This window comes from Mustelus asterias, unplaced genomic scaffold (assembly GCF_964213995.1).
Source record: "Mustelus asterias unplaced genomic scaffold, sMusAst1.hap1.1 HAP1_SCAFFOLD_2264, whole genome shotgun sequence".
Lineage (NCBI taxonomy): Eukaryota > Metazoa > Chordata > Chondrichthyes > Carcharhiniformes > Triakidae > Mustelus > Mustelus asterias.
In genome coordinates this window covers 1-60,637 of record NW_027592209.1, presented here as the reverse complement: position 1 = coordinate 60,637, position 60,637 = coordinate 1, and the positions used below count along the sequence as shown (strand labels likewise).

The 60,637-nt window shown below is 49.0% G+C and overlaps 2 protein-coding genes across 3 annotated transcripts; both read left to right on the top strand.

Moving 5' to 3' along the window:
* The first annotated feature begins 4,115 nt into the window (after positions 1 to 4,115).
* On the top strand, positions 4,116 to 19,561 carry LOC144489513 (N-acetylmuramoyl-L-alanine amidase-like). Of its 2 annotated transcripts, XM_078207378.1 has the most exons (5): positions 4,122 to 4,377; positions 5,965 to 6,819; positions 10,013 to 10,223; positions 16,379 to 16,673; positions 19,397 to 19,555. In XM_078207378.1, exons 1-5 carry the CDS (start codon positions 4,302 to 4,304, stop codon positions 19,433 to 19,435), a joined length of 1,476 nt encoding a protein of 491 aa, XP_078063504.1. In that variant the 5' UTR covers positions 4,122 to 4,301; the 3' UTR covers positions 19,436 to 19,555. The 2 variants fall into 2 exon arrangements, with proteins under 2 accessions (XP_078063505.1, XP_078063504.1); XM_078207379.1 differs by lacking the exon at positions 16,379 to 16,673 and having other exon boundaries at positions 4,116 to 4,377; positions 19,397 to 19,561.
* Positions 19,562 to 27,716: 8,155 nt separating this feature from the next.
* LOC144489515 (uncharacterized) lies at positions 27,717 to 52,172 on the top strand (the record flags this gene model as incomplete). The annotated part of the gene is made up of 3 exons (XM_078207380.1): positions 27,717 to 28,334; positions 47,496 to 47,635; positions 52,100 to 52,172. Coding segments are annotated over exons 1-3 (739 nt in total), but the record flags the coding sequence as incomplete, so codon positions are not given.
* Between the last annotated feature and the right edge of the window lie 8,465 nt (positions 52,173 to 60,637).

Sequence of the window (60,637 nt, the reverse complement as noted above, 5' to 3'; positions counted from 1 at the left end):
CATTCTTAAAATAAACTAAATATATAATCAGGTCACACTAAACTTCTTAAAAAAAACTGAATATATAACCGGATTACAATGAACTTCTTAAAAAACTAAATATATAATCTGATCACACTAAACTTCTCAAAAAAACTAAATATGTTTTTGTCAGAGTACACAATCTGCATTCTTTAAAAAACTAACTATGTACAATTTTGCCTTTTAAAAAACTTTTAGACAGTTACATGGGTAAGGTGGGTATAGAGGGATATGGGCCAAACGCGGGCAATTGGGACTAGCTTTGGGGTTAAAAAAAAGGGGCAGCATAGACAAGTTGGGCCGAAGGGCCTGTTTCCATGCTGAAAACCTCCACATCAAAGTTGTGATACATCTGGAAAGGATGCTTATACCTATAAAGAAACTATGTATATTTGGTAGCCTGGCCCCTTTAAGGGGATGTTCCCTGAGGGCCACATGATTGAACCGGACCCTATGGAGTGTCAAGGCGGGAAGCTGAGCCAATCAGGATATATTGGCCTTGGAGGGAGTGCAGAGAAGGTTCACCAGGTTGATACCAGAGATGAGGGGGTGTTGATTATGAGGAGAGACTGAGCAGATTGGGTTTGTATTCATTGGAATTTAGAAGGCTGAGGGGGGATCTTATAGAGACCTATAAGATAATGAAGGGGCTGGATAGGGTAGAGATGGAGAGATTCTTTCCACTTAGAAAGGAAGCTAGAACTAGACGGCACAGCCTCAAAATAAAGGGGGGTCGGTTTAGGACAGAGTTGAGGAGGAACTTCTTCTCTCAGAGGGTGGTGAATCTCTGGAATTTTCTGCCCACTGAAGTGGTGGAGGCTACCTCGTTGAATATGTTTAAATCACGGATAGATGGATTCCTGATCGGTAAGGGAATTAGGGGTTATAGGGATCAGGCGGGTAAGTGGAACAGATCCACTTCAGATCAGCCATGATCTTATTGAATGGCGGGGCAGGCTCGAGGGGCGAGGTGGCCTACTCCTGCTCCTATTTCTTATGTTCTTATGTTCTAATCAGGTGCCATGGCTTGTACCCGGGGTCAGGGAGAATCCTCATTGGAGCTGGAGAGGCGAGTTGTATAGTCGCTTTGTTAGCCTGTCTGACCCTTTAGTGTAAATACTTATTTATGTTCGGCAATAAATCCTTTCTGACCTTGAACCATGTCGAGCCGTCCTCAATTGATGAGCAGTGTCTTCACAAAGCACGTTTTGATACACACTGCAATTCCTGAGTTGACCTCATTGCCGTTCTCTGAACTTGCCGAGTGAGCATTTAAACAACCGGGTCAAATTGGGAAAATGGGTTAAATTTCCTCCTTCTTTCCCCGTCCCATCAGCAATAAATATCCAAGTATTTGAGTCACAACTGGTTCTGTTCCCTTAATTAAATGACATTCACTTTTTCGTGACTTGGATTGAGATCAGTTGAGGTAGAGTGGGAGGTGGGTCTGTGAAGCATAAACAGAACACAGACCAGTTGGGCCTGTTTCTGTATCAGGCTGCCAAAAAAGGTACATCACCAAAGTATGAATTTAATCAGTGAATCATAGAATCCCTACTGTGCAGAAGGAGGCCATTCGGCCCTTCAAGTCTGCACAAACACTCCGATAGAGGATCCCACCCAGGCCCCAACCTGCACTCCTTTGGCCTCAGGGGCAATTTAGCATGGCCAATCCACCTAACCTACACATCTTTGGACACTAAGGGGCAATTTAGCATGGCCAATCCACCTAACCTACACATCTTTGGACACTAAGGGACAATTTGGCATGGCCAATTCACCTAACCTGCACATTTAAGGGGCGTATTGACAAGTACATGAATAGGATGGGAATAGAGGGATATGGTCCCCGGAAGGGTGGGGAGTTTTAGTTAAGTCGGGCACCATGGTCGGTGCAGGCTTGGAGGGCCGAAGGGCTTGTTTCCTGTGCTGTAATTTTCTTTGTTCTTTGGACACTAAGGGGCAATTTAGCATGGTCAATCCACCTAACCTGCACATCTTGGGACACTAATGGGCAATTTTTATGGCCAATCCCCCTAACCTACACATCTTTGAACACTAATGGGCAATTTTTATGGCCAATCCCCCTAACCTACACATCTTTGAACACTAAGAGGCAATTTAGCACAGCCAATCCACCTAACCCGCACATCTATGGAGTGTGGGAGGAAACCGGAGCACCCGGAGGAAACCCACGCAGACACGGGGAGAACGTGCAAACATGAAGTTGAAAGTTCCGATGAAGTTCTTATTAAACACGGGAGTGACAGGTTTTTTGTACTTTGACCACAATTGAAAAGTTATTGAAAACGTTGAGCGACTTTTGAGATTAGGAATTGTTCTGCAGTGCAACCCTGTGGCCATAGCAAAGAACTGCACCATTACCAATTCTAACTGATTCACAACAACAACCTGCATTCATAGAATCCAGAGTGTCTTTTTATTCAATTGTGAGATATGGGTGTTGCTGTCTGGCCAGCATTTATTGCCCATCCGTGGTGACCCTTTGTCAAAGCTTTGACAAAGGGTCGTCTGGACTCGAAACATCAGCTCTTTTCTCTCCTGACAGATGCTGCCAGACCTGCTGAGATTTTCCAGCATTTTCTCTTTTGGTTTCAGATTCCAGCATCCGCAGTAATTTGATTTTATCCAGTTTTTCACAGGGCAGTTGAGAGTCAACCCCATTGCTGTGGCTCTGGGGTCACATGTAGGCCGCACCAAGTAAGGACGGCAGATTTCCTTCCCTAAAGGACATGAGTGAATTAGGTGGGTTTTTCAAACAATCGACAATGGGTCATCAGTAGATTTTTAATTCCAGATGTTTTTTATTGAATTCAAATCCCACCATCTGCCGTGGTGGGATTCGAACCTGGGTCCCCAGAACATTAGTTGAATTTCTGGATTAATAGCTTAGCAATAATACCACTAGGCCATCGTCTCACCTGCACTGACTCTCTGAGTATTTGAGTATCTTACCTCAGCCCAGCCTCCCCTGCCCTCTCCCCGTAATCTCACATTTTTACCCCGCTAATCCCCCTAACCTACACATTTTGAGATTTACGATAGCCAATCCACCTAACCTACACATCATTGGACACTAAAGCACAATTTATCATGGCCAATCCACCTAAACTACACATCTTGGGGCACTAAGGGGCAGTTTAGCATGGCCAATCCACTTCATAGAATCATAGAATCCCTACAGTGCAGAAGGAGGCCATTTGGCCCATCGAGTCTGCATCGACCACAATCCCACCCAGGCCCTATCCCCGTAACCCCACATATTTACCTGCTAATCCCTCTAACATACGCAACCCGGGACACTAATGGACAATTTAGCATGGCCAATCAACCTAACCCGCACATCTTTGGATAGTAGGAGGAAACCGGAGCACCCGGAGGAAACCCACGCAGACACAGGGAGAACGTGCAGACTCCACAGACAGTGACCCCAAGCCAGGAATCGAACCCGGGTCCCTGGAGCTGTGAGGCATCGGTGCTAACCACTGTGCCACCGTGCCGTCCTTAACCTGCACATCTTTGGACTGGGTTTCCCACTCAAAAGATGCACATGAGGAGGCATCTCTTCTCTTAGGAGGTCTTTAATCTTTGGGATTCTCTGTCCTGGAGAGGCTGGGTTGTTGAATATATACAAAGCTGCTTCTATCTACAAGGGAGTTAAGAGTTATGGAGAACAGGCAGAAAATGGAGTTGAGGCCACAGTCAGATCAGCCATAATCTTATTGAATGGCGGAGCAGGCTCGAGGGGCTGAATGGCCTCCTCTATTTCTACTGCTCAATCATGGTGATTAGCAATTTGAGAAGTTAGGAAAGAAGTGATTGCAAATGCCTGTGATTGTCTGGTTCAGACTGCCTGAAATGACTCCTGTCAAATCACACACACCCTCTATTTGGATTGGGGAACTTTGATATCTATTGATCCAAAGGGGTGTGAATGTTATTCCCCCCACGATCTTGTCTGCTGGCTTTCTGTGACCTCTGCACCGTGTGTTTGAACAGTTTAACTCACTGCCGAGCGGACAGTGGGCCTATCAGAACCCCAGCAAATGGGTCCAATTAAAATCAACTCTCCTTACAATACTGTCGAAAGTATTCGAACCATTTTAGAAAACAATCAGCATTGGATGATGCTGCACTGAAATCTGACTTCGTACTGGCTTGCTGATGAAAGGAAGTAAAGTCCAAGCCAATGACGCACAAGGTTTGCAGATCGAACCAAACAAAAAAGGGTGACCAAAGGTCATTCCCAGACTCTGAGGATGTCAAGCCAAGCGAGGATTCTACGCTGCCTCCTCCTCCTCTTGCCGTTCTACCCATTCCTCTGCTCTGTGGAAGGTGAGCCATGTGTCCTTTTGCAATCAAGAATGTTCTTTCATTGATACAACCTGTTGCAGCAAAATTCACAAATGACAGTGTGTCAAGGGACAGTAACCCATTCAGGGAGTGAGCTGACTTAGTTCAAACATTGGGACATTATCTCAACCTGATGGTGATGGTTTAATTCCCTGGCACACATCCTTGAGTAAGTTATTCTGAGTATTGATGAGATCTTGACTCTTGCATGTTTAAGCACAAAAGCTGGAATGTTATCGCCCTGCCTGCCACGGGAATCGGAGCGGGCGAGGGGCAGACAGTGAGAAGGCCCATTGACCTCGGGCGGGATTTTAAGGTTTTGGGACGAGTGAGGCCGCAAAATCTCTTTAAAAAAGGAACAATGTTAGCTCAGGGACAATTTAGCACGGTCAATCCACCTAACCAGCACATCTTTGGACACTAAGGGGCAATTTAGCATGGCCAATCCACCTAACCAGCACATCTTTGGACATTAAGGGGCAATTTAGCATGGCCAATCCACCTAACCTGCACATCTTTGGACACCAAGGGGCAATTTAGAATGGCCAATCCACCTAACCTGCACATCTATGGACATTAAGGGGCAATTTAGCATGGCCAATCCACCTAACCTGCACATCTTTGGATACTAATAGGCAATTTAGCATGGCCAATCCACCTAACCAGCACATCTTTGGACATTAAGGGGCAATTTAGCATGGCCAATCCACCTAACCAGCACATCTTTGGACATTAAGGGGCAATTTAGCATGGCCAATCCACCTAACCTGCACATCTTTGGACACCAAGGGGCAATTTAGCATGGCCAATCCACCTAACCTGCACATCTATGGACATTAAGGGGCAATTTAGCATGGCCAATCCACCTAACCTGCACATCTTTGGACACTAATAGGCAATTTAGCATGGCCAATCCACCTAACCTGCACATCTTTGGACATTAAGGGGCAATTTAGCATGGCCAATCCACCTAACCCGCACATCTTTGGACACTAAGAGGCAATTTAGCATGGCCAATCCACCTAACCTATGCATCTTTAGGACACTAAGGGGTAATTTAGCATGGCCAATCCACCCAACGAATAAAAAGTTTATTTATTCATGTCACAAGTAGGCTAACATTAACACTGCAATGAAGTTACTTTGAAAATCCCCGAGTCGCCACACTCCGGCGCCTGTTCGGGTTCACTGAGGGAGAATTTAGCACGGCCAATCCACCTGACCTGCACGTCTTTGGACTGTGGGGGTAAACCGGATCAGCGGAAGAAACCCACGCAGGCACGGGGAGAATGTGGAGACTCCGCACAGACAGTGACCCAAGCTGGGAATCGAACCCTGGTCCCTGGCACTGTGAGGCAGCAGTGCTAACCACTGTGCCTCCGTGCCGCCCCAATCAAGATCAGTTGAGAGAGTAAATCCAATCAGTGAGGGTGAGGAGTTGGCTCAATCTGTCATGACACATGGAACACACACAAAGAGGAGGGAGTCCAGTTATCCTTTTATTTGTGACACTTTGCTGGTTATTCTGTTTCTTTCTGAAAGCCTTCTCTTGTTTGATCTTCTTCCCAGCGCGAGCAGACTATCACCTCAATAATGTTTTGAGCATCATCGAGGAGTTGGAAGGTCATGACCCTGGACTGACCATTCTCAATGTTACCCCTGCCCTGGGAGGACTGCGAACATCTGACCAGGATTACCATCACCTCCTGCTTGGTGAAACCACAGAACCTCTCGCCTCTCTGCAACTTCTGTCTGAAGACCAACGATCTTTCATTACATCTGTCATGAACCATGACGTCGACGCCTCAGCTGAACGTGGGGTGGTCCTTACTCCAGACGGGACCACAATTGCTGTTGGGCACCTCATTGCGGGGATCGAAGCTGGATTGAAGAGAGTGGTGGACCTCCGTCGTCCGGATGTGGTGGGAGATCTCCCAGCCCCAGTTGATAATCTTTATGCCCTAACTTTAGCCAAGGATATCGGGTTAGCAATCGTGGCTTATCACCTGAACAAGAGCCAAGTGTTACTGGGGCCTGATGGTTGTTGGGATAATGTGACTTCTCCTCAGGTTTTCACTGCATTGGGTCCCTGGTCCCCGATCACAAATGCTGTGGTCAATGGGGGCATGGATGGCTTAATCCTGGGGAACCTCTTAACAGAACTCCAAGCTCCACTGCCCAAACTCAGTGCTCTGTTGAGAGATTACTACGGCGAGGGTCAGGGATGGATGGGTTTGAAAGCAAACAGACGTCGGAAGAACTTTGAAGCAATAGTTGACCTTGGTGTTTTGACCAGTCAGGTGATAAGTGCAGTTTACCTGTACAACCATACCGGGAACAATGCAATTCTCCAAAACCTCAACCACAACATCCTGAGAAACATTTCCCAGCAAGGAGTTAAACAGTTTCATCAGAGCTATATTGGTGAGTAAACTATTCTAATTACTGGTACTCCCTTATAAGGAAAAACAAGTTGAACGGCACGGTGGCACAGTGGTTAGCACTGCTGCCTCACAGCGCCAGGGACCCGGGTTCAGTTCCGGCCTCGAATCACTGTCTGTGTGGAGTTTGCACATTCTCCCCGTGTCTGTGTGGGTTTCCTCCGGGTTCTCCGGTTTCCCCCCACACTTCAAAGATGTGCAAATTAGGTTGATTGGCCACGGTAAATTGACCCTAGCGTTGGGGGATTAGCAGGGTAAATATGTGGGGTTATGGGAATAGGGCCTGGGTGGGATTTGTGGTTGGTGCTGACTCGATGGGCCAAATGGCCTCCTTCTGCACTGTAGGGATTTTACTTTATGAATGACTATTGCCTGCAAGGAACGTATTTGAAACACTCCCATTTTGTAATAGATTCCCTGCGGCCACTTTCAGTTAGTGAATAAAAGTTTCACTTACATACAGGATTGCAAAACCGTTGAGAGAGGTTAAGAACCACCTATTGGCCAAAGCCTGCAATTGCACAATGACTTGTTGACATTGAAAAAATGTGAAGGGAAGTGTAGATGTGGCTATCTACCGGGCTGAATACTAACATTCAGTGTAACCAGAAGTTATGTCAACACCAAGTAAGGTTAGCTTTGTGGAAGTTGTTTGTATAGATTGGTGTTTTTACCTAATATAATAGAACTGTAATCATTGAACCCCTCCAGTGTAGAAGAGGCCATTCGGCCCATCGAGTCTGCAGCAACTCACTGACAGAGCATCTTACTCAGGCCCTCTCCCCAGCCCGATCCTGCAACCTCACACATTTACCATCTAACCTGCACATCTTTGGACACTATGGGGCAATTTAGCATGGCCAATCCATCTAACCTACACATCTTTGGACACTAAGAGGCAATTTAGCATGGCCAATCCACCTAAACTGCACATCTTTGGACACTATGGGGCAATTTAGCATGGCCAAACCACCTAACTTGCACATCTTTGGACACTAAGGGGCAATTTAGCATGGCCAATCCATCTAACCTACACATCTTTGGACACTAAGAGGCAATTTAGCATGGCCAATCCACCTAACCTCCACATCTTTGGACACTAAGAGGCAATTTAGCCTGACCAATCCACCTAAACTGCACATCTTTGGACACCAAGGGGCAATTTAGCATGGCCAATCCATCTAACCTACACATCTTTGGACACTAAGAGGCAATTTAGCCTGACCAATCCACCTAAACTGCACATCTTTGGACACTAAGAGGCAATTTAGCATGGCCAGTCCACCTAACCCGCAGGACACCGGAGGAAACCGAAGGAAACCCATGCAGGCACGGGGAGAATGTGCAGACTCCACGCAGACAGTGACCCAAGCCGGGAATCGAACCCGGGCTCTGGCGCTGTGAGGCAGTACTGCTAACCACTGTGCCACCGTGCCGTAACCTCAGTGGTTGTCCGCTGGGCTGGATTGCCTCAATGCTGTGGCACTCAGTGAGTAATCTGCTGCACCTTAATTCTAAGTGATCTCGGAGCGTGCACTTTGATTACTGCCCTATCTCTGAGTCACACTCTTTCCGAGTGCAACTTCCTAATATGTGTGTGAGGGTCAGTGACATTATCCCTACGGCTGGTAGAAAGTAGATTTAGGGCTTTAATTTAATTGCAAACTTCAATGACGCTCAAAAGTTTGAGTTTTCTTTTTACTTACAGTGCCATTTTTGTTGAAACCAATGGAATAAAAGTTGTACGGGCACAGTCACTGTATAACTCAGTACAAAAGGTATCAACACAGGTAGGGCGCTGGCCTCGTGGTATTATCATTAGATTATTAATCCAGAAACTCAGCTAATGTTCTGGGGACCCGGATTCGAATCCCGCCACGGCAGATGGTGGAATTTGAATTCAATAAAACAGATCTGGAATTAAGAATCCACTGATGGCCATGAAACCATTGTCGATTGTCGGAAAAACCCATCTGGTTCACTAATACCCTTTAGGGAAGGAAATCTGCCGTCCTTACCCGGTCTGGCCTACATGTGACTCCAGAGCCACAGCAATGTGGTTGACTCTCAACTGCCCTCTGAAATGGCCTAGCAAGCCACTCAGTTGTTCAAGGAAACGGTGGCACGGTAGCACAGTGGTTAGCACTGCTGCTTCACAGCTCCAGGGACCTGGGTTCGATTCCCGGCTTGGGTCACTGTGTGGAGTTTGCACATTCTCCTCGTGTCTGCGTGGGTTTCCTCCGGGCGCTCCGGTTTCCTCCCACAGTCCAAAGATGTGCGGGTTAGGTTGATTGGCCGTGCTAAAATTGCCCCTTAGTGTCCTGAGATGCGTAGGTTAGAGGGATTAGCGGGTAAATGTGTAGGGATATGGGGATAGGGCCTGGGTGGGATTGTGGTCGGTGCAGACTCGATGGGCCGAATGGCCTCTTTCTGCACTGTAGGGTTTCTATGATTCTAAGATTCGATGAAACAGCTCACCACCGCCTTCTCGAGGGCAACTAGTGATGGGCAATAAATGCTGGCTCACCCCACGTCCCACGAATGAATAAAAACAAAACTAATTGATACCTCTGACGAAGGGTCATCCAGACTCCAAACGTTGGCTCTATTCTCTCTCCACACATGCTGTCAGACCTGCTGAGATTTTCCAGAATTTTCTGCTTCTGTTTCAGAATCCGGCATCCGCGGTCATTTAAGTTTATTGACTAATTCACTTTTGATTTTTCTGCTGAATATTACCCTGATATTTTGTGTCCTCATTAAATGGGGTGATGTAACGTTAGGAAATGGTACATTCATTTGATTTTAGCACTTAGAGTCAGTGCCAAAGGATTAATTAGGCTGGATAAACTGCCCCCTTTATGCCAATGTGCTAGTTCCAATTCCTGCACCATCTGTCCTTTCATCAAACTAGTGCCAAGCTGAGGTTAGTATCTCGCTGGATAAAACCAGGGCGTTCTCACCTTCCCCCAATGACGAGGAGAGATTGAGTTGTCCCATCATCTGGTGCAAGATAAGTGAGTACAGATTCAGAAATACTTTATTGTCCATAAAGCACATCCTAAGGTTGCGAATGGCATGAGCCAGTGAATTCAAGTCTTTCTTACTGTGTTGTCCGATTCGCGCCCTATATTTAGAACGTAACCCCAGTGTACCTTTATTTCTTTTCCCCGCAGTTTGCCCTGCCATTATTCCTCGCTGTATGTGGGTGGCTAAACCCTACAAAGGTGTCCCGGTGAATCTGACGCTCCCCCTAAGATTTGTTTACATCCACCATACCCATGAGCCCAGTCAACCCTGCACCACTTTCTATCAATGTGCCGCGGACATGCGGAGTATGCAACGCTTCCACCAAGAGGACCGTAAATGGGACGACATCGGCTACAGGTAAGGATCCCAACAGGTCCTAAGGAATTGCGCAGAAACAGGCCATTCGGCCCACTATTAAGCTTTAATCATTAGATTTTAATTTGATTTATTATTGTCACATGTATTAGCATACAGTGAAAAGTATTGTTTCTTGCATGCTGTACAGACAAAGCATACCGTTCATGGAGAAGGAAACGCGAGAGTACAGAATGTAGTGTTACAGTCATAGCTAGGGTGTAGAGAAAGATCAACTTAATGCAAGGTAGGTCCATTCAAAAGTCTGACGGCAGCAGGGAAGAAGCTGTTCTTGAGTCGCTTGGTACGTGACACCAGACTTTTGTATCTTTTTCCCCCGACGGAAGAAGGTGGAAGAGAGAATGTCTGGGGTGCGTGGGGTCCTTAATTGTGCTGGCTGCTTTGCCGAGGCAGCGGGAAGTGTAGACAGAGTTAATGGATGGGAGGCTGGTTTGCGTGATGGACTGGGCTACATTCACGACCTTTTGTAGTTCCTTGCGATCTTGGGCAGAGCAGGAGCCATACCAAGCTGTGTTACATTCAGAAAGAATGCTTTCTATGGTGCATCTGTAAAAGTTGTTAGTGTCACAAGTAAGGCTTACATTAACATTGCAATGAAGTTACTGTGAAAATCCCCTAGTCGCCACACTCCAGTGCCTGTTCGGGTACACTGAGGGAGAATTTAGCACGGCCAATGTACCCTAACCAACACGTCTTTCGGACTGTGGGAGGAAACCGGAGCACCCGGAGGAATCCCACACAGACACGGGGGGAAGGTGCAGACTCCGCACAGACAGTGACCCAAGCCGGGAATCGAACCCCTGTCCCTGGCGCTGTGAGGCAGCAGTGCTAACCACTGTGCCAGCCAAAGTTTCTGCTCCACATGACCCTCTTTCCCCCCATTCTTCATCTCACCCCATCAATGTACTCTATTCCTTTCTCCCTCATGTGTTTATCTCTCTTAACACATCAATTATCCACTCTCAACATGTTGGCTCTGTTCTCTCTCCACAGATGCTGCCAGATCTGCCACTGGTAACTTTCAGAATCTAAATCCCATTTAAAAATAAATGCACTGTTCCTGATAGGTTTCATAGCACCAGCGGGGGTGAAGGGGCAGGGGAGGGGGGAGGTGTGAGGGGGGAGCCAGGGTGAAATGAAAGGGTCACTAATGTGAGGGCTGGAAGCTGGACTATTGCCCACTGCCCATGCCATTCTGAGCACAGCCAGAGTTTCCCCGCCCACTCTCACGAGGCTAGGTTCCCAGCAGCAAGAGCTATCAATTGGCATCTATATTTAAACTGTGGTTCAGCAAAGCAAGGGGCCGAATGTTCTGCCTACACCCCACTCACTTTGCCAGTTCCGTAGTGTTTCCGCAGTATATGGGGTGCATGTTTGGGTGGCACCGTGGTTAGCACTGCTGCCTCAGCATCAGGGACCCGGGTTCGATTCTGGCCTGTCTGTGCGGAATCTGCACATTCCCCCCGTGTCTGCGTGGGTTTCCTCCAGGTGCTCCGGTTTCCTCCCACAGTCCAAAGATGTGTAGGTTAGGGGGATTGGCCATGCTAAATTGCCCCTTATTGTCCAAAGATGTGTAGGTTAAGTGGATTGGCCGTGCTACATTGTCCCTTATTGTCCAAAGATGTGCAGGTTAGGCGGATTGGCCATGCTAAATTGCCCCTTATTGTCCAAGGATGTGTGGGTTAGGTGGATTGGTCAGGCTAAATTGCCCCTTATTGTCCAAAGATGTGTGGGTTAGGTGGATTGGCCGTGCTAAATTGTCCCTTATTGTCCAAAGATGTGCAGGTTAGGCGGATTGGCCATGCTAAATTGCCCCTTATTGTCCAAGGATGTGTGGGTTAGGTGGATTGGTCAGGCTAAATTGCCCCTTATTGTCCAAAGATGTGTGGGTTAGGTGGATTGGCCATATTAAATTGCCCTTTAATGTCCAAAGATGTGCAGGTTAGGTGGATTGGCCATGTTAAATTGCCCCTTAGTGTCCAAAGATGTGTAGGTTAGGCGGATTGGCCATGCTAACTTGCCCCTTAAGGTTCAAAGATGTGCAGGTTAGGGGGGTTAGCGGGGTAAATACGCGGAGTTACGGGGATATGGCGGTAGGATGCTCTGTCGGAGAGTCAGTACAGACTAGATGGGCCGAATGCATTGTAGAGATTGTGTATATAAGTTCCAGATGTAAAATAATAGGCAAAAGGGGAATGAAGGAGAAATGTTTTCACACAGAGGATTGTTACGATCCAGGTTGCACGACCTGAAAGGGTGCTGGAAGCAGTTGGTACTTTCCGGAAGGCCTGTAATTGAAGAGAACTCATTTTTAGAGTGATGGGGAAGGAACTGGGGTGTGTCCCCGGCCATACAGAGACAGAAAAAGAAAGTGATTTGGAAATACAAGAGACTTCATCCTGAAAGGTGTGACTTATATGAAAATACTTCAGAAAGAATGCATCATTAAAATGACTGCAGGATATTAACCCCAGATAATTTAAGTATATTTATGGCTGAACTGCTGTGGTAATGTCATTGAAGTCGGAAAATATACCTCTTGAGGCTGGTATGAGTCAAAACACAGTCAGGCTTTATTCTCACAAGCTTGAGGGAGAACTTGACCCCTTGAAAGCGGAAGCCAAAGTTCTCCCTGAACACAAGAAGTGTGGATATTTATACATCAGGGTTCCCAATACAAGCCATAAAGCAAAGTCCAGTTAACAGTCCTTGATCGTAAATTATAGTTCCTTTAACAGCTTCTGATAGTTTCTGGATCATGGTTAGAGACCATCTGGTATCCTTGGGTCATAAAGCACAATTCTCCTGGTAGTCGAAGCCAAGGTGCCACCTCTGGTCCCCTGCTCTTCCCGCAGCTTTTCCTTTGAGGTGACTGAGTATGAGTGCAGCTGTCCCAGTGGGAGTCCTCCTTCAAACGGCCATTCTCGCACTCTACCATTTGCTTCCTTTGTTTAAATCATACACAAGCCTACGAGAAAGAAAGACTTACCACCCTACATCTACATTTAACTGTCTGTTTTATCAGAATGATATAAACAAGCGAGGGAACCATGAACAAATGGCTTATACTACTAAAAGTAAAAGATGAAAGACATGAACAAATGGCTTATACTACGACCAGGAGCAATATAAACAAAGGGGAGACTAGCCATAAGGAAGAGTTATGTTTGTGATACATTCCAGGTACAAAGTTCAACCTTTTAGGCACAAAATACATTGAGTACAAAAAACATTAACCCTTTCCCTTCTTCAGTCATAATCACAATATAATCTGTTTTAGTGATGGCTGAGGGATAAATATTGGCCGGGATGTCAGGACAACTCCGGTTCCTGTTCGTGGGGGTGACACGGTGGCACAGTGGTTAGCACTGCTGCCTCACAGCGCCAGGGACCTGAGTTCGATTCCCAGCGTCGATGGTAGTCATGATGTGGCGATGCCGGCGTTGGACTGGGGTAAACACAGTAAGAAGTTTAACAACACCAGGTTAAAGTCCAACAGGTTTATTTGGTAGCAAAATCCACAAGCTTTCAGAGCCTCAAGCTCCTTCTTCAGGTGAGTGGGAATTCTGTTCACAAACAGGGCATATAAAGACACAGACTCAATTTACAGAACAATGGTTGGAATGCGAATACTTACAGCTAAACAAGTCTTAAAGGTACAAACAATGTGAGTGGAGAGAGCATTAAGACAGGTTAAAGAGATGTGTATTGTCTCCAGACAGGACAGCCAGTGAAACTCTGCAGGTCCAGGCAAGCTGTGGGGATTACAGATAGTGTGACATGAACCCAATATCCCGGTTGAGGCCGTCCTCATGTGTGCGGAACTTGACTATCAGTTTCTGCTCTGTGACTCTGCGTTGTCGTGTGTCGTGAAGGCCGCCTTGGAGAACGCTTACCCGAAGATCAGAGGCCGAATGCCCGTGACCGCTGAAGTGCTCCCCCACAGGAAGAGAACAGTCTTGCCTGGTGATTGTCGAGCGGTGTTCATTCATCCGTTGTCGCTGCGTCTGCATGGTTTCCCCAACGTACCATGCCTTGGGACATCCTTTCCTGCAGCGTATCGGGTAGACAACATTGGCCGAGTTGCAAGAGTAGGTACGTGTACCTGGTGGATGGTGTTCTCACGTGAGATGATGGCATCCGTGTCGATGATCCGGCACATCTTGCAGAGTTTGCTGTGGCAGGGTTGTGTGGTGTCGTGGTCACTGTTCTCCTGAAGGCTGGGTGGTTTGATGCGGAAAATGGTACAATACTTCCCCAGAGGGGAGAAGCTACGGCATCTCCTCCGGAGCCTTCAACATGTCATTGATGAAGACGAACATCTCGCCAAGGCCATCCCCACACCCCCACTTCTTGCCTTCAAACAACCGCACAACCTCAAACAGACCATTGTCCGCAGCAAACTACCCAGCCTTCAGGAGAACAGTGACCACGACACCACACAACCCTGCCACAGCAACCTCTGCAGGACATGCCGGATCATCGACACGGATGCCATCATCTCGCGTGAGAACACCATCTACCAGGTACACGGTACATACTCTTGCAACTCGGCCAATGTTGTCTACCTGATACGCTGCAGGAAAGGATGTCCCGAGGCATGGTACATTGGGGAAACCATGCAGACACTGCGACAACGGATGAATGAACACCGCTCGACAATCACCAGGCAAGACTGTTCTCTTCCTGTGGGGGAGCACTTCAGCGGTCACGGGCATTCGGCCTCTGATCTTCGGGTAAGCGTTCTCCAAGGCGGCCTTTACGACGGCGCAGAGTCGCTGAGCAGAAACTGATAGTCAAGTTCCACACACATGAGGACGGCCTCAACCGGGATATTGGGTTCATGTCACACTATCTGTAACCCCCACAGCCTGCCTGGACCTGCAAAGACTCACTGGCTGTCCTGTCTGGAGACAATACACACCTCTTTAACCTGTCTTAATGCTCTCTCCACGCACACTGTTTGTACCTTTAAGGCTTGATTAGTTGTAAGTATTCGCATTCCAACCATTGTTCTGTAAATTGAGTTTGTGTCTTTATATGCCCTGTTTGTGAACAGAATTCCCACTCACCTGAAGAAGGAGCTTAAGGCTCCGAAAGCTTGTGACTTTTGCTACCAAATAAACCTGTTGGACTTTAACCTGGTGTTGTTAAACTTCTTACTTTGATTCCCAGCGTCAGGGACCTGGGTTCGATTTCGACCTCGGGTCACTGTCTGCGTGTAGTTTGCACGTTCTCCCCGTATCTGCGTGGGTTTCCTCCGGGTGCTCCGGTTTCCTCCCACACTCCAAAGATGTGCAGGTTAGCTTAATTGACCATGCTAAATTGCCCCTTAGCGTCAGGGGGATTTGGCATCTTAAATACGTGGGGTTACGGGGATAGGGCCTGGGTGGGATCGTGGTCAGTGCAGGCTGGATGGGCCGAATGGCCTCCTTCTGCACTCTAGCGATTCATAAAATCATAGAATCATACAGCGCAGAAGAGGCCCTTTGGCCCATTGAGTCCCCACTAACACATTAGAAACATCTGAACTCCCACCTAATGCCACTCACCAGCACTTGGCCCATAGCCCTGAATGTTATGATGTGCCAAGTACCCATCCAGATACTTTTTAAAAGATGTGAGGCATCCTGCCTCCACCACCCTCCCAGGCAGCGCATTCCAGACCATCACCGCCCTCTGGGTGAAAAGGTTTTTCCTCACACCTCCTCTGAACCTCCTGCCCCTCAACTTGAACCTATGCCCCCTCGTGACTGACCCTTCAACTGAAGGGGAACAGCTGTTCCTTGTCCACTCTGTCCATGTCCCTCATAATCTTGTACACCTCAATCAGGTCGCTCCTCAGTTTTCTCTGCTCTAACGAAAACAACCCAAGCCTACCCAACCTCTCTTTATGACTTAAATTCTATGATTCTGATAACGTTCTGGGTTTTCTTTAAATGCCCACGTGTCAGTTGAATGCAATTCAGGCAGCCCCTCTGACAGTGCAGCACACCCTCAGACTGCACTCAGGGTGTTGGCCTGGGTTTTGTGCTTCAGTCTCGGGAGTGGGATTCGAACCCGAGACGGTTATCTGCCGAACCACAGCTAACTTGTGCAAATGGATGGAGTGCTAATTTCTGAAGTGGTCTTTGTAGTTTTGTGGCAGGCTCCGATGGATACATCTACGAAGGCCGTGGATGGCTCTGGCAGGGGGCTCACACCAAGGGGCAAAACTCGAAGGGATACGGAGTGAGCTTCATCGGTGACTACACCTCAGAGCTCCCAGACCAGGCTGTAATGAAACTCGTGAAAGAAAGTTTCCTGAGGTGCGCCGTGATTGGCAAGAGAATAATCGGTGATTACGTCATTCAGGGGCACCGTCAATACAGACCAACCACGTGCCCAGGGGAAAGGCTCTTCAATGAGATCAAGACCTGGGCGGCCTTTAAGGTAACAATGTTTCCATTGGGTAATTTCCATGGACTATTTTATGAAGCGTTGGGGTCAAGATTAAGGATTAAGGCTGCTGTCAGACTTTTGAATGGACCTACCTTGCATTAAGTTGATCTTTCTCTACACCCTAGCTATGACTGTAACACTACATTCTGCACTCTCTCGTTTCCTTCTCTATGAACGGTATGCTTTGTCTGTATAGCGCGCAAGAAACAATACTTTTCACTGCATCCTAATACATGTGACAATAATAAATCAAAAGGTTTGGGCCACCCCATTGTCCAATTCCTGATTGTACCCCCTCATTGACCCCATTAACCCACTTGTGTTGAAAGGTTTATCGAAATAGCACATGAACAAAAAACATAGAACAGTACAGCACAGGAACAGGCCCTTCAGCCCACATGACGCCAAATTAAACTAACCCCTTCTGCCTGCCCTTGCTCCATATCCCTCTATTCCTCGCATATTCATGTGCTTATCCAAAAGCCTCTTAAACGCCCCTATCGTATCTGCCTCCACCACCACCCCTGGCAGTGTGTTCCAGACACCTACCACTCTCTGTGTAAAAAACTTACCCCTCACATCTCCTTTGAACTTTCCCCCTCTCACCTAAAGTGCATGCCGCCTAGTGTTAGACATTTCAACTCTGGGGAAAAAGATTCTGACTGTTGACCTTATCTCTGCCTCTCATAATTTTTATATTCTTCTATCAGGTCTCCCCTCAGCCTCCGCTGCTCCAGAGAAAGCAATCCTAGTTTGTCCACCCTCTCCTTATAGCTCACACCCTCCAATCCAGGCAGCATCCTGGTGAACCTCTTCTGCATCCTCTCCAAAGCCTCCACATCCTTCCTGTAACGTGGCGACCAGAATTGAACACCACACTCAAAGTGCAAAGTTTTATAAAGCTGCAACATTGTTTCTTCAAAAGGAACTCTTCAAAATGCAGCTAATGAAACAAGAACAAAACTTACTCCAACTTATAAATCAAAGAAAGGGTTTAATGAGCATACATCATTACTCCAAACTTGGGGCTTCACCCTGGGCCACTCTAAGTTTCCCACAATTCTACATAGTTCCTTATTTATAGTGAATCAGTTGGTCAGCTGACTATTACATCACTCTGTGATTGGTTCCATGTTTTACTGGGTCAGCTGACCCTTACATCTTGTTCCCATTGGTCACATTACATCCAATACAAATTTGTCACTGGTTATATTCTAACAAACATGACATCCTGACTCTTGTGCTCAGTGCCCCAACCAATAAAGGCAAACATGCCGTCCGCCTTCTTTACCACCCGAGTGGCCACTCTGGACTTGAATCCATGAAGGAATGCGGTGCTGAGTGCCTACTCCTGTTCCTCTCCATTCTTCTCCTTTCTTCTTTTTGTCTGTTTCTTCTATCTCATGCTTCTCTCCTTCTATTTGGGGTTGCCCCGATGCTGTGTGACCATTCCTCCTCCATCTCCTGTCAGTCACTCAATCTTTTTCCAATCCCATTATGTCTGAGTCTCTCTCTATCACTTCTTTCCATTTCGGGTCAGATCTTCCCCCTCTCTTTCTTCCTGGCAGTCACATCTCCATCACTCACATCCTCACATCACCTCTCGCCCTCTCTCTCTCCGCAACAGAGGACCATATCATTTCAATCTTTTCTCAGCTACTGGGGCTGATCATAGAATCATAGAATCCCTACAGTGCAGAAAGAGGCCATTTGGCCCATCGAGTCTGCTCCAACCACAATCCCACCCAGGCCCTATCCCCACAGCCACATGCATTTACCCTAGCTAGTCGCCCTGACACTATAAGGGGCAATTTTAGCATGGCCAAAGCACCTAATCCGCACATCTTTGGACTGTGGGAGGAAACCGGAGCACCCGGAGGAAACCCACGCAGGCACGGGGAGAATGTGCAAACTCCACACAGACAGTGACCCAAGCCGGGAATTGAACCCAGGTCTCTGGCGCTGTGAGGCAGCAGTGCTGACCCACTGTGCCACCGTGCCGCTACTCCCCCAAGACATTAGTGAACCAGATGGGTTTTTACAACAAACGACAATGTTTTAATGGTCACCATTAGAATTTTAATTCCAGATTTTTATTGAATTCAAATTTGACTTGGTGGGATTATGGTGAAAAGATTCCGAACAATATCAACACCAATCACCACGCAGAGAGAAACATGGAAACTAGAAGCAGGAGGAGGCCGTTCGGCCCTTCGAGCCTGCTCCGCCATCCACTTTGATCATGTCTGTGGAGTTCCCTGCCCAGTGGAACAGTTGAGGCTACCTCATTGAATGGTTTAAGGCAAGGATAGATAGATTTTTGAGCAGTAAAGGAATTAAGGGTTATGGTGAACGGGCGGGTAAGTGGAGCTGAGTCCACGAGAAAATCAGCCATGATCTTATTGAATGGCGGAGCAGGCTCGAGGGGCCAGGTAGCCTACTCCTGCTCTGAGTTCTTATGTTCTTATGGCTGATCATCAAATATCCTGATTCCCCCCTTACCCCCATATCCCTTGATCCCTTTAGTGCCAAGAGCGATATCTAATTTCTTCTTGAAACTAAACAACGTTTTGACCTGGTAGTGTGGCAAATGGAGAGATGCCTGTATTTCTGCAGTAGGGTAGACCTCTCTGTGGCTGAGATGAGACCCATGGTGTGGACAGAATAGGAAGGGTTAATTCTAACTCTTTGATCTGTCTCCCCCCCACTATTAGGAGGTTGAATTATCCAATGGGACCACTGCTGGGTTGTAACCACTGAAGATCGACGCACAGAGAGACCATGAAGAGATCATGAGACATGGGGAGCAACCCAACAAGAAAGAACTACATAGACACATTCACGCTTACATAAGTAATAAACATATTAATTTGAAAGTGCATTTGCCCCATTATTTGACTCTGGAGCACTCAATATCTGTTTATGATTTTTAAATTTGGAGATCCCACATGTACAGAGGAACAGGGGTAGGCCATTCAGCCCCTCGAGCCTACTCCGCCATTCAATAAGATCAAGGCTGATCTGTGGCCTAACCCCATGTAGCTGCCCTCGGCCCATATCCCTTGATTCCCCTGCTCAATAAAAATGTGTCTATCTCAGACTTAAAGCTAACAATGAAACCAGCATCCACCGCTGTTTGAGGAAGAAAATTCCAAATCTCCCCCACTCTCTGCGGGAGAAGCGTTTTCTAACATCTCTCCTGAATGGCTTGGCCCTAATTTTTAGATTATGGCCTCTGGCTCTAGAGCTTTCAACCAGTGGAAACAGCTTATCTTTATCCATCCTGTCCTTCCCTATGAGCATTTTGTAGATTTCTATCAGTTCATCCCTCAACCTTCTAAATTCAAGAGAATAAAGGCCTCATTTGTCTAATCTCTCCTCATAACTTAACCGCTGAAGTCCAGATATCATTCTTGTAAACCAACTTTGAACTCCCTCCAGGGCCAAAGCAGCATTTACTGAATAGAACTGCACTCACATATTGGATAGAATAGAATCACAGAATCCTACAGTGCAGAAGGAGGCCATTCGGCCCATCGAGTCTGCAGCGATCACAATCCCACCCAGACCCTATTCTTGTAACCTCATGTATTTACCCTACTAGACTCCCTGACATCTTCCTGACACGAAGGAGCAATTTAGCACGGCCAATCAACCTAACTCGCACATTTTTGGACTGTGGGAGGGAACCGGAGCACCCGGAGGAAACCCACGCAGACACGGGGAGAACGAGCAGACTCCGCACAGACAGTGATCCAAGGTCGGGAATGGAGTCCGGGTCCCTGGCGCTGTGAGGCAGCAGTGCTAACCACTGCACCACCGTGCCATATAATTTCCATTGTTTAAATGGGAATCATACAATACAATCTGTTAGAGTTTTTCGAGGAGGTTACCAGGAAAGTGGATGAAGGGAAGGCGGTGGATGTTGTCTACCTGGATTTCAGCAAGGCCTTTGACAAGGTCCCTCATGGGAGGTTAGTTAGGAAGATTCAGTCGCTGGGTATACATGGGGAGGTAGTAAATTGGATTAGACACTGGCTCAATGGAAGAAATGATGTGGAGATGCCGGCGTTGGACTGGGGTAAACACAGTAAGAGTTTTAACAACACCAGGTTAAAGTCCAACAGGCTTATTTGGTAGCAAATGCCATTAGCTTTCCAACTCAATGGAAGAAGCCAGAGAGTGCTTGTGAAGGATTGCTTCTCTGAGTGGAGGCCTGTGATTAGTGGTGTGCTGCAGGGATCGGTGTTGGGTCCATTGTTGTTTGTCATCTATATCAATGATCTGGATGATAATGTGGTAAATGGGATCAGCAAATTTGCTGATGATACAAAGATTGGAGGTGTAGTGGACAGTGAGGAAGGTTTTCAAAGCTTGCAGAGGGATTTGGACCAACTAGAAAAATGGGCTGAAAAATGGCAAATGGAATTTAACGCAGACAAGTGTGACATATTGCACTTTGGAAGGACAAACCAAAGTAGAACGTACAGGGTAAATGGTAGGACTCTGAAGAGTGCAGTTGAACAGAGGGATCTGGGAATACAGGTACAGAATTCTCTAAAAGTGACGTCACAGGTGGATAGGGTCGTAAAGAGTGCCTTTGGTACATTGGCCTTTATAAATCGGAGTATCGAGTATAAAAGTTGGAGTGTTATGGTAAGGTTATATAATAACAGTAAGAAGTTTAACAACACCAGGTTAAAGTCCAACAGGTTTATTTGGTAGCAAAAGCCACACAAGCTTTCGGAGCTCTAAGCCCCTTCTTCAGGTGAGTGGGAATTCTGTTCACAAACAGAGCTTATAAAGACACAGACTCAATTTACATGAATAATGGTTGGAATGCGAATACTTACAACTAATCAAGTCTTTAAGAAACAAAACAATGTGAGTGGAGAGAGCATCAAGACAGGCTAAAAAGATGTGTATTGTCTCCAGACAAGACAGCCAGTGAAACTCTGCAGGTCCACGCAACTGTGGGAGTTACAAATAGTGTGACATGAACCCAATATCCCGGTTGAGGCTGTCCTCGTGTGTGCGGAACTTGGCTATCAGTTTCTGCTCAGCGACTCTGCGCTGTCGTGTGTTGCGAAGGCTGCCTTGGAGAACGCTTACCCGAATATCAGAGGCCGAATGCCCGTGACTGCTGAAGTGCTCCCCAACAGAAAGAGAACAGTTCCTGTTGGGGAGCACTTCAGCGGTCACGGGCATTCGGCCTCTGATATTCGGGTAAGCGTTCTCCAAGGCGGCCTTCGCAACACACGACAGCGCAGAGTCGCTGAGCAGAAACTGATAGCCAAGTTCCGCACACACGAGGACGGCCTCAACCGGGATATTGGGTTCATGTCACACTATTTGTAACTCCCACAGTTGCGTGGACCTGCAGAGTTTCACTGGCTGTCTTGTCTGGAGACAATACACATCTTTTTAGCCTGTCTTGATGCTCTCTCCATTCACTTTGTTTTGTTTCTTAAAGACTTGATTAGTTGTAAGTATTCGCATTCCACCATTATTCATGTAAATTGAGTCTGTGTCTTTATAAGCTCTGTTTGTGAACAGAATTCCCACTCACCTGAAGAAGGGGCTTAGAGCTCCGAAAGCTTGTGTGGCTTTTGCTACCAAATAAACCTGTTGGACTTTAACCTGGTGTTGTTAAACTTCTTACTGTGTTTACCCCAGTCCAACGCCGGCATCTCCACATCAAGGTTATATAAGGCATTGGTGAGGCCGAATTTAGAGTATTGTGTACAGTTTTGGTCACCTAGTTACAGGAAGGATGTAAATAAGATTGAAAGAGTGCAGAGAAGGTTCACAAGGGTGTTGCCGGGACTTGAGAAGCTGAGTTAGAGAGAGAGATTGAATAGGTTGGGACTTTATTCCCTGGAGCGTAGAAGAATGAGGGGAGATTTGATAGAGGTGTATAAGATTTTGATGGGTATAGATGGAGTGAATGCAAGCAGGCTTTTTCCGCTGAGGCTAGGGGAGAAAATAACCAGAAGGCATGGGTTAAGGGTGAAAGGAGAAAAGTTGAAAGGGAATATGAGGGGGGGCTTCTTCACGCAGAGAGTGGTGGGAGTGTGGAATGAGCCGCCGGATAAAGTGGTAAATGCTTTTAACATTTAAGAAAAACTTGGATGGGTTCATGGATGAGAGGGGTGTGGAGGGATATGGTCCAAGTGCAGGTCAGTGGACGAGGCAAAAAATGGTTCGGCACAGACAAGAAGGGCCAAAAGGCCTGTTTCTGAGCTGTAATTTTCTATGGTTCTATGGTTCTAGAAGGAGGCCATTCAGCCATTATGCCTGTGCTAGTCCTGTGAAAGAGCTAATTAGCTCATCCCTCAGCCATTTTCTCTGTAATCTTTGACTTGTGTTGCAGGAACAGATGGTGACAGATATGTTCTGGACTTGTGTGTGAAACTGGGAATAAAAGAGGGTGTACAGGTCGGAATTCTCCGACCTCGCCCCGCGGCTGGGATTCTCCTGTCCCGCTGCCCTGGATAGAGTTTAGGCCGAGCGTCGAATTCTCCGATCTCGCCGGCAGCAGGGTACGAGTGGGCGAGTTTGGAGAATTCTGACCATAGCCTTGGAACGAGAGTCAGGGGCAATGCCAGAAAGCACCTTCTCGAACAAAGGGCTGTTGGAAATCAGGAAATCTCTCTTCGTTCAGGACTTGGGGTTAATTGCTAAATTCTAAATTGAGATTAGGGGACTTTTGTTCGGTAGGGTCATGGAATCATAGTGGCAAGATAGAGTTAAGATCCATAGAGTCATAGAGGTTTACAGCATGGAAACAGGCCATTCGGCCCAACTTGTCCATGCCACCCTCTTCTTTTAAACCCCCTAAGCTAATCCCAATTGCCCACATTTGGCCCATATCCCTCCATACCCATGTAACTGTCTAAATGCTTTTTAAAAGACAAAATTGTACCCGCCTCTACTACCACCTCTGGCAGCTTGTTCCAGACATTCACCACCCTCTGTGTGAAAAAGTTGCCCCTCTGGACCCTTTTGTAGCTCTCCCCTCTCACCTTAAACCTATGCCCTCTAGTTTTAGACTCCTCTACCTTTGGGAAAAGATATTGACTATCTAGCTGATCTGTGCCCCTCATTATTTTATAGACCTCGATAAGGTCGCCCCTCAGCTTCTTACGCTCCAGAGAAAAAAGTCCCAGTCTATCCAGCCTCTCCTTATAACTCAAACCATCAAGTCCCGATAGCATCCTAGTAAATCTCTTCTTACAGATACAGATCAGCTATAACCTAATTGAATGGCGGTGGAGGACAATATAGAGGGGCTGAGTGGCCTTTATGCACAGTTTTGGTCCCTGTGTTTGAGGAAAGATGCAGTGGCATTGGAGGCAGTTCAGAGGAGGTTCACTAGATTGATTCCAGAGATGAGGGGTGTGTCGTATGAAGAGAGATTGAACAGTTTAGGCCGATACTCTCTGGAATTTAGAAGAATGAGGGGAGATCAAATTGAGGTATACAAGATGATAAAAGGTATGGATAAAGTAGACGTGGAGCGGATGCTTCCTCTTGTGGGGCATTCTAGGACGAGAGGTCATAGTCTCAGGATAAGGGGCAGCAAATTTAAAACAGAGTTGAGGAGAAACTACTTCTCCCAAAGGGTTGTGAATCTGTGGAATTCGCTGCCCCAAAGTGCAGTGGATGCTGGGACAGTGAGTAAATTTAAGGAGGAGGTAGACAGATTTTTAATTGGTAATGGGGTGAAGGGTTATGGGGAGAAGGCAGGAAAATGGGGATGAGCAGCCTATAAGAAAGAAAGTTTATTTATTAGTGTCACAAGTTGGCTCACATTAACACTGCAATGAAGTTACTGTGAAAATCCCCTAGTCGCCACACTCGGGCGCCTGTTTGGGTGACACTGAGGGAGAATTTAGCATGGCCAATGCACCCTAACCAGCACGTCTTTTGGACTGTGGGAAGAAACCAGAGCACCTGGAGGAAACCCACGCAGATACGGGGAGAATGTTCCAACATCCCCATAGACAGTCATCCAAGGCTGGAATTGAACCTGGGTCCCTGGCGCTGTGAGGCAGCAGTGCTAACCACTGTGCCACCGTGCATGATTGAATGGCGGAGCAGACTCAATGGGCTGAATGGCCTAATTCTACTCCTATATCTTATGAACGTTTCCTATGCCGTACTTTGTGATTTACACCCCGCTAAAGTCAGGGTATATTGTACTCTCTGTGGGGTGGCCATTATTGTAGATGCTTCATAGGTTCTTTTTAGTGCAATCTTTGTTGCCTGGGGACCTCAGGGTAGATTTTGTCATCCTGCTATTCACACGAACACTGTTAGTACCTCATGCTATTCTTGACTTGGCAGTGTGTCAGGAGAGGTCATGTCTTCCAGCCTCTCTCTGTCTAATTACAGCACTAACCACTTCCTGTAGCATGTTCGACATACGCTGCGCAGATTCTTAGCAAGTTGGAAATTCACTGACCCCGGAGAAACACACCGTTCTTTTTCTCACAACACGAATCTTAGTGCGTTCTCTGATTGCCTTAATGTAGAAAACAAAACATCCCCAAGTGCATTAGCAAAATTTGGTACAGAATCAGATAAGGAGATATCAGGACAGGTGTCAAAAAATCTTGGTCAGAGTTTGGTTTCAAGGAGCGTCTTAAAGAAGCAGAGAGAGAGAGAGAGAGACAGAGTAGTGGGGAGATTTGAAAAGGGAATTCAAGGGATTGGCAGCTGTAGGCATGGTCTCCAATGATGAGGCAACGGCGGGGAGAAGGGATCTGTTCCTCTATACCCGCTCTCTGGACTGCACAGAGTGGGGGTCTGTTCCTCTGTACAGTACAGAGAGAGGGTGCGTAGAATGGGAGTCTGTTCCTTTGTACAGAGCAGAGAGAAGGTGTGTAGCGTGGGGGTCTGTTCCTCTGTACAAAGCAGAGGGAGAGTGTGTAGAGGGGGGGTCTGTTCATCTGTACAGAGCAGAGAGAGGGTGTGTAGAGTGGGGGTCTGTTCCTCTGTACAGAGCAGAGAGAGGGTGTGTAGAGTGGGGGTCTGTTCCTCTGTACAGAGCAGAGAGAGGGTGTGTAGAGTGGGGGTCTGTTCCTCTGTACAGAGCAGAGAGAGGGCGTGTAGAGTGGGGGTCTGTTCCTCTGTACAGAGCAGAGAGAGGGCGTGTAGAGCGAGGGCGTGTTACATTAAGGTTATGTGCAAGAATCCAGAATTGAAGGAAAACGGAGATTTTGGAGGGGGAGTGGGTGGGATTGGAGGAGATTACAGAGATGGAGAGGAGTGAGGGCCTGAAGGGATTGGAAGACAAGGATGAGGATTTGAAAAAGGGAACCAGTCCAGGAACCAATATGGGTGAACGGGGACTCAGTGCGTGTGAGGATACAGATGGAAGCAGAGGCTTGGATGAACGGAAGTTTATGGAGTGTGGGAGATGGGGGGTGAGCGGTGGGACGGTGGGAAAAGGAAACATTGGAAGAGTTGGGTTCAGAGGGTATACGTATTACCATGGTAACACCGTACAGGGCAAGATGCTGAACTAACTAAGGTGCTGAACTGATCACCAACAACCTGTCCTGGTCCCCCCCATGCCGACACTATAGTTAAGAAAGCCCACCAACGCCTCTACTTTCTCAGAAGACTAAGGAAATTTGGTATGTCAGCTACGACTCTCACCAACTTTTACAGATGCACCATAAAAAGCATCCTTTCTGGATGTATCACAGCTTGGTATGGCTCCTGCTCTGCTCAAGACGCAAGGATCGACATATGGTCGTGAATGTAGCCCAATCCATCACGCAAACCAGCCTCCCATCCATTGACTCTGTCTACACTTCCCACTGCCTCGGCAAATCAGCCAGCATCACCAAAGATCCCACACATCCCGGACATTTTCTCTTCCATCTCCTTCCGTGGGGAAAAAGAGAGAAAAGTCTGAGGTCACGCACCAACTGACTCAAGAACAGCTTCTTCCCTGCTGCTGTCAGACATTTGAATGGACCTACTTCGTATTAAGCTGATCTTTCTCTACACCCTAGCTATGACTGTAACACTACATCCTGCACCCTCTCCTTTCCTTCTCTATGAACGGTATGTTCTTGTCCCTATAGCGTGCAAGAAACAACACTTTTCATTGTATACTAGTACATGTGATAATAATAAATCAAATCAAATCAAACTAAAAGGCACACTGTATCATTTCTTCATCCTGCGGAGAGATTTATTCCACAGGTTTTCTGATCCACACAGACCCATTGACAAATGGAGGATAAACATTTAGTTGATGGACTCTCGCGGGCTGAGGGGCGGCACGGTAGCACAGTGGTTAGCACTGCTGCTTCACAGCTCCAGGGACCTGGGTTCGATTCCCGGCTTGGGTCACTGTCTGTGTGGAGTTTGCACATTCTCCTCGTGTCTGCGTGGGTTTCCTCCGGGTGCTCTGGTTTCCTCCCACAGTCCAAAGATGTGTGGGTTAGGTTGATTGGCCGTGCTAAAATTGCCCCTTAGCGTCCTGAGATACATAGGTTAGAGGGATTAGTGGGTAAATATGTAGGGATATGGGGGAAGGGCCTGGGTGGGATTGTGGTCGGTGCAGACTCGATGGGCCGAATGGCCTCTTTCTGCACTGTAGGGTTTCTACGATTTCTATGATCTATGATTATCTCAACGTCTCTGATAAAATTAAATGTATCTCTCCCTTAAACTCCAATTGAAGAAAAGATGCCACCTTGGTGAAGCGATAGAGGACTAGATTAGTTCACAAAGGAGAAGCGATTTTGCTTTGTCCTCTTTGAGGGGAGGGCGAGTGTTGAACTTTTCTTTTGAAAGAAAACAATCCTCTTAATCTTCCATCTGATTTTGTGGTTTGTGATCTTCTTTGGTGTAGCTAAGTGTGTGAGGCCACCTTCCTGCCTTCGTGCCTTCCTCTACTTCCTTTTCAACAGATGTACCGACTCAATACCTTTTTTTTTGAAAAAAAACCCACCCCCACACAGACACACACACACACGCGAGAGAAAACTGAGCACGTATCGCTGAGCGGAATTCAGGCGAGGCCCAGAGACACGTGACATGTTTTACTCGAGCAGAGGATCGTCAGATACGATTGACGGGGATTCTTGCCCGGTTGCTTAGCGATGGACGTGGAGGAGAATTCAAACTCCGCCGTGGCAGCACCGGTGGAGAAACAGTCGGGAGGCAACCCTTTGAATGCTTACAGGTGGTTCACGGGCTCCAAGCTGAGTGCGAGGAGGAGCGAGGGGGGAGAGGAGCCGGCAGCTTCAGCGAGGGGGGTTGCAGAAGAAGGAGACCCGAAGGAGGCAGCTGGAGCCACCGAGGCCCCTCAGCAGGACCTCCAGGGGGGGGGGCCCCCGGAGACGGAGGGGGACAAGGCCGCAGCCGACCGGGAGGGCGCCGGGCAGCCAAACCGTCCAAGCCAGGGCGAAGGCCCGGCCGTGAGGAGCAAGAAGGACAATCTGTCCAAGAAATCCAGCTACCAGCGCGCTCAATCCGAGCCAACCCAATCCGCGAGGGGTCCCGGAACGCTGCGGAAGGTGAAATCAGACTCGGCCGAGAGGATCCGGAGATTGCTGACTTCATTTTCTCATCGGCTGTCTCGGAAACGTTCCTCCCAGGAGTTGGCAGTGGACCAATCCCAGCAAGGTACTTTCCTCCTCCCTACACGTGTGTTGGGATCCGGTCTTTGATCTTTCCTTTTAAATGTTGGGATTTTGCGCTCAATGTTGATGCTGGGTGTTGACATAATGGGGGGGGGGGGGGGGGGGGGGGGGGAATTTTCCTCGGTGGAGATGGGGTGGCGAGGGAGTTGCTTTCTTGCAGCCCATTGGTGTATTTTCAGGGGATGGTCAGCATGAGCCGTTCGGCGGATTAGCTGAGGAAACTGGGAGTGAATAGTCCCCGTCCTTTGATACCACACGGGGAGGATGTTGTACAATAAGCTTTGGAGCCTCAGTTTATACAACTCCACCCCCACGCACAGCCACATTTTTGACTATTTTATGAGGCGGACCGTGAGCACGAAAGAGTCTGGAAGAACTCAGCAACATCTGTGGAGGGAGAGAGAGGGAGAGGGAAACAGAGTTAACCTTTCAGGCCTTGCATCAGAATTCACTGTTGTCATGTGGAATTCAGAAGAATGAGGGGAGATCTTATAGAAATGTATAAGATTACGAAGGGAATAGATAAGATAGAAGCAGGGCACAGCAAGCTCCCATAAAGGGTGATAAGATAACATAAGAACTAGGAGCAGGAGTAGGCCATCTGGCCCCTCAAGCCTGCTCCGCCATTCAATAAGATCATGGCTGATCTTTTCGTGGACTCAGCTCCACTTACCCGCCCGCTCACCACAACCCTTAATTCCTTTACTGTTCAAAAATCTATCTATCCTTTCCTTTAAAAACATTCAATGAGGTAGCCTCAACTGCTTCACTGGGCAGGGAATTCCACAGATTCATAACCCTTTGTGTGAAGAAGTTCCTCCTCAACTCAGTCCGAAATCTGCTCCCTCTTATTTTGAAGCCACGCCCCCTAGTTTTAGTTTCACCCGCCAGTGGAAACAACCTCCCTGCTTCTATCTTATCCATCCCCTTCGTAATCTCATACATTTCTATAAGATCTCCCCTCATTCTTCTGAATTCCAATGAGTATAACAGCTTGATAATTTTTTCTTCTGAGGCCTAGGTGAGGGTTAAGAAAGAATTTACATTCACTGGGCAGGGAATTCCACAGATTCACAACCCTTTGGCTGAAGAAGTTCCTCCTCAACTCAGTCCTAAATCTGCTCCCCCTTATTTTGAGGCCATGCCCCCTAGTTCTGGTTTCACCCGCCAGTGGAAACAACCTCCCTGCTTCTATCTTACCTACCTATTCCCTTTGTAATCTTATACATTTCTATGAATCTCCCCTCATTCTTCTGAATTCCAATGAGTGTAACGGCCTGATAATTATTTCTTCTGAGACCTGGGCGAGGGGTTGAGAAAGAACTTTCATTTCTATAGCACCTTTCGTGAGCTTGGAATGCCCTCAAGTGCTTGACAGCCACTTGTGAGGTGAAGTCACTGTTGTCATTGTGGGAAACTCAGCGGCCAATTTGTGCACAGCAAGATCCCACCAATGGCAATAAGATTTTTTTTTGAGGGAGGAATTGAAGGATGAACTTATTTCATAGCACTGGGGATAACCCTCCCACTTTTCTTCAAACTAATGCCTTGGCACCTGTTATTACCCCTGATCAATACTTCAAGATAAAAGTAAGAAGTCTCACAAAACCAGGTTAAAGTCCAACAGGTTTACTTGGTATCATGAGCTTTCGGAGTGCTGCTCCTTCATCAGGACTCCGAAAGCTCATCATACCAAATAAACCTGTTGGACTTTAACCTGGCGTTGTGAGACTTCTTACTGTGCCCATCCCAGTCCAACACTGGCATCCCCAAATCAGAATAAAAGATGGTCTCATTGTCGTTTGTGGGATCTTGCTGTGCACAAATTGGCCGCTGAGTTTCCCACAATGACAACAGTGACTTCACCTCACAAGTGGCTGTCAAGCACTTGAGGGCATTCCAAGCTCACGAAAGGTGCTATAGAAATGAAAGTTCTTTCTTAACCCCAATTTAAGATCTCATCTTGTAAGGAAAGCACCGCAGATAATTTGGCACTCTGTCAGTACGCAAGGCACCAGAAGGTTGATAACACAGGAGGTTATACGAGGTCGATTGAGGCCTGCTGGTTAGCTGGCACCCAGCCTGATAGAAACATAGAAATATAGAAAAACGACAGCACAAACAGGCCCTTCGGCCCACAAGTTGTGCGGAACACATCCTGATGTTAAAAGTCTGTAGGTTTTAGAAGGAGGACGGACTGGAGAGGATGAAGGCCTCCACCTCAGTTTGATGTTCCAGGAAAGAATTCGTTAAGAGTGAAAATGCAACATGTCCATTTTTTTTTCTCTGTGAGACCAGGGAGTTCACTGGGAATCCTACAGTGAGTAACTCACCTCCTGACTCCCCCAAAGCCTGTCCACCATCTACAAGGCACAAGTCAGGAGTGTGGTGGAATACTCCCCACTTGCCTGGATGGGTGCGGCTCCAACAACACTCAAGAAGCTCGACACCATCCAGGGCAAAGACAAACATCCACTCCCTCCATCACCGATGTAGAGTGGCAGCAGTGTGTACCATCTACAAGATGCACTGCAGCAACTCACCAAGGCTCCTTAGGCAACACCTTCCAAATCTCTACCACCTCGGACAGGGGCAGCAGACACATGGGGAACACCACCACCTGGAAGTTCCCCTCTAAGCCACTCACCATCCTGATTTGGAAATATATCGGCCGATCCTTCATTGTTGCTGGATCAAAATCCTGGCTCTCCCTCCCTAACAGCACCGTGGGTGCACCTACATGGACTGCAGCGGTTCAAGAAGGCAGCTCGCCGCCACCTTCTCAAAGGGCAAATGGGGATGGGCAATAAATGCTGGCCTAGCCAGCGACACCCACATCCTGTCAATGAATAAATAAGATCATAGAAACACTACAGTGCAGAAGGAGGCCATTTGGCCCATCGGGTCTACACCGACCACAATCCCTCCGAGGCCCTATTCCCGTAACCCCTTCTATTTACCCTGCTAATCCCCCTGACACTAAGGGGCAATTTAGCATGGCCAATCAACCTAACCCACACATCTTTGGACTGTAGGGGGAAATTGAAGGAAACCCACGCAGACACAGGGAGAACGTAAAACTCCACACGGACAGTGACCCAAGCCGGGAATCGAACCCGGGGTCCCTGGCGCTGTAAGGCAGCAGTGCTAACCACTGTGCCACCATAAAATAAAAGATGGAAGTGTGCGCGAGGTAGCGTATTTGTTAGAGATTGGGGAAAGCAATGATTGTAGTAACGAAGGATTCAAATATGGAGGCAAGGAAGACTGTAACAGAGGGAAGGACGGAGCTGTGAGGCTGGAGGTGAGGGGGGAATTGCCTCTCAGGTGAGAGTCAGACATTCTTGGATTCTCCTCCCAGTAGTGAAGTTCCTGACCTTTGCCCCCTTCTCCGGAGAGGCCACGAATGCTCGGGAAGCAATAAACTGAAGCATTCAGCACTATGATCAAGAGAGTTTGGTTTTAGTGATGAAGAGACAAGGGGAAAAGGTGTGACAATGGAGTGTAGATACAAACCAACCTCTTCCTACTGAACAGGCAGAGCATGACGCGAAGGGCTGAATGGCCTCCTCATGTCCTTATAGGAACTGCCAAGATCTCGCTAGGTAAAGAAACATTGAGCTTAAATCTGAGGCCTCAACTGTTGCGCCGTGAGAGATCAGTTAATTCAGCTCAAACCCAGGGACTGGAATGGAACATATTTCTGTGTAAAGCAGAATGTGCCGCTGTTTTCATCTGCTATCACTGACCTTTAGAATCTACTCCTTTTGCAAACGGAGACAGAGTCAATAAAGTTCACATCCTGTGAGGGAGAGTCAGGTACGGCTCTCGAGCAGCTCAAACTAACCAGCAGGAGGCGATGGTTTGCATAGAAAGGAGATGAGAAGGAGAATGGCAATGGGGCAAAGCTCACGCCACTCAATTACTCCCCGGGGAGAAGGAATATTCTGTTTTGTGAATGTACGGGCGGCACAGTGGTTAGCACTGCTGCCTCACAGCGCCAGGGACCTGGGTTCGATTCCCGGCTTGGGTCACTGTCTGTGTGGAGCCTGCACGTTCTCCCCATGTCTGCGTGGGTTTCCTCCGGGTGCTCTGGTTTCCGCCCACAGTCCGAAAGATGTGCTGCTTAGGGTGCATTGGCCGTGCTAAATTCCCCCTCAGTCTAACCTGAACAGGCGCCGGAGTGTGGCGACTAGGAGGATTTTCACAGTAACTTCATTAATGTCAGCCTACTTGTGACACTAATCAATAAAGTTTAAACTTTGATGTAAAGCCATAAGGCGTAGGAACAGAAGTAGGCCATTCGGCCCATCGAGTCTGCTCCACCATTCATTGAGGTCATAGAATCATATAAACCCTACAGTGCAGAAAGAGGCCATCTGGCCCATCGAGTCTGCACCAACCACCCAGACCCTACCCCCATATCCCCACGCTAACCTACGCATCTCAGGACACTAATGGGCAATCTTAGCACGGCCAATCAACCTAACCCGTACATCTTTCGACTATGGGAGGAAACCGGAGCACCCGGAGGAAACCCACGCAGACACGAGGAGAATGTGAAAACTCCACACAGACAGTGACCCAAGCCGGGAATCAAACCCAGGTTCCTAGAGCTGTGAAGCAGCAGTGCTAACCACTGTGCTACCGTGCCGCCCTGACTGATGTGATGTGATAATCCTTAACTCCACTTTCTCGCCTTATCCCATAACCCTCGATCCCCTGACTGATTGAAAATCTGTCTGTCTTAGCCTTGAACATGCAATGCTGGAAGGATTTGCAGGTTGGTACTCAATCTGTTTGGTCACATTAAGAATGTACATTCTTAGACCATCAAGTCCTGGGGTGAGACTTGAACTCAGAGCTTCTGGCACAGTGGCACTATCCACTGTGCCACAAGTCCTTCACCCTTCTGTAATGTACCTGCTTTTAATGACATTAGGCCAGAGGGTGGAGTTTCTACTCTAAGAAATATCTCATCGAGGAATAAAAACTGCCCAGGAAGCCCCTGAGATTAGGAAGGCAGCAAGCCAACTTCCTGGGGAATGTTGTGGTAAGGGTGGGAGAGATTCCTGGTTAGCCATGCGATGGGGAGAAAGTTGGGGACTCCACCATCACTATCCATAACTCCCTGACTATAACAGGCGTGGAAAAGTGGATGTTTCCACAACGACTCAGACTTACACTTCATTCACCCAAAATCACCAGTCTGTGCAGAGTCCGCACGTTCTCCCCGTGTCTGCGTGGGTTTCCTCCGGGTGCTCTGGTTTCCTCCCACAGTCCCAAAGACGTGGGGGTTAGGTTGATTGGCCGTGCTAAATTCTAAGTTTATTTCTTCATCAGTGTCACAAGTAGGCTTACATTAACGCTGCAATGAAGTTACTGTGAAAATCCCCTAGTTGCCACACTCTGGCGCCTGTTTGGGTACACTGAGGGAGAATTTAGCACGGCCAATGCACCCTAACCACGTCATTCGGACTGTGGGAGGAAAGCGGAGCACCTGGGGGAAACCCACACAGATACGGGGACAACATGCAGACCCCATACAGACAAGCACAGGAATTGAACCCAGGTCCCTGGCACTGTGAGGCAGCAGTGCTAACCACTGTGCCACCGTGCCGCCCCAGTAAATTCACCCTTGGTGTCCCTGGCTGTGCAGATTGGAAGAATTAGCGGGGCAAATGGTGTGGGTACAATTTTGTCTTTTAAAAAGCATTTAGACAGTTACATGGGTAAGATGGGTATAGAGGGATATGGGCCAAACGCGGGCAATTGGGACTAGCTTAGGGGTTAAAAAAGGGGATGGCATGGGCAAGGAGGGCCGAAGGGCCTGTTTCCATGCTGAAAAGCTCTCTGACTCTAAATGTGTGGGGTTATGGGGATAGTGCCTGGGTGGGATTGTGGTCGGTGCAGGCTCGATGGGCCGAATGGCCTCCTTCTGCACTGTAGGGATTCTAGGATTCTATGATTTCTATGATTCTATGAACACACAGCAACGGCAAAAGGTTCATTATTGACAAAGCCCAAAGAGATTAAGCCCAAGTTAACAGTAAAATGAAAAGATGTCGGTCTTCTGATTGAGTTGTGAGAAGTTATTGAGGTTTAAGAGTGGATAAGAACTACTTGCATTCCTCCCCGCTCCCCGTGTAAGAACGGCTGAGCCAATGAGATGGATGGAACTTGTTTTTAATAGGTCAGTTTGAGTAAGAGATATATGGGCCGGCGGAAGTGGGGTTAAGGTACAGAACAATAATGGCTTCATTGAATAGAACAGAATTGAGGGGCCGAATGGCCTTTCTCTGTTCATGTACATTGTTACAATCTACCGCCATGACTAACATTTAATCTTGATGGATGGATTCTTGAAGAAAAGGAATGGAGGATCTTTCTCAATTATAAAGGAAACATCGGCAATGGCAGCAAGGCCATTCAGCCCATCAGCCTGCTCTGATTCAATAAGGTCATGGCTGATGTTCTCCAAACAATTTCTGCCCAATTACCGCCTTCGTTGACTGTCTCACCGTCCGACAATCAAACCATCCGACTCCTGAACAAGCTCAATGACGGAATGTCCCTGCGATGGAGAATTCCAAAGAACTGCGACCCCCCCCTCCCCCCACCCCACCCCCCGATGAAGACATTTCTCCTCACTCCATCCCAAATGGCCACTCCCTTAACCTGAATCTGTGACCCACTAGTTGTCGAGGAGGAGTGCGGGGGAGGGTGGGCAGAGGCGGGGCGGGGGGAGGAGGGAGCAGGCGAGGAGGGGGAAGAGGGAAAGGGGGAGGGGTGGTGGTGCGCGGGGGAGAGAGAGGAGGGAGTGGTGGAGGGTAGGGGGAGGATAAGGAGAGGGAAAGGGGGAGGGAGCAGGGAGGAGCAGAGGGTGGGTGCCGGGTCGGGCGAGGGTGGGGAGAGGGAGAGGGGGAGGAGCAGGGTGGTGATGTGGGGGAGAGGAGGGGGGGAGGAGGAGAGGAAGGGGAGAGTAGGGGAGAGAAGGGAGCGAGAGAGAGACAGGAGGGTGATAGTGCAGGTGTGGGGAAAGGAGGGAGCAGGGGAGGAGAGGCAGAGGGTGGGGAGAGAGGGAGGGGGGAGAGGGTGGGGAGATGGTGGGGTGAGGGGGAGGGGGTGGTGGGGGAGAGAGGGAATGGAGGGAATGGGCAGTGGGTAGAGGGAGGATGGGGAGAGGGAGAGGGGGACTTTGTGGAGGGGGAGAGGGAGAGGGGGAGCGGGAATGCGGTGGGGGTGGGGAGGGAGCGGGGAGGAGGGGTGAGAGGGTGGAGGGTAGGGAGAGGGAGCGGGGGACGAGGTGGGAGAGTGTGGAGGGTGGGGAAGAGGGTGGAGGGTGGGGAAGAGGGAGCGGGGGACGAGGTGGGAGAGGGTGGAGGGTGGGGAAGAGGGAGCGGGGGACGAGGTGGGAGAGGGTGGGGGGTGGGGAAGAGGGAGCGGGGGACGAGGTGGGAGAGGGTGGAGGATGGGGAGGAGGGTGGGGAGAGGGAGCGGGGGACGAGGTGGGAGAGGGTGGGGGGTGGGGAGGAGGGTGCGGAAGAGGGAGCGGGGGACGAGGTGGGAGAGGGTGGAGGGTGGGGAGGAGGGTGGGGAGAGGGAGCGGGGGATGAGGTGGGAGAGGGTGGAGGGTGGGGAAGAGGGTGGGGAGAGGGAGCGGGGGACGAGGTGGGAGAGGGTGGGGGGTGGGGAGATGGAGCGGGGGATGAGGTGGGAGAGGGTGGGGATTGGGGAGGAGGGTGGGGAGAGGGAGCGGGGGACGAGGTGGGAGAGGGTGGGGGGTGGGGAAGAGGGTGGGGAGAGGGAGCGGGGGACGAGGGTGGAGGGTGGGGAGGAGGGTGCGGAAGAGGGAGCGGGGGACGAGGTGGGAGAGGGTGGGGGGTGGGGAAGAGGGTGGGGAGACGGAGCGGGGGACGAGGTGGGAGAGGGTGGGGGGTGGGGAAGAGGGTGGGGAGAGGGAGCGGGGGACGAGGTGGGAGAGGGTGGAGGGTGGGTGAGAGGGTGGAGGGTAGGGAGAGGGAGCGGGGGACGAGGTGGGAGAGTGTGGAGGGTGGGGAAGAGGGTGGAGGGTGGGGAAGAGGGAGCGGGGGACGAGGTGGGAGAGGGTGGAGGGTGGGGAAGAGGGAGCGGGGGACGAGGTGGGAGAGGGTGGGGGGTGGGGAAGAGGGAGCGGGGGACGAGGTGGGAGAGGGTGGAGGATGGGGAGGAGGGTGGGGAGAGGGAGCGGGGGACGAGGTGGGAGAGGGTGGGGGGTGGGGAGGAGGGTGCGGAAGAGGGAGCGGGGGACGAGGTGGGAGAGGGTGGAGGGTGGGGAGGAGGGTGGGGAGAGGGAGCGGGGGATGAGGTGGGAGAGGGTGGAGGGTGGGGAAGAGGGTGGGGAGAGGGAGCGGGGGACGAGGTGGGAGAGGGTGGGGGGTGGGGAGATGGAGCGGGGGATGAGGTGGGAGAGGGTGGGGATTGGGGAGGAGGGTGGGGAGAGGGAGCGGGGGACGAGGTGGGAGAGGGTGGGGGGTGGGGAAGAGGGTGGGGAGAGGGAGCGGGGGACGAGGGTGGAGGGTGGGGAGGAGGGTGCGGAAGAGGGAGCGGGGGACGAGGTGGGAGAGGGTGGGGGGTGGGGAAGAGGGTGGGGAGACGGAGCGGGGGACGAGGTGGGAGAGGGTGGGGGGTGGGGAAGAGGGTGGGGAGAGGGAGCGGGGGACGAGGTGGGAGAGGGTGGAGGGTGGGGAAGAGGGTGGGGAGACGGAGCGGGGGACGAGGTGGGAGAGGGGGACGAGGTGGGAGAGGGTGGAGGGTGGGGAGGAGGGTGGGGAGACGGAGCGGGGGAACTGCCTCTCAGCCTGTGAAAGCCTCCAAGAACCTCAGACATTTCATGGAGAGAATTGGCTTCTAAATATATTTCGAACACAACATCTGGGCCTACAGAGCGAGACAGGAGGTGTCTGGTTTCACTGTACACGTGACATTAACTGTCAACACCAGCCACAAAGCGTGTGCTGAACACGCAACTTCTGCGAGCGATGAGATTTGACCAATAGAAACACCAGTGTCAGTGCCGTGTTAGGGAGCAGCAGTCACGTGACGACGATTTAACATAACCAGTGAACGTTCCAGCGACACAAGGCCTGCACCACATTTGTGTGGTTAAAATAGAACATGAGATAAAGTCTACCTCTTTAATCTGAATTGCTGAGTGTTCTTCTTCTTTGGAGTTCCCACTTTGACCTACTGAGTGACGGCAGGAAAATTCAATTCCGGTTTTGAACTCCAGCCTGGGTTTTTCACTGTGTCTGAGGGATTGGACAATAGTCAGGGGGCTGGAGTTAAGACCAAACTATTCCCCCTCCCCCCCCCCACCCCCCCCCCACCACCCCCCGCCCTCCTCGCCACTTCCTGTGTCTGCCCGAATTGTGACTGATTGGGCAAAGCACGATTCTGTCTTTCGATAGGAGATACAGCCCGGTTATCTGACTCCCCAACAACTTGCATTTATGTAGCACCTTTAGTGTTGTAAACCGGCTCAAGGTGCTTCACAGGAACCTTGCCAGACGTGACAAGAAGCTGAGTAGTTTGAAATGATCTATGGTTGGACATTAGAAATGAGGTATAAAGGGTGGCACGGTGGCACAGTGGTTAGCACTGCTGCCTCACAGCGCCAGGGACCTGGGTTCGATTCCCAGCTTGGGTCACTGCCTGTGTGGAGTCTGCACGTTCTCCCCGTGTCTGCGTGGGTTTCCTCCGGGTGCTCTGGTTTCCTCCCACAGTCCGAAAGACGTGCTGGTTAGGGTGCATTGGCCGTGCTAAATTCTCCCTCGGTGTACCCGAACAGGCGCCGGAGTGTGGCAACTAGGGGATTTTCACAGTAACTTCATTGCAGTGTTAATGTAAGTCCACTAGTGACACTAATAAATAAACTTTACTTTAGGTTTAAGTGAGTTTAATTTGGGGTTTCTATGTAATATTATAATCCAGGTCAGAAACTCTAAGGTGTCTTATGAAGTCAGCTTAGAACAATAAGTTTGGCACTTTGAACATTGGTGCCAGTAAGCATGAGATGTTTCACTCCAGGTATGATTCAAGTGACCCACTAGGGAGCTTTAACCAAACAAAGTTTATTTAAGAATACAGTTAACATATAGCAATAACTTTTACCAGTTACAAACAATAAAATAAAACAACCATGATATTGTATTAACAGCTACGAATACTTTTCCAATACGAGTATCCCTACAAACACACACACCCTGTTCCAGGTTTAACAATGAAAGTAAGTATACTCACATGATACTGGATCTTGCAGCTTTGCAACACCCGCTGTGAGTATAAAATTGAAACTCTGACTTCCCCGTTCTGGAACTCCCAGTGTGCCTTGAGGTAGAGATACATGCAATCTGTTGGCTTCTAAATTTTAGCTAGCAAACCATCAACAGCTAAATTTCCCCTCCAGAGAAAAGAAAGACTGCTTCCAGTCTGCAGTCCAAATTGCGTCTAACTAGCCAGCAGAATTTCCAATACCAGAGAGAGAGAGAGAGACACACACACACAAACACCATTGTCGGTCTGGAATCCAAACAGCTTCTGCCCAAACTGAAAGTAAAGAGCTTTGAATTTTCTCCAAAGTACCACCTGACCTTGACCTGTCAATCAACCTCCCCCCAACAATTCCAAAGGGTCGTAAAACTCCAGGATATTGCATTAGGCCCAGATTTAAAATACGCAATCAGGGGCCTGTTTATAACTGCAGAGAACATGCTTAAAATACTTCTCTTGAAGGCGTAGTAGCATCAAATAAGGAAGTGTAAAATTCCAGTTAAACAAAAGGGTTTGCATGTATGGGGGTTTGTGGTTTCAGTTTAAACTGTGGCTGCATTGTGCTGAGAGAGTTTACCACGTGTAAAGTATCTAAAAGGTTGGAGCAAGAATGAGCTGTTGCTTAGCAACCAGTGGTCACGTTTAGGGCAAAGGCCCTTCTTAAGTTAGTTTTTAACTGGAAACCAGAGTACAAGAAGCTTAGTAGTGAGAGAGGGAGCATTTCTCTCAGCTTTGTTGGAAGAAAAGCCATATTCTTGGGGCGAGTGCGGCTGGAAAATCCCGCCCAGGGTCTTTTGAGCCAGGGTTCCACTCTGGGACCTTTCTGTCCAGCAGTGACATCGACCTGGCTCGTAACAGAGGCACTGGATTACGCCAACAGATATTAGTTCTGGTGACCAAAGGTGTGGTCAAAGGCAAAGGTTTCAAGAAGCGTCTGAAAGGAGGAAAGGGAACTAAAGAGGTGGGAAGCTTCAGGGAGAGAATTCCAGAACTCGGGGTTGAGCCAGGCAAAGGCAAATCCACCAGGGGTGGAGAAATCAAAATTTGCTATGTTCGTAAGGCCAGAGTTTTTTAAACTTTATTTATTAATGTCACAAGTAGGCTTACATTAACACTGAAATGAAGTTACTGTGAAAATCCCCTAGTCGCCCACACTCCGGCGCCTGTTCGGGTACATGGAGGGAAAATTTAGCACGGCCAATGCACCCTAACCAGCACGTCTTTCAGACTGTGGGGGGAAACCGGAGCACCCGGAGGAAACCCATGCAGACACGGGGAGAACGTGCAAACTCCGCACAGACAGTGACCCAAGCCGGGGAATCGAACCCGGGTCCCTGGCGCTGTGAGGCAGCACTGCTAACCCACTGTGCCACCGTGTTGTATCAATTATTCAGCTCTGAGTAGCCACTGGACGTTCGGAGTCTGGTGACTTTTTCCTGATCAGATTATTAAGGGAGAAAAATACTCAGTGGGGCCCAGAGAGTAGCTTTTGGAACCAGCAGCGCAGTGGTTGTGTTGCTGGACTTGCAACACAGGGCCATAGACTGATAATCCAGAGTTGAGAGTACACTGAGGGAGAATTTAGCACGGCCAATGCACCCTAACCAGCACGTCTTTCGGACTGTGGGAGGAAACCGGAGCACCCGGAGGAAACCCACGCAGACACGGGGAGAACGTGCAGACTCCACACAGACAGTGACCCGAGGGCAGGAAGAGTATTCGTAGAGATAAAAGAACATTCCTTCAGATACCGGACATCTGAACTAAACACAGAAGGTGCTGTAAATACTCCATGGCTGCGGAGAGAGTCCAGGATGACGTTTAAGAGTCATATTAGACTCGAAACATTAACTCTGTTTCTCTCGCCACGGATGCTGCCCGACCTGCTGAGTATTTCCAACCCTTTCTGGTTTGTCGGAGCGTAGTTGGGCTGGAGGAGCTCCCGCAGATGGGCTATGGATGTAGCCGGAGATGGGGCAGCACGGTGGCACAGTGGTTAGCACTGCTGCCTCACAGAGCCAGGGACCCGGGTTCGATTCCCAGCTCGGGTCACGGAGTCTGCACATTCTCCCCGTGTCTGCGTGGGTTTCCTCCGGGTGCTCCGGTTTCCCCCCACAGTCCAAAGATGTGCAGGTTAGATGGATTGGCCATTCTAAATTGTGCCCTTAGTGTCAGGGGGACTAGCTGGGCAAATGCATGGGGTTATGGGGATAGGGCCTGGGTGGGATTGTGGCCGGCGCAGACTCAATGGGCCGAATGGCCTCTTTCTGCACTGTAGGGATTCGATGATTCTATGATTCTATGGATTGGCCATGCTAAATTGACCCTTAATGTCCCAGGATTTGTAGGTTAGGGGGGATTAGCGGGGTAATTATGTTGGGTTACGGGGATAGGGCTCTGTTAGTGAGTCAGTGCAAACACGATGGGCTGAATGGCCTCCTTCAGCACTATAGGGATTCTATGAGTGGAAATCCTGCCCGATGTTTGTCCATTCCAGAGAGAGAGTGAAAGCAATTCTCAACCCAGTGAGTGGCGAGAGTGCAGAACTCACCATCATAGGGGAGGTGAATTTAAGCGGGAGTTAGATGAATGGAGGGAATAGGATATAGACTGGGATAAGTTGACAGGGCGAATCATGGTGGGAGAAGGTTTGTGCAGAGTGCTGACACCAGTAATGGGCTAAGTGGCCTGTTCCAGGGCTGTAACTTCTGTATAATTAATTTCTGGCCAAACCGATTCAGCAGAGTAAACTTAATCGCAAGGGTGGGGTTGTCAAGAATAAAACTTGTGAGTAAGGATCATTTTTAGCTCAGTGTTGCGAACATTGCTGTTCCTTTTCTGAAATGTATCACCCATCGCTAGCTGTCCTAACCAGCAGTTTGGTACAGCTACCCAATCACTAAACAGTCAACCACGTGAGAATGGGACCGCAGTCACGTATAACGCAGCCTCGGCAAGGACGGCAGATGTATTTTGCTAAATGTCATTACGGAACCAGCAGGAACCCAACAGTTTAGTGTTGACTTTTGCCCATTCCAGCGAGATACTTCCAATAAATTCAATTCAAACTCCCAAACTGCCTGACAGCTCGCTGGATTCTCCATAAGAGTGTGACGGAATACTCCCCACTTGCCTGGATGGGTGCGGCTCCAACAACACTCAAGAAGCTTGCCACCATCCAGGATAAAGCAGCCCCGCTTGATTGGCAGACTTGGTTGAAATCGTTAAGATCCTGCGGGGTGTTGATAGGGTGGATGTGGAGAGGATGCTTCCTCTCGAGGGAGAATCTAAATCGAGGGGGTCGCCCATTTACAGAGATGAGGAGAAATCATAGAACCATAGAATAGAATCCCTACAGTGCAGAACGAGGCCATTCGGCCCATCAAACCTGCACCGACAATAATCCCACCCAGGGCCTATCCCCGCAAACCCATGTATTTACCCTGCTAATCTCCCTGACACTAAGGAGCAATTTAGCATGGCCAATTCACCTAACCTACACATCTTTGGACACTAAGGGGCAATTTAGCATGGCCAATCCAATCACCTAACCTACACATCTTTGGACACTAAGGAGCAATTTAGCATGGCCAATTCACCTAACCTGCACATCGTTGGACACTAAGGGGCAATTTAGCATGGCCAATCCACCCAACCTGCACATCTTTGGACACTAAGGGGCAATTTAGCATGGCCAATCCAATCACCTAACCTACACATCTTTGGACACTAAGGAGCAATTTAGCATGGCCAATTCACCTAACCTGCACATCTTTGGACACTAAGGGGCAATTTAGCATGGCCAATTCACCTAACCTACACATCTTTGGACACTAAGGGGCAATTTAGCATGGCCAATCCAATCACCTAACCTACACATCTTTGGACACTAAGGAGCAATTTAGCATGGCCAATTCACCTAACCTGCACATCGTTGGACACTAAGGGGCAATTTAGCATGGCCAATCCACCCAACCTGCACATCTTTGGACACTAAGGGGCAATTTAGCATGGCCAATCCAATCACCTAACCTACACATCTTTGGACACTAAGGGGCAATTTAGCATGGCCAATCTACCCAACCTGCACATCTTTGGACACTAAGGGGCAATTTAGCATGGCCAATCCACCCAACCTGCACATGTTTGGACACTAAGGGGCAATTTAGCATGGCCAATCCACCTAACCTACACATCTTTGGACACTAAGGGGTGATTTAGCATGACCAATCCACCTAACCGACACATCTTTGGACTGTGGGAGGAAACCCACACAGACACGGGGAGAACGTGCAGACTCCGCACAGACAGTGACCCAAGGCCGGATTTGAACCCGGGTCCCTGGCGCTGTGAGGCTGCAGTGGTAACCACTGTTTTTTCTCAGAGGGCGGTGAGTCTCTGGAACTCTCTTCCTCAAAGGGCAGTGGGAGCATTGTGTGAATGTGGCAGTCTGTGAATATTTTTAAGGCAGGGCTGGATAGATTCTTGGTAAGCGAGGGGGTGATAGGTTATCAGGAAGGGGTGGGGTGCAGATTGGAGGATGCTATCAGATCAGCTAGGATCTTGTTAAATGGCGGAGCAGGCTCGAGGGCCGAATGGCCTACTCCTGCATCATGTTGGTCCGTTCACCTTCAACATCCACTCCCTCCACCACCAATGCTTGTTGGCAGAAGTGAGAACGATCTACAAGATGCGCTGTAGCAATCCGCCCAGGCTCCTTCAACCTTCCAAACCCACGATCACTTCCACCTAGAAAGACCAGGGCAGCAGATACATGGGAACACCACCACCTGCAAGTTCCCCTCCGAGCCACTCACCATCCTGACTTGGAAGTACATTGCATAAAATAATGTACTGGTTCCGAGGTCACGTGGGATGTGGTAATGGCAGCAAAGAGAGATGTTATATTTCGGCAGCCCCTTTCACAAGCTCATCTGTAATCACTGTGCAGCATAGGAAATGCAGCAGCCAATACGCACAGCAAGATTCCACAAAGAGCAATGTAACAATGACCCGGTAAACTATTCTAATGATTACTGTTTTACCCTTTGACAGTGCGGCACTCCCTCAGTACTGACCCTCTGACAGTGCGGCACTTTCTCAGTACTGACCCTCTGACAGTGCGGCGCTCCCTCAGCACTGACCCTCTGACAGTGCGGCGCTCCCCCAGTACTGACCCTCTGACAGTGCGGCACTCCCTCAGCACTGACCCTGTGACAGTGCGGCGCTCCCTCAGTACTGACCCTCTGACAGTGTGGTGCTCCCTCAGTACTGACCCTCTGACAGTGCGGCACTCCCGCAACACTGACCCTCTGACAGTGCGGTACTCCCTCAGTACTGACCCTCTGACAGTGAAGCACTCCCTCAGTACTGACCCTCTGACAGTGTGGCACTCCCTCAGTACTGACCCTCTGACAGTGCGGCGCTCCCTCAGTACTGACCCTCTGGCAGTGTGGTGCTCCCTCAGTACTGACCCTCTGACAGTGCGGCACTCCCTCAGTACTGACCCTCTGACAGTGCGGCACTCCCTCAGTACTGACCCTCTGACAGTGCGGCACTCCCTCAGTACTGACCCTCTGACAGTGCAGCACTCCCTCAGCACTGACCCTCTGACAGTGCGGCACTCCCTCAGTACTGACCCTCTGACAGTGCAGCACTCCCTCAGCACTGACCCTCTGACAGTGCGGCAGGGAGGGAGTGAGAGTATTACCCTCGATGAAGTGCTGACATTGCGGAAATCAACTCAAACTCACAATCCATTGGATTCAGCAGCTGAAGAAGCGGCTACTGAGTGATGGCAGCTCGGGCAAGCTATCGCCAGGCGCTGCCCTCACAGGGCAGCCGTTCACATCACTGCCATCTTCTCGCGGTAGATGTTGAGGTTCGTTAGACAGATTCAGATGTCATGAACGTGAGACAGGAAATAACTTGCACGCAATGCAAGCTTTAATCTCATTCCCGTGTGTACCACAGTATGTCAGGGGAGGCAAGAAAGTGTAACCACAAAGGTCGAAGCATATAGCCTCCTGGCAATGAATTCCACAGATTCACCACCCTCTGGCTGAAGAAGTTCCTCCTCATCTCGGTTCTAAAGGTTCTTTACTCTCAGGCTGTGCCCTCGGATCCTCGTCTCTCCCACTAATGGAGACATCTTCCCCACGTCCACTCTATCCAGGCCTTTCAGTATTCTCTAAGTTTCAATGAGATCCTCCCCTCATCCTTCTAAACTCCATCGAGTACAGACCCAGAATCCTGAAACGTTCTTCATCCGACAAGCCTTTCATTCTCTTGATCCCAACATAACTTTATCCGCCTCACTATCTCCGTAATCTCCTCCAGCCCTAACCCTCCGAGATAGCTGTGCTCATTTAGCTCTGGTCTGTGGTGCATTGCTAATCTTCAATACTTCATTCCTGTCGCTGCCTCTGCACTTTGGGATGTTTGATTTGATTTGATTTATTATTGTCACATGTATTAGCATGCAGTGAAAAGTATTGTTTCTTGCGCGCTCTACAGACAAAGCATACCGTTCATAGAGAATGAAAGGAAAGGGTGCAGAATGTAGTGTTACAGCCATAGCTAGGGTGTAGAGAAAGATCAACTTAATATGAGGTAGGTGATGCACCATCAATCGAGCAAAGACTAGTTTGTATGCAAGAACAAATAGGCTTTTATTAGCAAAAGACTTGGAGCGCACCCATGCCGATGAACTGGTCCAGACTGAGGCAGGGGGGGTGGGGAGCAGTCGCCTTTATACCTGGACCGGATGGGGGGGGAGGAGTCCCGGGCAGGGCCGGCAGGGATGCTTCCAGGCATGTCACATATACAGGTAATAAGCTAACAGTGGTTTACCACAGTAGGTCCATTCAAAAGTCTAACGGCAGTAGGGAAGAAGCTGTTCTTGAGTCGGTCGGTACGTGACCTCACACTTTTGTATCTTTTCCCCGACGGTAGAAGGTGGAAGAGAGAATGTCCGGGGTGCGTCGGGTCCTTAATTATGCTGGCTGCTTTTCCCCGAGGCAGCGGGAAGTGTAGACGGATGATGTCGGAAGAGGCGCTAATGAAATGTAAACCTCTCTGCCTTCACCATGTGCTGATATGGATGGACACTGTATAGATCTGAGATAAGGGGGTTGATTGTCCTGTCTTCGCTCCTGGCTAATATATAAAACTGCACGGCTGTCTTTTATGAATATAAGTGCATCTGAATTCGGTGCAAGCGGAGGCCACTCGGCCCCTCGAGCCTGCTCCCCCGTTCAATAAGATTATGGCTGATCTGATTGTAACCTGAACCCTGCATTCCTGCCGACCCCCCGATAACCTTTCACCTCCCCCCCCCCGGTTAATCAAGAATCGACTCGTTCTGCCTTAAACAATATTCACAGGCCCTGCTGCCACTGCCTTTCTCGGAAGAGCAGATGGCACGGTGGCCCAGTGGTCAGCGCTGCTGCCTCACAGCGCCAGGGACACGGGTTCGATTCCCGGCTTGGGTCAGTGTCTGTGTGGAGTTTGCACCTTCCCCCCGTGTCTGCGTGGGTTTCCTCCGGGTGCTCCGGTTTCCTCCCACAGTCCAGAGATGTGCGGGTTAGGTTGATTGGCCGTGCTAAAATTGACATTTCGTGGAGAGGATGTTTCCTCTCATGGGAGATTCTAGAACTATGGGGTCACTGTATAAAAATAAGGGGGCGCCCATTTAAGACGGAGGTGAGGAGAATCTTTCTCTCTCAGAAGTAGGGGAGCCTCTGGAACTCTCTTAGAATCATCGAATCCCTACAGTGCAGAAGGAGGCCATTCAGCCCATCGGGTCTGCACCGACCACAATCCCACCCAGGCCCTATTCCCGTAACCCCACACATTTAGCCTATTACCTGTCAATGCCCCGCAGGATTGTAAAGCTTTCGATCGAATCACCTCTTACTCTTCTAAACTCCAGTGGTTACAAACCTAACCTCTCCAAAAGAGTGAAATCTAATTACTGCGGATGCTGGAATCTGAAACCAAAAGAGGAAATGCTGGAAAACCTCAGCAGGTCTGGCAGCGTCTGTAAGGAGAGAAAAGAGCTGACCTTTCGAATCCAGATGACCCCTTTGCCAAAGTCTGTCCAACCTTTTCTCATAAGATAAACCCCCCCGTGGTAGCACAGTGATTAGCACCGCTGCCTCACAGCGTCAGGGACCCCGGGTTCAATTCCCGGCTTGGGTCACCGTCTGTGCGGAGTTTGCACGTCCTCCCCTGTGTCGGCCTGGGTTTCCTCCGGGTGCTCCGGTTTCCTCCCACAGTCCAAAGATGTGCGGGTTAGGTTGATTGGCCAGGTTAAAAAAATTGCCCCTTAGAGTCCTGGGATGCATAGGTTAGAGGGATTAGCGGGTAAATATGTGGGGGTAGGGCCTGGGTGGGATTGTGGTCGGTGCAGACTCGATGGGCCGAATGGCCTCCTTCTGCACTGTAGGGTTTCTATGATTCTATGATTCATTGGCCGTGCTAAATTCACCCTCAGTGTTACCCGAACAGGCGCCAGAGTGTGGTGACTAGGGGATTTTCACATTAACTTCATTGCAGTGTTAATGCAAGCCTTACTTAGTTACATGGCTAAGATGGGTACAGAGGGATATGGGCCAAATGCGGGCAATTATGGGCGGCATAGACAGGTTGGGCAGAAGGGCCTGTTTCCATGCTGTAAACCTCTATGACTTGTGACATTAATAAATAAACATTAAAAAACTTTACCCCCATTCCTGGTATTAGCCTGTGTTGAACCTTCTCTGAGTGGGTTCCATCTTTCTTTCCTTTGGTGGTGAAATTGCTGACGGATGTGATGGTTTTGTTCCTGCAGATAATGTGGATACAGTCTCGGTATCTCAAACTCAGACCCTTCCCATATCGCTGGTACCCTCTGCTGGAGTCCCAGTCTGGGATGTCAATAACTGTACACTAGTCAACGGACAGCTGATGCTGATGTCCAAGGATGATGAGGTATGCGGGGGCGTGGGTACATCTCTAATTGCATGGGGCGGGTTGGGGGGGGTGGGTGCGGGGGGGGGGGGGGGGGGGGGGGGGATCGTGTAGCTCAGCACCCCCCCCGCCCTCCCCGCCTCTGAGAAAGAAAGGTTCAAATCCCCCTCTGGGACATACTGGCCACAGAAGGAGGGTTTAAAATGGGGCTAAACAGGATGATTGTTAGCCTGTTAATCTTTCCGACACTTCCCCCCCCCCCCAATTTGTGTGTTTAGATGTGAAATGAATGTTTTGTTATTCATCAGTGGGACACGGGCGTCGCTGGCTGGGCCAGCATTTATTGCCCATCCCTAGTTGCCCGAGGGCAGTTGAGAGTCAACCACATTGCTGTGGCTCCGGAGTCACATGTAGGCCAGACCGGGTAAGGACGGCAGATTTCCTTCCCTAAAGGACATTAGTGAACCAGATGGGTTTTTCCAACATTTATTTCATGGTCATCAGTAGATTCTTAATTCCAGATATTTTTTATTGATTCAAATTTCACCATCTCCCATGGCGGGATTCGAACCCGGGTCCCCAAAACATTCGCTGAGTTTCTGGATTAATAGTCTAGCGATAATGCCACTCGGCCATCGCCTCCCCTTTATACGACTGTAGGTAAAAATCTTGAGGGGGATTTCTCCTATCCCACCCGTCACGGGAATCGTAGCAGGCGGGGAAGGGGGCAAACCATGCAAAGGACCATTGACCTTGGGTGGGATTCTCCGGTTTTGGGAAGAGTGTGGTCGGAGAATCCCACCCCTTGTGTTTTGCTGGTGTAATGACCTCACGGAGGTTGGCCTCTTAGAGTATGAGCTCCCTGATTGAGCCAGGATGTTTATTAAATTAAAATTATAGTGATTTCAAAATTAACCCCATCCAAAAACCCTGAGACCAGAGATTGGTGACCAGAGATTGAGACAAAAACTTGCATTTATTATGTGGTAAAGGTAAAACACTGCGGATGCTGGAATCTCAACCAAAAAACAGAAAACACTAGAGAAACTCAGCAGGTCTGACAGCATCTGTGGAGAGAGAATAGAGTTATGACGAAGGGTCATCCAGACTCAAAACATTGGCTCTATTCTCTCTCCACTGATGCTGTCAGACCTGCTGAGATTTTCCAGCATTTTCTGTTCTTGTTCTATTGATACAGAACCTGGACAAAATAAAAAGCTCCAGATACCTAATCGATCAGAATCATAGATTAGGTACAGTGCAGAAGGAGGCCATTCGGCCCATCGAGTCTGCACCGACCACAATCCCACCCAGGCCCTATCCCCATAACCCCATGCATTAACCCTAGCTAGTCCCCCTGACACTAAGGGGAAATTTAGAATGGTCAATCCACCTAACCCGCACATCTTTGGAATGTGGGAAGAAACCGGAGCACCCGGAGGAAACCCACGCAGACACGGGGAGAACGTGCAGACTCCGCACAGACAGTGACCCAAGCCGGGAATTGAACCCGGGTCCTTGGCGCTGTGAGGCAGCAGTGCTAACCACTGTGCCACCCTGAATTTAACATTGAGTCACATAGGAGAGGTCTTGATTGATTTTAAGGAATGTCGCAATATCTCCTCATGTCACTCGGTGTTTACTAATGTCCCTGTGATGTTCTGCCTGGCCCAAGGTGCTATATAAATGCAAATTGTTGTCCTTTTTCTCCCCTTTATTCTTCCATGAGATGTGGGTGTCACTGGCTGGGCCAGCATCTGTTGTCCATCCCTAATTGCCCCTGAACTGAGTGTCAGTTTAGATTCAGCCACATCGCTGTGGATCTGAAGGCCAGATAAGGGTTGTTACAACAATCGGCCAAGGTTTCTTTTAACTCCAGATTTATTTTTATTGAATTAATTTCACCATCCGCCATGGTGGGATTCGAACCCGGGTCCCCGGCACCCTGGGTCTCTGGGTTGCTAATCCTGTGACGATACAGCTGCATCCCCTAAAAACTCCACAACTGCATACAACTCCAGACAGGGTCAGGGGCTTTGACTATCGTGGCATTATTAGGGTTATAACTCGTAGACCAGTAATCCAGAGGTTTAGAGACCATTCAACCATTGTTTAAAACCCATCTGGTTCACTAATGCCCCTTCAGGGAAGGAAATCTGCCGTCCTTAGCCGGTCTGGCCTACATGTGACACAGTAAGAAGTCTCACAACACCAGGTTAAAGTCCAACAGGTTTATTTGGTGGCACAAGCTTTCGGAGCGCTGCTCCTTCGCCAGGTGAGTGGGAGTTCTGTTCACAAACAGGGCATAGAACAGAACTCCCACTCACCTGATGAAGGAGCAGCGCTCCGAAAGCTCGTGCTACCAAATAAACCCGTTGGACTTTAACCTGGTGTTGTGAGACTTCTTACTGTGCCCCACCCCAGTCCAACGTCGGCACCTCCACATCATGGCTACATGTGACTCCAGAGCTACAGCAATGTGGTTGACTCTCAACTGCCCCTCTGAAATGTCCTGGCAAGGCAGCCCGTTGTCTCAGGGTGGGTGATAAATGCCGGACTGAACAGCGATAGCCATATCTTGGGGCTCTGTCTCCATCACAGGAGGTTAACCCGATCCACTTCCTTCACCTCTGGGGTGACTCAGCTGCTCCCTCTGCTGTCTGTCACTGACATTACACCATCCAGTCTCCATCACCTGCTCGAGTTGGTGATTTTTATCCTGTAAATAAAGGCGATGGGAGTTGTGCTGAATGATTTCATTTTTAGACCAATGGATACAGCAAATATGAAACTCTTTTCCTTGTATCTTAATCTCATTCTCGCCAATGGCCTTGTCCCCTCCCCAGGCTGTTCTACAAACTCACCCTTCCCTCCAAACTCTGAGTCCAGTCTTATGTGCCTCCCTCCCTGCCTCCGCCATTCCCTCCCTACCTCCCTCCCGCTCTCCCTCCCTCCAAACTCTGACTCCACGTTTTGGTATCTCCCTCCCTCCCTCTCTCCCTCTCTCCTGCCCTCCCTCCCCTCCCCCTCTCTCCCCCTCTCCTGTCCTCCCCCTCTGCCTCTCCCTCTTTCCCTCCCTCCCCCTCTCCCTCCCTCTCTCCTGCTCTCCCTCTCCCTCTCCATCCCCTTTCCCTTCCTCCCTCTCTACCTCCCTCTCTCCCTCTCCCAGCCCCCTTCCCCTCTCCATTCCTCCGTTTCTCCCCTCTTCCTCCCTCCCTCTCTCCCTCTCCTTCTCTCCCTCCCTTTCCCCTTTCCCTTCCTCCCTCTCTGTCTCCTTCCCTCTCTCCATCCCCTCTCTGTTCCTCCCTCTCTCCCTCCCCCTCTCTCTCTCTCCATCCCCCTTCCCCTCTGTTCCTCCCTCTCTCCCCCTCTCTCTCCCTCTCTCTCCCTCTCTCCCTCCCCCTTCCCCTCTCCGTTCCTCCCTCTCTTTCTCCCTCCCTCTCTCACTTGGTCTCACTATTGTAGACCATTCCGCAGTCCACACTCTGGGATTCCCATCTTAAACCGCTTTGTCTCTCGATCCCTCCTTTGTGACTCTTCCTGCAACCCATCCTGGTCAACAAACGCCTGATCGCTTCCACTTTGGATCCAATTTCTTTTTGTAATAAGTCTTCAGAGGCAGAAGCCCCTTCTCCAAAATGCCTTTATTTACAAGTCAGACAACAGTGTACAGAATGCTTTCAGTTTGCAGTCTACACTCGGAGTCCCAGAGGAACTGACACGCCTGGTTAAATACAAAGCAAGAGGCTCCCTGATTGGCCCATCAGTTCGTCCCTTAATCAAGGAGTTCATATTCTAATGGGCCCACCTCAATGGCCTAATTAAAGTTGTTACACGTCCCCCTCCTGCTTCTGTGGAGCATGACTTGGAACATTTTTCTAAGTTCAGAGGAATGATATATTTATCAGCATCCCTTTTCCCGTGTAGTATGAATTGTTGTGAGAGTTTGAAATTTTTTTTTTTATATACTTTTCCAATTCAATCAAATCAAATCCAATTCAGAGTCTCAACAAGTTGAGACATTTCAGATCCAGGCTGACAAGACAGGACGGGAGACCAAAACCACCCTGTCCGGGGCCTGATCTACATGAGTCAAGCTGATTGGAGAAGGGGGAGGATCCTCCTCCAAGACTTGAGCTCATTTGCATCTTAGCCAAAAGGCCGAGATGCCGCTTTTAAAAATTGCTTCATATGAAACACATGAAGCCTCAGTGCAACCCAATGACCTCAACCAAGTGCAGGCGATCCATACTACACTTGATCTTAGCCAAAAGGCCGAGACGGGAGTTTGAAATTTGGTACTCTTGCATTTGTCCCGATGAGTGCGAGATGAGAAACCTTGGCAACGTCTCTCTTTTTAGCAGTATTTAAATGCTCTTTTTTATGGTGGTGGAAATAGCAGTGATTCTAGTAATAATCTCACTGGGTTAATAGTAGTAATGTTAGTTAGCTCCACTAACTACTGCTGTTTGTCTGTAATTGCAGAGCGCCTGCAGAATCAGGATGAGGACGAGTAGCTGTATATCTGACACCAGCCTCAGTCTATCGCAGAATTGGGGTAAGATTCTTCTCTCCATTCTCCCCGCTCGCCACTGCTGAGATTTATCTGTATCATTGAAAGCCTGAAGTGACAGACCAAGCCCCAATGGTGCAGGAGGACATGGGGACTGGCAAGAGAGACAGTAAGATGTGAAGTGGACATAAGGAGGGCTACAAAGGGACGCGGATAGGTTGAGTGAGTGGACAAAGGTCTGGCAAATGGAGAATAATGTGGGCGAATGTGAGATTACTGGCAATATTCTGACAGGAAGACTGAAAGGGAAGCTTATTATTTAAACGGTGAGAGGTTGCAGAGGGATCTGGGCGTCCTAGTGCATGAATCACAAAAGGCTAGTATACAGGTACAGCAAGTAAAAGCTAATAGAATGTTATTGTTTACTGTAAGAAGTCTCACAACACCAGGTTAAAGTCCAACAGGTTTTTCTGGTATCACGAGCTTTCGGAGCGCCGCTCCTTCATCAGGTGAGTCGGCGCTCCGAAAGCTCGTGATACCAAATAAATCTGTCGGACTTTAACCTGGTGTTGTGAGACTTCTTAATGTGCCCACCCCAGTCCAACGCCGGCATCTCCACATCATTGTTTATTGTGGCAGGAATTGATTACAAAAGCAGGGAGGTTATGCTTTGGTTGCACAGGGCATTGGTGAGACCACATCCAGAGTATTGTGTTCAATACTGATCGCCTTATTTAAGGAAGGATGTAAATGCGTTGGAAGCAATTCAGGGAATGTTTACGAGACTGTTACCTGGAATGGGGGGGGGGTTGTCTCATCAGGAGAGGTTGGACAGGCTGGGCTTGTGTCCACTAGAGTTTAGAAGAGTAAGAGGCGACTTGATTGAAACGTTGGCCGAAATATTACCGCCTCGCTCGCCCCGAGGCTCCCAGAACGGAATTCTCCATCGGCCTTGGGTGGGATTTTACCAGCCTCACCCGCGTGAGGTCATAAAATACCGGCCATGTGAGATCCAGGGTGGATGTGGAGAGGATGTTTCCTCTTGGCGCCATGGTGGCACTGCTCCCTCACAGCGTCTGGGACCCGGGTTCGATTCCCGGCTTGGGTCACTGTCTGTGTGGAGTCTGCACGTTCTCCCCGTGTCTGCGTGGGTTTCCTCCGGGTGCTCCGGTTTCCTCCCTCAGTCCAAAGATGTGTTGGTTAGGTGGATTGGCCATGCTAAATTGCCCCTTAGTGTCCAAAGATGTGCAGAATAGGTGGATTGGCCATGCTAAATTGCCCCTTAGTGTCCAAAGATGTGCGGGTTTGGTGGATTGGCCATGCTAAATTGCCCTTTAGTGTCCAAAGATGTGCGGGTTTGGTGGATTGGCCATGGTAAATTGCCCCTTAGTGTCCAAAGATGTGCGGGTTTGGTGGATTGGCCATGCTAAATTGTCCTTTAGTGTCCAAAGATGTGCGGGTTTGGTGGATTGGCCATGCTAAATTGCCCCTTACTGTCAGGGGGACTAGCTAGGGTAAATGCATGGGGTTATGGGGATAGGGCCTGGGTGGGATTGTGGTCAGTTCAGACTCGATGGGCCAAATGGCCTCCTTCTGCACTGTAGGATTCTATATAAAAAAAAGAATCTAGAACTAGGGGTCAGTGTTTAAAAATACGGGGTCGCCCATTTAAGACAGAGATGAGGAGAAATGTTTTCTCTCAGAAGGCGATGAGTCTCTGGAACTCTCTTCCTCAGAAGGCAGTGGGAGGCAGAGTCTGTGAATATTTTTAAGACAGAGCTAGATAGATTCTAGATTAACCGGGGTGGGTGAAAGGTTATCGGGGGTCAGCAGGAATGTGGGGTTGAGGTTACAATCAGATCGGCCATGATGTATTGAATGGGGGAACAGACTCGAGGGGCTGAGTGGCCTACCCCTGCTCAGAATTTGTGCATTAGTATGTGTGTAAGTAGACGGGGAGAGGATGAGATGAACTGAGAAGCAATGGTTGGATAGCGAGAAGCTTTGGACTTGAGTAGCCCATCGGTGGTGAGAGTCAAACTCATGAGGGTGAGGTCCTGAGTGAGGTTGGACTGCCCGTTTAAGAATGATGCCACACATTTCGAGACACTAAGTGGAGTAGATGTTTGGAACACCCTCCCACAGACAGCAATTGATGCGGGACGAATTGTTAATTTTAAATCTGATGTTGCAAAGTTGCGTTTGTAAAGATGTAAAGAGCGTAAAAATGCCGGAAGGACAAAACATTGCGTTGGTTCCTTTAAAAGCTGGTGGGTTTTTTTTCAATGCTTGGAGGTTAAAAATGCTAAGTACACACAGAGTCCCAGACTGAAACATTCACATCGAAAAGCAAAGCAGTCGTCTTCACAAGACATGTTTTAAAAAAATTTTTAATTTAGCCAATCAATTTGAAGCAGGCGCTCAGATACCAAGAACCCCATAACATTTGAGTTTGATGTTGTTGACAACATCAGACCAATCCTGTGGTAGGAAAATTGATAGGTCACCACAGGTATAAGAGAGAGTGCAAGGGGGGGGGAAAAAAAAAACAGGAGATAGCAACTGCCACCTCTCAAGCCTCAAGAGGGAGAGAGAGTTAATGCCAGTTGTCCAGAGCTAAGAGTTCTCAGCTTGCAACTCTGCCTGCTTCATGTACGTCTTAAGAGAACGCACCATCTATCCAGCGAAAGGTACCAAATCAGAAAGAACTTACAGAGAAATCAACCGAGAAACTCCAGAAGGTTCCGAAAGACACAAAACCTGGTTGTATATTTTTGAGAGCGACTAAATTCTATTATTTCTTCTTTTGTTAATGAATGGGCATTTATTTGAACAGCAGTGCAATTGAATCTTATTTTATTCGACGTGTTACTTGTTTAGTTAAAGTTCCCGGTTAATTAAATAAATAAATTGTGGAAGCGCGTATGTGGAAGCGCTGGAAAGAGTGCAGAGGAGATTTACCAGGATGCTGCCTGGTTTGGAGGGTAGGTCTTATGAGGAAAGGTTGAGGGAGCTAGGGCTGTTCTCTCTGGAGCGGGGGAGGCTGAGGGGAGACTTAATAGAGGTTTATAAAATGATGAAGGGGATAGATAGAGTGAACGTTCAAAGACTATTTCCTCGGGTGGATGGAGCTATTACAAGGGGGCATAACTGTCGGGTTCGTGGTGGGAGATATAGGAAGGATATCAGAGGTAGGTTCTTTACGCAGAGAGTGGGTGGGGTGTGGAATGGACTGCCTGCAGTGATAGTGGAGTCAGACACTTTAGGAACATTTAAGCGGTTATTGGATAGGCACGTGGAGCGCACCAGGATGATAGGGAGTGGGATAGCTTGATCTTGGTTTCAGATAAAGCTCGGCACAACATCGTGGGCCGAAGAGCCTGTTCTGTGCTGTACTGTTCTATGTTCTAAATTGTTAGGTGTTTATTTTAAAGTGCGTGTGGGGTATTTCTGTGAGTTACCCACTAAACGTTACTGAAGGACAGTTCACACCACCTCGCACACACTTTTAACAGATTACGAGGACGAGGGATTCCTCTTTGGGGGATTCACCGTTAGGTCTCAGAAGGGGCACCACCTCCGCGTCGTAACACTGAGATTGATCGATTTTCATGATCCAAAGGTCTGAAGGGAGTCAGGGCGGATATCTGACGTTAGGTTCGCAGGTCAAGCACAATCTCATTGAATGGTGGGTCAGGCTGGATGGGCCAAATGGCCTGCTACACAGTTCCTATGTATATGTGACTGTTGGTGTACGCGTGTATGCGCTTTTGTATGCGTGTGAATTACTGGTGCCGGAATCTTACCACCGTTCACACTGGTGGGATTTTCCCATCCCCCCCCCCCCCCCCACCCCCCGCCCCCCCCCCCCCCCCCCCGGGGCGAACGGAGATTTGGCCGGCCCCCCCCGCCCCCCCCCCCCCCCCCCCCCCCGGGGCGAACGGAAATTTGGCCGGCCGCCAAATTCTCCGACCTCGCGGGAGGGTGGCGTGAATGGCCGGTAAGATCACACACTTTGTCCGTGTATGGCTGTGTGTACAGGTATATGGCCGGAGTTTTACTGTCCCGCCCGGCACGGGAATCGGAGTGGGCGAGGGGCGAACCATGGAAAAGCCCATTGACCTCGGGCGGGATTTTCTGGTTTCAGGATGAGCGAGGTTGAAAGATCCCGTCCTATGTGCGTATGTACGGGTGTGTGTACATGTGTCTGAATCTGTTACGTATTGTAAAGCAATACATAAACAATAAGGTATAGGAGCAGAATTAGGCCATTCGGCCCAGTAAGTCTGCTCTGCTATTCAATCATGGCCGATGTTTCTCAACCCCATTCTCCCAGCTTTTTCCCGTAACCTTTGAACCCCTTACCAACCTACCCCTTAACAGCCTACCCCAGACCAATGCCTGCAACTCCACATCATCCTTACCAATCAAGAACCTATCTATCTCTGTCTTTAATACACTCAATGACCCGGCCTCCTCTGTGGCAATGAATTCCACAGATTCACCACTCTCCGGCTGAAGAAATTCCTCCTCATCTCGGTTCTAAAGGACCGTCCCTTTACTCTGAGGCTGTGCCCTCGGATCCCAGTCTCTCCGACTAATGGAAACATCTTCCCCACGTCCACTCTACCTACGCTTCTCAGTATTTCATCTCTGTGTGATTAGTCACATGATGTGCTGTGACATCACCAGAGACATTCGCGAGTTTTTTTTAACCTCTTCCATGTTGGACTTCAATCTGGTAACAGCCCTTAAATAAATCTGCATTGAGTTGGTTCAAAACCCAGTGTGTGCTACCTCTTCATCTTTTGTCTTGTTGGTAATTCCAGTCAAAACATCTAATATATAACAGCAAAGTGGCGACGAGGATAAAAGTGTTGATCAGGAAAACAAACTGGTGATGAACGGATAGGTTTCCAACTGGATTCTGAAGTTCTCTTTTCAATTGAAGCCTTGACATCAAGAAGAAAATAAAATCCAGTGCCTCGACTCTTAAAATAAGTTGAGGAAAGCCATCAAAGAACAAAGAAGTACAGCACAGGAACAGGCCCTTCGGCCCTCCAAGCCTGCGCCGATTATGATGCCTGCCTCAACTAAAACCGTGTGCACTTACAGAGTCCGTATCCTTCCATTCCCATCCTATTCATGTGTTCGTCTAGTTGCCCCTTAAATGCCGCTATCGTACCTGCTCCCACCCCCTCCCCAGGCAGCGCGTTCCAAACATTCACCACCCTCTGTGTAAAAGAATTTACCTCGCACATCTCCTCTAAACTTTTCCCCATGCACCTTAAACCCATGTCCCCTAGCACTTGACTTTTCCACCCTAGGAAAGAGCATCTGACTATCCACTCTGTCCATGCCCCTCATAATCTTGTAAACCTCTATCAGGTCACCCCTCAACCTCCGTCGTTCCAGTGAGAGCAAACCGAGTTTATCCAACCTCTCCTCATAGCTAAGACCAGGCAACATCCTGGTAAACTTCTTCTGTACCTTCTCCAAAGCCTCCACGTCCTTCTGGTAGTGTGGCGATAAGGCAGTGAGAAAATATTGTGTAAAGAATGTAGGCTACTAATTTAAAATAAAATAGTGAAAGAAGAATTATAAGTAAAGCCTTCTCTGCTTAGTTGAAAGGAGGTTGATTGTCTACCAAGAAGTATAGAATCCCTACAGTGCAGAAGGAGGCCATTTGGCCCATCGTATTGTTTCTTGCGCGCTATACGCACAAAGCATACCGTTCATAGAGAAGGAAAGGAGAGAGTGCAGAATGTAGTGTTACAGTCATAGCTAGGGTGTAGAGAAAGATCAACTTAATGCAAGGTAGGTCCATTCAAAAGTCTGATGGCAGCAGGGAAGAAGCTGTTCTTGAGTCGGTTGGTGCGTGACCTCAGACTTTTGTATCTTTTTCCCGACGGAAGAAGGTGGAAGAGAGAATGACCTATTCTCTGGACCAGCTGTTGGCTAGCAGTGCAGCAAGATAGACTTTTCCCAAGCATACCTCCAGCGGAGGGTGGCAACTGAACCACTGATAACGATTGTTCCCCACCAGGGATTGTTGCGCCCACTGTTCCAAATAACATTGACACCAGCCATTTTCCAGAAATCGATTGGCCAAATAATAAGTGGCTTCAGCAGTGTCCATTGATATTTGGATGACATTCTAATCACGGGCAAAACTGAAAAGGAACATTTACACAACTTAGAGGAAACACTGCAGTCTCTACATGAAGTACAACCTCTACATGAAGAAAGACAAATGTGAATTTTTCAACCCATCCATCAGTTATCTAGGCCACATAATAGACAAGATGGCCTCTGCGAAGAACCCGAGAGAATGATAGCGACCCCAGATGCAGCAGGATCACAGAACGTGTCATGGTTGTGATCATTTTTAGGGCTAATTAATTGGTACAGAAAGATCATCCCAAACCTTGCAATAGAGTCATAGAATCCCTACAATGCAGAAGGAGCCATTTGGCCCATCGAGTCTGCACTGACAACAACCCATCCCAGGCCCTATCCCCATAACCGTACTCATTTACCCTCCTAATCCTCCTGACACTAAGGGGCAATTTAGCACGGCCAATCAACCTAACCCGCACATCTTTTGGACTGTGGGAGGAAACCGGAGCACCCGGAGGAAACCCACGCAGACACGGGGAGAACGTGCAGACTCCGCACAGACAGTGACCCAAGCCGGGAATCAAACCCGGGTTCCTGGCGCTGTGAGGCAGCAGTGCTAACCCACTGTGCCACCGTGCCGCCCATACTGAACACTACTGAAGCCACTTCATACTTTATTGTGTGCTGCCCAACAATGGAATTGGACGGAAGAGTGTGAAAGTGCATACAAAAGGAGTTAAAGACACGCTCAACAATCCAAGGCATTGGTCCACTTTAACCCAGAGTTGAGTATTTAACTAGCATGTGACCCATCGCCCTATGGGGTGGGTGCTGTTGTATCGCATTGTTATGGTTACTGGGGAGGAGCGGCCAGCAGCCTCCATAACACAAACTTTAATAAGCGTGAAACAAAATAATGGACAGTTTGAGAACGAGGCACTCAGCATCATATTTGCCATGAAACAACTTCACCAGTTCCTGTTTGGCGGACGATTTACTTTGTTAACCGACCACGGACCATGCAAAGACCTGTTGACATTGGGTGGGATTTTCTGATCTTGGGGCGAGCGTGGTCAGAAAATCCCACCCGTGAACTCTGTATCTTACCAAACCGCAATCGACATCCACCTAAAAAGACTCTTGTATTAATTGTATATAATACAATATGTGTGCCTGTGTGTATACATGTCTGTATGTGTATCTGTTTGTCTGTGTATATGTGTCTGTATGTGTATCTGTGTGTTTTTGTATCTGTGTCTGTACGTGTGTGTGTTTTTATGTGTGTGAGTGCGTGCATGCACATGTGTGTGAGTGTGTGTGTCAGTGTGTGTGTGAGTGTGACTGTGTGAGTGTGTGTCAGTGTGTGTGCGTGTGTGAACGTGTGTGTGAGTGTGTGTCAGTGTGTGTGTGTGTGTCAGTGAGTGTGTGTCAGTGTGTGTGTGTGAGTGAGTTTGTGCATGAGTGAGTGTGTGAGTGTGTGTGAGTGAGTGTGTGTGTGTGTGAGTGTGTGTTTGTGAATGTGTGTGTTTGAGTGTGAGTGTGTGCGTGGGTGAGTGAGTGTGTGTGTGAGTGTCAGTGTGTGTGTGAGTGAGTGTGTGCGTGGGTGAGTGAGTGTGTGTGTGTGTGAGTGTGTGTGTGGGTGAGTGTCAGTGTGTGTGTGAGTGAGTGTGTGCGTGGGTGAGTGAGTGTGTGTGTATGTGTGAGAGTATGTGAGTGTGTGTGTGTGAGTGTGCGTGCGTGTGTGAGTATGTGTGTGTGAGTGTGTGCGTGTGTGTGAGTGAGTGTGTGTGTGAGTGTGTGTGTGTGCGTGTGTGTGAGTGAGTGTGAGTGTGTGTGTGAGTGTGTGTGTGTGCGTGTGTGTGTGAGTGTGTGTGTGTGTGAGTGTGTGTGTGTGTGAGTGTGTGTGAGTGTGTGTGTGTGAGTGTGTGTGAGTGAGTGTGAGTGTGTGTGTGAGTGTGTGTGTGAGTGAGTGTGAGTGTGTGTGTGTGTGTGTGTGTGAGTGTGTGTGTGTGCGTGTGTGTGAGTGAGTGTGAGTGTGTGTGTGAGTGTGTGTGTGTGTGTGAGTGAGTGTGAGTGTGTGTGTGAGTGTGTGTGTGTGAGTGTGTGTGTGAGTGTGTGTGAGTGAGTGTGAGTGTGTGTGTGAGTGTGTGTGTGACTGTGTGTGTGAGTGAGTGTGAGTGTGTGTGTGAGTGAGTGTGAGTGTGAGTGTGAGTGTGTGTGTGAGTGTGTGTGTGAGTGAGTGTGAGTGTGTGTGTGAGTGTGTGTGTGTGAGTGTGTGTGTGAGTGTGTGTGAGTGAGTGTGAGTGTGTGTGTGAGTGTGTGTGTGACTGTGTGTGTGAGTGAGTGTGAGTGTGTGTGTGAGTGTGTGTGTGAGTGTGTGTGTGAGTGAG

Coding starts and splice junctions, on each gene's coding strand:
- LOC144489513 (XM_078207378.1), top strand. CDS start 4,302: ATGTCAAGCCAAGCGAGGATTCTACGCTGCCTCCTCCTCCTCTTGCCG. Junction 4,378..5,964: donor ATTCCTCTGCTCTGTGGAAG/GTGAGCCATGTG, acceptor TCTTCTTCCCAG/CGCGAGCAGACTATCACCTC. Junction 10,224..16,378: donor TGGGACGACATCGGCTACAG/GTAAGGATCCCA, acceptor TGGTCTTTGTAG/TTTTGTGGCAGGCTCCGATG.